This window comes from Paramacrobiotus metropolitanus, unplaced genomic scaffold (assembly GCF_019649055.1).
Source record: "Paramacrobiotus metropolitanus isolate TYO unplaced genomic scaffold, Prichtersi_v1.0 Parri_scaffold0000032, whole genome shotgun sequence".
Classification (NCBI taxonomy): Eukaryota; Metazoa; Tardigrada; class Eutardigrada; order Parachela; family Macrobiotidae; genus Paramacrobiotus; species Paramacrobiotus metropolitanus.
In genome coordinates, this window is record NW_026570252.1 from 129,771 (window position 1) to 201,392 (window position 71,622).

Here is a 71,622-nt window from a genome sequence, read left to right on the forward strand (position 1 = left end):
AATGTTTCAATATCTCCGGTTCCCACCGTACTGTAGCCGCTAGATCCAGTTGTACCACGGAATTTGGAATACGAAAATATCACAAACGCTGGTAGATTTTCTACCTATTACGTGCGCTCCCTCGGAAAGGGTGCGCACCGAGCGGATCTGGCAATATGCAACTTTATCTATAGGCCACAGTAAACGCCAATCACTTCAACCTGTACCGAGAAAAAAAATCTTTTGAAGAGTTTTTCGTATTTTTACCTAACACGTTCAAGTTTATACGGCATCTTAATATAGCACTTATCGTAATCAAAAATTTCAGAGAAGCGATATAAGCTGGTAATTTATTTACTAATCCATCTGGCAAGAAAAAGATTCTTCACTCAACATTTTGTTTCTTAAGGAAAAATCAACTGGAAGAATCAGGAAAAGTTTTCGCGTAAACCGCCAGATAGGATTTCAGACCTTGTTGTTGACCTTTTCGACAGTTCTTATCAATTTGATTGTGATCAGTAAAAGTTATATCTCAATTCGCTTATTTAACAACGGATGTTATCACAGTACTGACATGCTGTTCGGAAGTTGCACTATACAACTACCATACTATGGAAGCCTACCCAAATTCAGTAAATAATGTGGGAAACCAAGAACATGTATCTTTCGAGTGCCAGTTATGCCGCTTTCATAGTTGATGTTCGGAGATGTCTTGAACAAAAATTGCGAAAAGACAGTTTGAGCTATGAACGACTTGTTCGTGAACAGGAAACTGTTCGCAAGATCAAACTATGAAATCTTCCCGATCAGTTACAAAAAGACAAGAAAAGACATGTAAAAAGACGGTTCGGGTTAGGCGGTCCCCCCGCTACAAAAAAGACAGTTCGGAGGCTTGTAGCCAATAGTTTTCATCTGACCGCTATGACGCCAACGGAAGTTATCACTGGCAGTACTAGCATTCTGAATACAAGCGGGGATATTTTCGGTTTGTAGTGAATGGGAGTTGAAAAAGCGAAAAGGTTCATGCTTTTTGGTTTTCATTATTGAACAACAATTAACCATAACGTCCACATTGCTGTTAACATTTTCCTGGTTTACACATGTTCTCGACAGCGAGCTAACTGTGAGAAAATCATTGAATAGTAGTGTGTGATTTATACTGCAATTCAGTTACGGCGAAATACTCGTAATAAAATCCTTATTGCAGCAAGATAGCAAACGTATATACGTTATGCGCTCTTTATTAATAACAAATGGACAAATCAGGTGGAAGAAAACTAAACACATTACATTTTTCACAACAGCAAAACTTCGTTTAAGCTATCCTCTCCGTCTATAGTGCCAAGGATAGATGCTGCATTTTCGCGCTGAATTTCCAGCGATATCCGTTGACGCAGAAATTCATGCGATCGACGCTCTCCGGTATGCTGCTGCAGTCCTTTGCCCAGCTCTTCTACAATGGCGATAGCCGACGGGCCCCAAGGACCCATCGTCTCAAAGGCGATTGGAGAAAAAATGTAGCGCCCTTGCAGATAGGCATACAGTTGGGACTTCCTTTCTTCCGCTTGAGCAGCACCTGCCGTAACCGACGTAGACTGAAGATGGGAAAGGGCCATTGTATCGACGCACGTTACATCCCAGGCCAGGCACATCCCTCTTTTCCAAGCAAACGTTGTACAACCGTCTGGGCGTTGAGCTGTTGTGGAGGACGTGCCGCGAGGTTCAAGCTTAGCTGGGATGCCAGCTGAAACACAAGCCCGACACACGATACTGTTTAAACCTCCGTGTCGCGCATGTCTACCGGCCGAGTAGCTGCACGATAGCCCGTGGTGCCCGAGCTTGTCAACCAGTTTATGGCTTTTGGTACAGTTATGCGGCTCACAAATATCCGCTCCAAGACGCAGGCCAATTGAGATTTTCATCGTATCGTTGTCGAGGAGGTTTCCGATGTGGGCTGAGGGAAGCGCGTTCAGCCAGATGCCAGCTTCCGGTCTTGACTGTGCGAGTAGGCGGGCTGTGTTAACCCGATCATGGCGAAACAAGTCCATTAAGACTGAAACTGACACATTACAGAGCGGCAGGTCCCACGTTTTTTGCAGCTTCCGGAATGCAATTTCAGGGATTTCCGATTGCCGAGCCTTCGTTTTCCACAGCTGTATTGCTTCTGAAGCGTCCACTGCCGGATGATATTTAAGAAACGACAGCTTGAGCCAGTGCATTCAATGAAAGTGTAGACTGTAGAGTAGATAAAATCTAGCCTTACTGTGCGCTATTCACTGCGTCGTGCTTACAGTGGTCTACAAGTTTGAAAACGGGCTTGTATAAGAGGTCCATCAACATGTTTCGGGTTCAAACCCTCAACATTCGGTTGCATTCCACAAAGTAGTGTTTGGAAACTCAAAATTTTAATTAGAATGAAAACCGGAAACTGGCAGTCCTGTGCATGCCTGATAATTACGTACGCACAACCGTACTTGGTTGTCGTAAAACATAAACGAGGAGGAGCGAGATTTGCCGAACCATTTCTGAGTACGAACGATTACGCTTATGAGCACAATCAAAAAAGACAAGAAAATTCTGTTCGGTTCGCCCAACAGTCTGGAACACTTTTATTTCAAAATTGTCTTTTGATGTTCGGTCTTTGATTTTTGTTCTGTCTTTTGCGCGAACATCAACTATGGCAGTGGCTTTAGTTTTTTCGGCGTAATGAGTAGCAGATAACGGCTGCTAACACGGGTCATCACGACTCGGAGCTTATCTGGCTCCGAATGTTCAAAACAGTCATACGGTACGTATTCAAGATACCGCACTGCACAGCTCCGTTTGGTAACATACCCATGCTTACTCTACAGTCTACAAAATAATCATAACAGATGCACCATACTACACTGCGCATATACACTGCACTGCGCACTGTGCCTATACCAGTCAACGGAAAAAGTTGTCTGAGTTTGAGTAATAATGAGGATGCCTCTAGCCAGATAAACTGAGATTTCCGGTTCGTCTATAGGGGGAAAAACTAAGCATCTTCCACCGTTCCCCTGTACTGCTGCCGTCACCCGACTGGAGTTGGACGTTGTGGCTGAACATGACGCTTACGCACCGCGCCAGATTTAACCGCATGTACTGTACTGCCGTAAAGTCATACTGCAGGCGGGTGACGGCAGCAGTACAGGGGAACGGTGGAAGACGCTTAGTTTTTCCCCTTATATGCACTTACGTTTTCAGTAGAGAATATGAGAGCGGCGTATGAGTACTAGTGTACAAGCCTGTCCGGTAATTTCTGTCGTAAAGGTACAGCTAGCGCGAAATTTGCGCTTAAATCCATAGCCACGTCACTGCGCTTATCAGATTGCCTAAATGCGCGGCCAGGGTCAAAAAGAGGGAGGGAAAACTAAAGGGAGGGATTTTGAGCGGTCGAAAAGAGGGAGGGAAAACTAAAGGAAGGGGTTTTCAGTGTTCAGAAAAGGAAGGGAATTTGGACGATCCTAAAATTATAATTTTATATGTTATAAGCGAGATATTTAAGAAACGACAGCTTGAGCCAGTGCATTCAATGAAAGTGTAGACTGTAGAGTAGATAAAATCTAACCTTACTGTGCGCTATTCACTGCGTCGTGCTTACAGTGGTCTACAAGTTTGAAAACGGGCTTGTATAAGAGGTCCATCAACATGTTTCGGGTTCAAACCCTCAACATTCGGTTGCATTCCACAAAGTAGTGTTTGGAAACTCAAAATTTTAATTAGAATGAAAACCGGAAACTAGCAGTCCTGTGCATGCCTGATAATTACGTACGCACAACCGTACTTGGTTGTCGTAAAACATAAACGAGGAGGAGCGAGATTTGCCGAACCATTTCTGAGTACGAACGATTACGCTTATGAGCACAATCAAAAAAGACAAGAAAATTCTGTTCGGTTCGCCCAACAGTCTGGAACACTTTTATTTCAAAATTGTCTTTTGATGTTCGGTCTTTGATTTTTGTTCTGTCTTTTGCGCGAACATCAACTATGGCAGTGGCTTTAGTTTTTTCGGCGTAATGAGTAGCAGATAACGGCTGCTAACACGGGTCATCACGACTCGGAGCTTATCTGGCTCCGAATGTTCAAAACAGTCATACGGTACGTATTCAAGATACCGCACTGCACAGCTCCGTTTGGTAACATACCCATGCTTACTCTACAGTCTACAAAATAATCATAACAGATGCACCATACTACACTGCGCATATACACTGCACTGCGCACTGTGCCTATACCAGTCAACGGAAAAAGTTGTCTGAGTTTGAGTAATAATGAGGATGCCTCTAGCCAGATAAACTGAGATTTCCGGTTCGTCTATAGGGGAAAAACTAAGCATCTTCCACCGTTCCCTGTACTGCTGCCGTCACCCGACTGGAGTTGGACGTTGTGGCTGAACATGACGCTTACGCACCGCGCCAGATTTAACCGCATGTACTGTACTGCCGTAAAGTCATACTGCAGGCGGGTGACGGCAGCAGTACAGGGGAACGGTGGAAGACGCTTAGTTTTTCCCCTTATATGCACTTACGTTTTCAGTAGAGAATATGAGAGCGGCGTATGAGTACTAGTGTACAAGCCTGTCCGGTAATTTCTGTCGTAAAGGTACAGCTAGCGCGAAATTTGCGCTTAAATCCATAGCCACGTCACTGCGCTTATCAGATTGCCTAAATGCGCGGCCAGGGTCAAAAAGAGGGAGGGAAAATTAAAGGGAGGGATTTTCTTTGGTCGAAAAGAGGGAGGGAAAACTAAAGGGAGGGATTTTGAGCGGTCGAAAAGAGGGAGGGAAAACTAAAGGAAGGGGTTTTCAGTGTTCAGAAAAGGAAGGGAATTTGGACGATCCTAAAATTTAAAGAAGTTCAGAGCGAGCAAAACAAACTTTCCAAACACTACCTTCCGGAAGCTGTTGTAAGACTTACATATAGAAGTATTGGTAGTCTTCCACTTTACACAGAATCACGACACATTTTCTCAGCACGTTTGAGAATGAATGCTATATGGAACCGTTGGAACTTTATTATGTTCAAACTACATTTAGTTCAATTTTTAATCAAGCACGCGAGCAAAGCGAGCTTTTCTTTTATCAAGGGACGAGCGAAGCGAACCCACGTTTTCAATTGCTAACCACATTTGAGTTTCTGTAAGGGAGACTCGGAGAGTACCAATAACCTTTGGGTCGCGGAGTGACTTTCGGGTCGCCGACGATTTTTGTGTGATTCCTAATAGGCTCAACATGGTGACTCGAACTGAAATACCCGGTGATCTTGAACCTGGGTCCCCGACGTCGCCGCCAGGGCTTCCACTACCATACTGACATACCTAAATATTTCTAAATATTTCCAAATATTTCTAGGAAAGCTCACCGCTGAGCACCAAAAACCGAAGCGAAGCTGTTATTAGCCGAAGCTATTATAAAGTGAACGTAGACATTATATTAATCCTAGAAAGTTGCAGTCAGGTTTATTGCATAAGTACAGACTACAGATACAAGTTTCAGTGTGAGTTGCCAATGAATCTGAATATGCGGAGACACACAGCATGGCCAGCTGTGTTTTAGGTCATGCGTATTAGCAGCTCTAATTCACATTTTCTTTATTGAGTAGCCTTCTGTTTTATTGAATGCAGTAGAAGAAATAGAAATACTGGTTCAATGGCCAAACTGGTCCAAGTTTTAACGCGTAAAAAACCGGTGTATATTTAGAATAATTGAATGCTTAACTAAAGAACTGAGAAGATTCCTTTTTAAAATTTTTTTAAAAATTACAATTTTTCATTTTAATAAAATTTAAAGCAAACAAATTGTTTCCAATACTTATGAGGAATTTTAGTAATTAAGTAACTACAACAAGTGTTTAAAAATTTTAGTTTGAGATAAGAATAAATCAAAAACGATTTTGGGATTATGTAAAAAGTTGCAACGATTTCGGGATTATGTAATAACTTTCAAGTAATTCAAGTTCATTTAACAATTAGAATTATTTTATAATTATGATTTTGAAGGGAAAAAAAATTAAAAACTTTGGAAATTTTCTAAAATATTTTTTATTTTAATGCGCTTGTATTGCACTATACGTACTTTAATTTCGGCATTCTATACCGTGAGACAACATTTGATAGAAATCCTTTTTTTTCAGAATTGCGCTTCTGATCTCGTGCTGATGGAGCCATACAAAATTTATAAGAAGACCAAAGCCATTAAAAACCCATGTGCCAGTGGTTTTCCGCGAAATTTTTGAAAAATACATAACTTAATAACCCAAAATATCCGTTATTACAAAATTAATAACTTCTTTATTGAGAGTTTTGACTGTTAGGGTAGGCTATTTAAAGATTTAGCCATGTTATGAGTATTTCCGTTCGGCTTAGCACGTCGAACTGCATAATGTGCATATATACAAAGCAAGCCCTGGCAGCGACCTCGGGCATCCGGGTTCGAGGTCACCGGGTATTTCAGTTCGACTCACCTTGTTAAACTGTATAAAAATCACAAAAAATCGTCGGCGACCCGAAAGTCACTCCGCGACCCAAAGGTTATTGGCACTCTCCGTTACAGAAACTCAAATGTGATTAGTAATAGAAAACGTGGGTTCGCTTCGCTCGTCCCTTGATAAAAGAAAAGCTCGCTTTGCTCGCGTGCTTGATTAAAAATTGAACTAAATGTAGTTTGAACATAAAAACGTTCCAAATAGCATTCAATCCCAGACGTGCTGAGAAAATGTGACGTGATTTTGTGTAAAGTGGAAGATTACCAGTACTTCTATATGTATGTCTTACAACAGCTTCCGGAAGGTAGTGCTTGGAAAGTTTGATTCGCTCGCTCTGAACTTCTTAAAATTTTGGGATCGTCCAAATTCCCTTCCTTTTCTGAACACTGAAAACCCCTTCCTTTAGTTTTCCCTCCCTCTTTTCGACCGCTCAAAATCCCTCCCTTTAGTTTTCCCTCCCTCTTTTCGACCAAAGAAAATCCCTCCCTTTAATTTTCCCTCCCTCTTTTTGACCCTGGCCAAATGCGCTCCGCAGTTAGATTGTCCATTACTACAGCGACCGTTTTTTAGCCACCTTCCGCCAGGCATTTACTGTTTTTCTCATTAAATTATCTGGCATGCACCAAGCCACCAGCCAGCCAGATACACGTTACGTAATAAAACAGTGTGGCGTGGCGCGCCGTAGCATGGAGTTTGGCTTAACACGCAAATTTGTGTATTTCGCTGTATTGAACCGGCAGAAATTACCGGACAAGCTTGTACTCGGTGCGCACATAGCGTACGTTCTTATTCGGAAATTGCAATTTATTGTACAACAAAGTTTAGTCAGTTTAAACTTGTACCGAATAGCGAACACAAAACACATCGAGGTGATTGAGCGGTGTGTAAGGCCAACCAATCAGGAAGCTCTAAACGTAAGAAACGTATGTACTCATACCAACTTAGTACAGACACACTAAAAATGCCTACGTTAAGAATCAGACGTTTATCATGGCTAACACTATGTGTTTACGGGTGTACAGTGGCGAACTTAAGGGGCGGGGGTACATTGGCACGTGACCCCTCCCTCTTGTAGAACAACAGACAGTTTAAAGAGCAGTAAAGCTTGCCGCGCTTCATTTCAGCGCTGCTATCTAGATTACAGATGCATAAGGTAAATTGCAGTAAAAATGTAGGTAAAATAAAACAGGTAACTTCAAGGCCGATGCTTGCAGGTAGTTGCATGCCACACAACCGTAATAGCAGCGCTATAAATAAAACACATTCAAGCCTCAACGCACTCCACCAGGCTATCCGACATCAGCAGTATCTGAGCTGGAAGCGGTGGATTACGTTAATCAGTTTCGCTTCTTTAAAGTTATTTATAAAATGCGTAGCCAAATTTTCCTATAGTAGAAATCATGCGGCTGTTTGTTGAACTACGGTACTAAAAGCCAGGAATTCCGAAGTAATATGGCCCAAAGAAAATCGGAATTTAATGGGATGATTTTATGCGAATAACGTAACAGGCATCACAAATGATCTAGCCAAAATAAATCACAATTATCAGCGTTGCGTTAGCTGAATATTAGCACCGGAAAGCACTTTTGGATTACAGAGCCTGTTAGCTGCTTAGTCTACATTCACGACCCAGTCACCCAGCAGGCGCGGCATGAGGTCTAAAGCTGCCAATGGTGATGCTGTTACGCTTCCCATCATTCGGTGGGTGATCGCTGGGAAACACGGTAAACCTGAAAAAACAGGGCCCTTAGCTGGTCAGAAACCCCTTGAAAGAAAAGTTGAGCATTGAAAGCGTACGTCGCTAAAGCCGTGCCTGTCTCTACGAATTTGTTAAATGATAATTGACACATGGTATCGTTCTCACGGGTTATCTTTCATTTGCTGGTTTTCCGGTAGGAAGGCAATCCACTCTTTAACATCCAAATTCTTGACCTTTCTGGGATAGTTTTCAGTTGGCGCTGGGCTGTGGAACGCGTGGGAACGTGGTGTGATGCCTTTTATCACCGTTTGATTAATGTTTTCGCAAGCCTAAAAATGCGGAAAAGATCCTAACTCGAAAAACATTTTGTGTTAGAAATTCTACCCAGAAACTTGCTTACCTGGAGATTAGTCTTGAACGACTGTCTCGGTACCGCCGCCAAACCGCCATGGATGTTCTCCAGAAAATTAAATTTACGCGCATTGGAGGTCGTGTGAGAAGCTGTCATGATGTTTATATGGAAGGGAAACCGAAGAAGTCCTGTGCTTTGATCCAAATGTTCAGAGAGCGGCAGAAATCTTTTCGATTACCACGACCAACTGGTGTTCAAAGAATACATCGATTGGCAGAATGGTGTACCGGGAAGTCGCTTCTGCTTTTATAAAGCTTTCGGAGAATAATAAGTGAAAAAAGCGCAGAATGTGCCGCGAGGCTTGACTGGCAATACCCTAGAACCGTTGCTAGTGTAACCATATTTAAAGAGCCATGCACCGCCATTTCGGGTCTAGTACTTATTTGGTCGTGAATTATGTTGTGCTGCTTTGTCGGATTAAAGATTGGTTGAATAATGTGACATGCATTATTGGTACTGATGTGCTGCAATTAATTGCAGGGGCTTTCTGCGAAATTAAGTTAAAGAACTGCATCAACAGGTAAACAGGGTAATTGTGCTGTCTGTGCAGAGCAAAAATACTTAATCATGGCAGGAATACCCTCGATTTTTGAATGTTTCGCCATAAATTATATCGAAATAAGCCTGCATGAGGAAGAAATAAGGTCTCCTTCACAGCTATAAGCAATGCGCGATTTTGGTCCCATAACTAGCTTCCTAAAAATGCTAGCTCATGCTTAACCAATAAGCACGAAACAGTGTGAAACAGATACTGTATCTGTATAAAATATCGTTTCTGGTTCTTTAATGAGAAAAATATTTATAAGTGCAGCTCACTTTTCTTAGGATATTTGACGCGTACAGCCATAAACAGTAAGAGTTCCGAAAACGACTATGGTTAAGTAGAGTAAGGTACATGTGGATCACGTTAAAACGTAACGAACCAGTCACAATAATAATAATAATTTTTATAATAATAATTATTGTTATTATTTTGGCAGCCCTGTGCACCAGGTACGATTACCTTTTCCAGCGCGCTCGCGGCGTTTGTAAGCACCCGGGCCATGAAATCTCAGGGTTTTTCTTTTGCCGGTACAATAATTATCACTCTGATGCAACAGACTGCAGAAGCAAAACGAACTAGTTCGGCGTTATTTCGGATTTCAGCCAATAAACACACAAGAAAAACTGAAAAACGTAATAGATTCCGCTCGAAAATCGCACTTTCCATCACGAGCGGTCGCCATTGTCCCCATAATAACACATGGATTTTCATATATAAATTACACTTGCTTATAATACTCGTAATTGTTATTTTTTAAAATAATGCCTTGTTTAATTAATAAATAATTGGTGACCACCCCGTACACACCCTTTCACTCCGTACACAACCTTTTGCAGTCCCTTTCATTCTGTCCACCACCTTTTTGCGCTACCTTTCATTCCGTACACAACCTTTAAATTTTTTTAATTTTTTTACAGCCGAGTTATTTCTGGAACTGCCGTTTCTTCGTTAACAGTAGTTATTGTTGCATATTTCAAAGCATCATAGGCAGTTACAAAATCAAATTTCCGTGAAAGAATAATTCTGGGCGCCCTTGTGCCGGTTTTTCTTCGCAGGGTTTGGACAGCGCCGCCTTTAAAGGAGTTTTTGACCCAGTTTCGTAGGTCCCTCCCTGTGTAAGAAGTTGCCGCGGGGTAGTTTCCATGCAGGGCAATCTCTGCCGCGAACGCCAACGCGTAAAACGCGCAATCTCGACCGTTTTTTTGATTTTAAACAGCAGCGTTTTCCGCCCTAATCTCCGCAAGAACTGCTCCGTAACACTTGTATATTTCAGTTTTCGCTTGCCAATATTTTTTTGTAGTTTTGCTTTTCTGTAGTAATGTAGATTACAAGTATTTAAGTATAATATGTATAAACATATATAAAGTTTGGTAGTGCACCGAGTGAATGGTAGTGCGCAAAAAGGTTGTGCACGGAATGAAAGGGAGTGCAAAAGGTTGTGTACGGAGTGAAAAGGTGTGAAAGGGTGTGTACGGAGTGGTCACCTAAATAATTTGGACTGTAAATAATAGTTTATTTACTATTTATCTAGTCAATAATTACTGGCTACGACATATCCGCACGTACTTGCGAAAATAAAGCCGGTGATGCATTTCATATGATATTTAACAATACACAGCAACGTTAATGAAATTGTGCTTAGTATTACGGTGTTGTTGATAGAATTAATGTCAAGCTAGGCATCATCAGCTAAGCGCTGCCATCTATTCTACAACTAATATTATATCGTTGGCAGCATTCTTTAAAATACAAATTACAGCCTTCTGTAAATGACAACGAATAGGTAGTAGGATTGTACAAACCGGTTTATGCAGGTTCAACAAGGTGATTCCACGTATTGTATATGGACCTAATTAATAATTACAGGGACATGCAAGATCCAGGGTAGCGCGATATTTAAAATGCTGCCCGGTCACTCCTTTTTTCACTCCCTTAGGCAATCCTTGAGCATTTACGACCGATCAGCGGATCCGCACTAATCAGCCATTTGTCAAAATTCACCGAGCTTTATCCTAATCCGACACAGCCGTTTTCAACACTCTCTAATGCTAGATCCAACTGTGATCCAGATACGGAGACAGAAACAGAATCTATCCCGTGGAAGCGAGCGATACGATATGGATCGCGAGCTATGCGGAAACACAAACGTCGCACCGTAAATCGCTGACTTTTAATAATATTGAAAGTCTGCACAACAGAAATCAACAAGTGATCGGCACAGCTCGATCGTAAAACGTAGAGCCCGTTCAACAGTGCGCAACACCGTGCAGCACGTGCTATGCCGCGCCCACTATCAAAACGCAAGCCAATCAGAAGAGACACAGCACAGACACGTAATCCTAAGGCGTAGCGCCACTGACGTGAACGCTAGTGATCCTGGTCTCACATGCCTCTGGGGGGATGCCGAGCTCCTGTGAGGCTGGACACACTCCCGAATCCACGAGAAGACGACGGTCGCCAGTGTCTGTGCGTGCTCAAAAACATCAAATTCTCTTAATCCATTTTATCACATCAATTCCGTAAAGGCACAATTCCATTTAATACAATGTGAAATAAAGAGATCCAATTATAAAAATACTATTAAATCATTAGGTACAGATCAACAGTAACAGATCAACAAAAGTATTAATCAAATGTAGACTAGGATCCTCCATTTCTGACTCGCAAAGGTCACAGGTCCTGTCCACCGTTTTCCGCACTTTTAATCCATTCCGCTCCGTTGAGCAAACCTGCGACTTCATCACAATCCGCTTGAGAATCAGGTGCGTATCAAGTACGACTTAGGAATACTGCTTCATCTTTGGAATAAGGTGCGTATCAATTGTACGACTTCAAATGAGATCCATAAAGGTCATGGAGGGACGTCTTTAAGACAAGCGTAGTTCGCTTCCTCCCTGGTAAAGGTCATCCTTTGTTGAGATGATCCGTTGAGATGTGCGACTCATTTTGGGTTAATGGTCCCAAAGGTCATGCGACTTGAATTCCGATACGATGAATCTTTTGGGCGGTAATGATCCCAAAGGTCATCCGACTTTTCTTCAAATTTCCATTAAAGGTCATGGAGGAACTTAGCCAATTTTCTGCGGCCTTCAAGCACTTCTTCGCTTGCCTCCCTGGTAAAACTTGCAGTTTGACCTTTCCGTCGCACATCCAACTTCAGTATGCCTCGAGCGGCCAGAGTGCCGGCAAGTTTACCGTAACATCTCTGATGGGGCCGGCTAGTTACCGCATTAAGTTTACCCCATGAAATTTCCACATTTAATCTTTTACTCTTGTTCGCCGCTTGTGGCTTACGTTATTACGAGAAATCCGGCTTGGTTACCGTAGGTTTTCTCGTTTCGATTTTGTCACTGAATCGCTTAACTAGAGTGCCGGCACAATTTACCGTAACAACTCTAATGAGGCCGGCTGGTTGCCGCATTAAGTTAACCTCATCAATATTCCACCTGTTGTCTTTCTCTTTTTCGCCGCTTGTGGCCCACTTCCGTCTTCAAGAGATCCGGCTTGATTACCGTAGTTTCTCTTGTACATTTATAACACTGAATCGCTTAAGGAGGAGAGCCGGCTAACTGCCGTAACTACTCCCTTGGGGCCGGCTTTATAGACCGAATCAATTTAAACCCCAATAGATGCTCCACATGATTTCTTTATCCTTTCGATTCTGTGCTATAAACGCTGAAAACAACAAGTACACGAACGCGGTTTCAGTAATATGTTACGTGACCTTTATACTTTACCATTGCGCCTAGTTAGGCTATACCGTACTGAACTGAGACTTTCGCATTCAATTCTGATTCTGATGACCTTTCGTTACTTTAACGTGATGACCTTTCCCGTGCTATTTTTCAGTTCAATCGTCTCATTCTAACACGGTGACCTTTCACGTTTTTGACGTTTCCACCAGTTCTCCAGCGATAACTAATTAACATTCAACTGTTTCTGATCTGTTCGCCATTATTCAAGTAGAAAGTTCTTCCAGTTCTAAGTTGACAGCCTTGTAACTCAAAAGGTCATGTCGTTCCATTTAATCGACATATATTGTCCATTGTCGCATTGGTTATGACCATTCTCCACGCATTTTGTTGTGCTCCGGCAGCATTTTTCATTTCGCTGGTGTACCGCACGTTTCCGGTTTCTGGGGGAATGCCGAGTCCGTTGGTTCGTTTCTCATCGATTGTCTATCTCGCCAATGATCCAAACGAAGACTGAGTCGATTTCGGTTCGTCAGTCTTCTCTTTTTGCGGCTAAGTCTCGTGACCTTTTGGTTTTTCGGTCGTTAGTGGGATCTCCTGACCTTTCGGTTTCTCCGTCGCTGAAGCCTGTTTCAATAGTGTAAACAACGATTTTTTGAACCACCTGTCGCGCGTAGTCCGCTTCTGCATCTGCTGCAGCTTTTTCCATGGGGAGCATGACCTTTTCTTTCCCACCTTCTTTCAGTCTCGTGACCTTTCGGTAGTTTCGTAGACACGGAACTCTCTTGACCTTTAGGTTGCACTTCCTTCTCTACGGTTCCAGACGTCTCTTGACCTTTAGGCTGTTCGCCTTTTTCTGTCAAAATCCCGTGACCTTTCACTCGGTCTGTCACTTGACCTTTCACTTGACACTTGGTTCATTTGGCATCTAACTTTTAAGTTCATTTGCGCTTGACCTTTGGGTCAATGGTCACTTGACCTTATGGTTTTCGGTGATCTGGCTTCACAATCTCGTCTGATGACCTTTCATTTTGCTGATCAAGATCTTTCGTGACCTTTTGGCTGATCTTTTTGGATTTCTGCCGGAGTCTCTCACCCTTTCGATTGACCTTTCTCTTCTTCCGCTTTTGCTTCAATCGACGTGTGCCCTCCATTTGTACTTCAGTCAGAGTCCGATGACCTTTCGACTGGACGACAATTTCTAAAGATTCCGGACTTTCGTGACCTTTTCGTTGTTCCATTTGAATTTCGGTCGGAGTATCTTGACCTTTCGATAACCATTCGCTTCTCGCGAATGATTCAGTCCGAGTCTGATGACCTTTCGACTGGAGGACCTTCCTGTTGACTTTTCATCCATGATGACCTTTCTGGTGTCCATTTCGATGACCTTTTGACCTTTTAACATTTTTGATGACTTTTCGTCAGAGTTTGGTGACCTTTCCACTATCAACGAAAACGATAACGATTGGCTGGTGTACTTCGTATTACCTTTACACCTTCCGAACTTCTGTTTTTAGTGAATCGAACCACTTATTCATATTTATGTGGGTTATTTGTCTTCGCGTCCTTTAGTTATCCGATCAAGAAGGTCTTGCTCGGCTGCGTCCACAGGTTCGCCTTTTTGGGTTAGCAGTTCCGTAGGAGTTGGTTTCTTCTTCTTCTGCTTGACATTTCGCTCATTAATTGCTTTCGCTATATCGCGGCCCAATTGTTCAGCTTTTGATTTGACCGCCTCTATTTCCTCTTTTCTCTTTCTTATGAGGTCGTTTTCATTGCCGGTAGCAGTGCGTGGTTCGAAAAAACTCGAATCGCGCTCTGATATCTCAGCGCCAGTTCGCCGTTTCGAAAGGTCATTCTTATCTCCGGTAGCAGTGCGTGGTTCGAAAAAATTCAGATCGCGCTCTGATATTCCAGCGCCAACTTGCTGTTTCAAAAGGTCATCTTTGTCTCCGGTAGCAGTACGTGGTTCGGAAAAAGGCTTTTGATTCGGTTCGAAATCCTTTTGCGAAGCGCGTCCTGCTACTTCGATTTCTTCTCCGAAAGCTGGTGACCTTTCTGCCAAATTTCCAGCTTCTGCGTTCAACTTTTTTGTAACTGCTGTCTCGAAATCTTTGTCTTCTTTCCTGGGTCTTCCTCTCTTCTTCGTCGGTTATCTCCACGCATATCAGGTAGCAGAGTGCGTGGTTCGAAAAATGGCTTTTGTTGTGTGACTGAGTCATTTTTCGGGCTCCGCTCTGATTGATTTTCTTTTCCGTTAGCTTTCTCCGTTTCGGGAAGCAGAGGTGGTTCGAAAAAAGATTCTGCCGAGTCTTTTTGAGTACGCTCTGTTCCTTGTTCTACTTCAGGTAGCAGAGGTGGTTCGAAAAAATTCGAGGTACGCTCTGATACTTTTTGCGAATCTTTCTCCTCAGGTAATGGCGGATGCCACAGCTTTAATCGGTCGATCGAGACCACCTTTAAGTCTGCTTCCTTCTTAGGGTTCTGCTCAATAACCTCAGCTTCGTTTGTTCGCGGGAAACTCAGAATCTTCCACACTTTATCGTATTTCGACTTAAAGTCCGACTGGTTTTCTTTCTTCCCTTGTTTCGTGTCCTTTGGTAATCGTATCAGTACGAGGTCGCCCACTTTGAAGTTCGGCTCCGATTTCTTCTTATTGTAAATTTCCGCATTCTTCTCGTATGCATCTTTGATATTGCATTTCGCCACTTCTTCTGCAAAGGTCAGGTTCCTTTTCATGGTCTCCACCCATTCATCTGGAGTCCCATAATCGTCTGGGATATTCGTTTTTGTGACTACATCCTCCGGCATTGTCATTTCTCTGCCGTGTAGCATATAGTATGCTGAATATCCAGTTGTGGCGTGCACGACTCTGTTCATTGCCGAAATAACATATGGAAGGTACTTATTGAACTTTCTTTCGTTTCCCGCTTTCAGGTACTGTGCCAGGCCATCCGCAATCGTTTGCATCTGTCTTTCAACTTGGCCTTGACCTTCCGGATGATACGCCGTTCCAAATGTGTGTTTAATCTTAAACACATTGGTGACCTTAGCCAATACTTCAGCTGTAAAGTGTCGTCCGCGATCCGTATGTAGGATGTGCGGTGCTCCGTGTACCAGTATCACGTGCTTTACAAACACTTTCGCGAATTCTTTAGCCGTTGCTGTTTTCATCGGTACCGCAATCACATATTTCGTCAGTTGGTCGATAAATACCGCTATGTACTTGTATCCACGTTTCTTCGTCGGTAACAACGGTCCTTTCAGATCAGCGTACACTCGGAAGAACGGATGTCCGACCTTTATCTCTTGCAATTTACCGGGTGGGCATTTCCTCGGTGTTTTACGAAATTGACATCCTTGACAAGCGAGTATGTAATTCTTTACGTCAGTACTCATTCGATCCCAATAATATCGGAGTCTGATCGCTGATAATGTCTTTTCAAATCCCAAATGGCCTGCTGCTTTCTCATCATGCAATGCGTGGATTATCGCTCTTCGCATTGACAACGGTACGACATATGACCTTTCAAGTTTTCCATTTTTATCCTTTACTCGGTATAATATACCATTCCACAACTGGTAATGCACTTCAAATTTCGATCTTGTTTCCGCGTCTGGTAGATGTTCCAATTCATCTATAATCATTGCCAGATGGGGATCTTTCAACTGTTTATTCCTCAACTGCAAATTTGAATCATCTTCGTCTTCTTCGTCTCCTTGCAAGTTAACGATACGAACTGTCGCTGTACTGAGTTCATTCCAATCTTTAATGACCTTGCAACGTGGTAACGGTTTGTATCTCTTTTTCATCTCTTTTGGGAATCTCAGCAGTTTGATCGGACACTCGTTCAACGCTTGTGCAACTTTGTCCGTTTCCCAAAGGTCATCTCTATTCTCCGCTGTTTCATCAAGTCCCGTGACCTTTCCATTCGGCAGTTGGGGTTCCGCGCCAAGTCCGGTTACCTTTAAGTCACTAACGGCGGGCAACCAGCTTTTAACTCGGTTCACTTGGACTTCGTTTTCAGCCGACTCGTTCGCCGTAGCTGAAGTGACCTTTAATCGTTTTTCTCGTTGTTCCACCATCTGTAGGAACAGCTGACCGATTTCGTTTGTGGTTCTTTCGTGTCAAATTCCTTCTTGTAATCCTCGAAGTTTGGAATCTCATCAAATTCTTCTTCTTGACACGTCGGGCCTTCGATTGGCGCTCTTGATAATGCATCCGCGTTCTCGCAGTATTTTCCCGGTTTGTATTCGATTTTGAACTGGTGACCTTGTAATGCCATTGCCCATCTCGTCAGACGCGGGTTCATCCAAACTTTATTCGTCTCTGACCTCAGCAAGTTAGTCAGCGCCTGATGATCCGTCCTTACGGTAAATTCGGCATAATCGATGTACGGCTTGAATTTCCTGACAGCGACGCTCATCAACTCCTTCGTCTTCTGATGAAAGGTCACTTTCGTTTTCCCGCGAATCGCTAAGTTTTTTCGCTTTCGAATTTTTGAGCAGAGGTTTGTCCCCTTCTTTTGCCTTTCGTCCATTTCGTGCGGCGACTCTTGGGTGACTCCTTGCTACTCGAATTCTCGTTGGTGACCTTTCTGATTGGTCGGAGTTTGACCTTTCTTCGTCCGATTTTGACTTTTCCAGTTCATTTATGTTTTCAAGGCTCGTTAATGGCTTTTCGGTCAACTCGACCGGCGGACATTCCTCACCGTTATCGAGTGACCTTTCCCCGTTTTTTGCCTCAGTTGCTGGGTTTTGCTGTTCATTCGATATTCGTTCAACTTCCTCTTTAAACTTCTTCCACATTTCACCTCTGTCCGTTAACATCTGTGCAATGTCGAAAGCCGACTTTGAACTTTCTTCCGTTTCATTCGATTGTTCTTCGGCTATCTCTTGGACTGGTTCCTCTTTCTCTGCTTCTTTGACAGTCCCTTTATTGGCTTCATCCTGTTGAACTGTTTCGTAACCTTTAGGTCGTTTAGGACCAACGAAAATGCAGTTTGCCATCAGTTCTTCGGTGACCCATTCATCATTCGGAATCGTTTCATACATGCACCATGTATCACCGCCTCGTTCGGGGTAGTCCACTCCATCTGGTTCTGGTGCAAAGGTCACCTTTTTCTTTTGCATTAATCCCGGTAACCTTCTTTTCCGGGTTACCTGTAGTTCTCGCATTTCTTTTACGTCAAATTTGGGGATTTCTTCCTCGAATTTCTTCCAATATTTCTCGAATGCTTTTTCGTTTCCCTCTTTTAACGCGTTGTAGTACACTTCAAGTGATTCGTAGACAGGTGTACCGAGTCCTGCCGGGAAGATGATCGTTCTCCCTTCGCCTTTATACATGTGGTTCACACGGAAGTCCCAGAAAAGGTCAACTCTCGCTTCTTCCCACATTTCTCCTTCTTCGGTCATCTCTTCTATCTCTCTTTCAAATCTCTTTTCGGTTGCTACCGGATCGAGAGGATCTTGGATTCCTTTCTCCACACGTTGCAACCAATGGTTTAGCCATCTGCCTCTTCCGATTATAAAACTTTCCACGCATGACAACCACGTTCGATATCTATTCCAATGATACCGTTCGATGTGTGGTTTCCACATTTCGTTTGTCCGCATGATGCTTTTCACTTCCTTCTGGGCATGACCTTTAAGGTCTGCTAATGCGGCATTACATCTTGGCCATTCTGAAAGGTCATCTTGGGAGGCATTTTCGCAACATTCCGTGCATTCCCATTGTGGTTGCACTCTGCACGGATCCTCAAAGTAACCGTGGTGACAACTCCCGGCTCGTTCTTCTGGAGTTAATGTACTCGCTTGAGGTTTCAGCTGTTCGTGTACTGTGGTATCTTCCTCACATTCGATTGGAGTCACGCTTTTATCCTCAGAGGATATTACGATGACCTCTGGTTCTTTGTTTTTTCGGTGACCTTTCAACTGTTCGAGTGCCCGGTCGCGGATTTCACTTGTAAACATCTGTTCCTCTTCAGTTATTCGCTTCAAAACCCGTAACCTTTCACTCTTTTTATCCTTCCCCACTTTAGCCGTCTTTATTTCCAGTGCCTCTGGTACTGGGATAGCTTTTTCAACACCTTTTTCTGTGTCTCCTTGCTTACAGTCATCTGCGATCATACTTCTCCCGTCCGGGAGAAATACGATCGCCTCATCCGTGTCTGGCGCGAGTGGTTCCTTTTTCCTTTCGTTGACTTTTTTGACATTTACGCTTTCGCTAATCTTCTCCGGTGCCTCTGGTACCGGGATTATCCGTTGGCTAATCTCGTTCTGCTGCACTCTCGTCATTCCCTGTGCCTCTGGTACTGGGATGACCTTTTCTCTTCCCTTTTGTGTCAGCATTGTCCGATTTAACGTGTTTTCGATCTCCTGCTGAATCATTTGCAACTGCTCAAATGGTGACAATTCTTTTCGCGTCGTCTTTTTCTTTTCGTTTCCCGGTGCCTCTGGTACTGGGATTAGCGTTTTATTAACCATTTGAGCATTTCCCGTCTGTTTTACAAGTTCGGTGACCTTTCCGACTTGAACTTTAGCGATTGGTTTTGGGTCATCTTCTTTCTCTTCTTCACCTTCGTTATCCATTAGTACAAATTTCTTTTCCAAGAAGTCAAATCCCAGTAAGACTTGTACGTCGTCACACTTCGGTCGGACGTAGAAAGAATGTTCGCTTGTCTTCTTTCGTAAGGTCACTGGTGCTACGCAGTAGTGCGTCACCAGGAATCCTGACGTTCCGCTAATTCCGTTAATCTTCACCAGTCTATCTGGTGGCAATGGGAGCATATGAAGTCCATTCTTCTCGCAAAACGGTTTGCTGATCAGCGACGTCTCAGCGCCGGTGTCCAACATTGCGTTGACCTTTATGTCTCCCACTTTCACTTCATGTGTGTATGCTTCAATTCTCTTGGGCAATTTTCCGTTCTGAATCTTCAGTGTATGAATCTTACATTTCACGGGGATGAGCGATACTGGTCCCGGATCCATATCGGGGAGCACTTGTCCTTTTGCTGGAGTGCTATGACCTTTCAGTATCTCGCTCAGCTTATCGATCCTATGTGGAACGTTAGTCCGAACATCGTAATATTTTCGCGGCTTTTCTTTACTTGTTCGCTTCTCTGTAGCCATTTTATCACCGGTGACCTTTTCCACATTCTGCACTTGCTCATTTGCTTTTGTGCTATCCATGTGACCTTTAGTCACTTCATTTATCGTCTGATGGATCAATTCCTCTTTACGGTTTTCATTTCGTTTATCTCTCAGCTTCTCAATGACTTCACTTGTTATTTGGTCAGCTCGCTTCAATTCGTCTTCTTCACCATCTCTCATCTCCTCTGGTGACCTTTCATATGTGACCATATTATATCCCTTTTCGGTCATCCACTCAATCACCTTTGCAGACACCTCGTTGTTCGTTTTCGTCGGGTCGATTTGCGAAGACATCCCGTCTGTTCGGGCTGGTGACTTGTCATTGGTATCCTTTTGCAGTGCCTCCGATAAGTCCCGTGACCTTTCAACTGCGCCACTCTGTTGCATTTGCGCCATCTCGTTTGACCATTCTTTCTGTTCATTTTGCGCTAAGTCCTGTGACCTTTCGTTGCGCTTCATGACAAATCCGCCGTTTGTCAGCTTTTGTAAGGGGACTTTTTCTCCGTAATTCGGCGGTTTATCCTGTGGCGGAGCATTACGTGAATAATTCCAGTCGGCGCATGTCTTCTTATATTCCTCTGCGTTGAATGCTGGGACTGGGTTCGGTGACCCTTGCGCTGGTTTCCCGGTAACCAACTCTTCTAGTCGCTTTCTTTCACATTGCGTTCGCAACTGTTGCATGTCCCAGTAGTCCTCTTGTGACATTTTCGCTTTCTGCTTTGCCTTCGGCGTTACGGGTATCCACATCCCGTGATTCCCATTCGGTCTGTAGGCCACTTTTTGCCAGATTTCCTTCCGTTGCAGCGTTATTGCATCTACAAGTGAGTCTTCGGAGTCCTGTTGTGCCAGTTCGCTATTCTTTTGCTGCGCTGTTCGCAGTGTCAAGTCTGTTTCTTGACCTTTTAACACGACGCTGTCGCCGTGACCTTTCGCATTCGCATTCGCTCCTTGACCTTTCACTTGGATTTCTCCAACAGAAATTGACCTTTCATCTTTACTAATGACGGTGATATTCTGCTTAATCCATTCTTGCCTTATTCGCTTCTCTTCTTCGTCTTCTGAACAATTCCAAAACTTTGGCTTTGGTTCCCCGTAACAATCGCAGCTTGGCTCATTCGCCTTGTCGTTTTCTGCCAAAAATTTTCGGAATTTTGCGTGCTGTTCGTTTTCCTCTTGCGCAGTGTCGTTCTGCGGTTTCTTCTGATTCAGGAGCGCCTGTTGAATCTTTGCATTTCGTTGTGCGCGTCGTTGCGCTAACACTTCTTCGCTGCAGTACGGTGACCTTTGATTTTGCTGCACTTTTTGCAGTGTCGCGCTACCGTCACGACAATTTCCACTCGCAGTACCATTCTGCGGTGACCTTTGGTCCCGTTGCGCGTTTCCACTCGCAGTACCATTCTGCGGTGACCTTTTGTCCACTTGAACATCTCCACTCGCAGTGCCATTCTGCGGTGACCTTTCACTTTGTGACGGTATCCCTATAACCGTTCCATTATCTCTTTGCGATGACGGCATCCATATAGCCGTTTCTCTTTGCTGTGGCGGCATCCATCTAGCCGTTTCTTGTGGTTGCGGCATCCATATAGCCGGTCCATTTTGCTTTTTCGCTGACGGCATCCATATAGCCGTTGCAGTGGTCACGTTCACTGCAGTACCATTCTGCAGTGGTGACCTTTCCCTTTTATCCGGTGGTTTAGGGTCGGGTCGATCAGTAGGCTCACCGGTGCCTACTGATCTTGCCCGTTTCCCTGAACCGGCGCCCCACCTTGTTGCACGCCTAGCAAATTTCCTTGCACATTTCCTTGTTGTTGTCCGATATCGTTTGCCGGGTTAAGATTCTGTCCGTTGCCATTGTTGTATTGGCCACCACCCTGTTGGTAGTTACCTTGGCCGCCTCCATTGTTCTGGCCTCCTCTGAAATTTCCGCGGCCGAAGCCTCTGTTTCTTCCTCTGAAGCCGCCGCGGCCGAAGCCACCACGGCCGTAGCCACCGTTCTGGCCACCGCCATTTCCATTTCCATAGTTGCCGTTTCCATTCCCTTGTTGGTTTTGGAAGTTTGCTTTGTGTTGGTACCATTGGGTGATGAGGTCATATCCGTTTGCGACCGCTGGGCGCCAGCCACCTATAGCTCGGAGGCGTTGCCACTCGTTAAAGGCAAACAGATTCGGGTTCTGTTCTGGTGGTGTGTTGGCGAACTTGCACCCCTGTGTCTGATGGTTGCCGTACATACAGTACTGGCACATCTGCACGTTGTTCGCCACCCATCCATCAATCATCTGGAACTTGAATTCGGTTCGTGACCCTTGATTTTGCTGTTGATTCCCTCTGAAGTTTCCTTGACCTTGACCTCGTCCCTGATTCTGGAAGTTCCCCTGACCTCCATTCCAGTTTCCATTTCCGCCGAAGTTTCCATTACCCACTCCCTGTTGTGGTAACCCGACATTCATGGGGGCCACGTTCTGTGGTGCTGGTGGAATCACATTCTGAGGTATTGGTCTCACTTGAGCCGCCGCCTGTATCGCAGCTACCATTGCATACGTAAGTGGCTGTCCCGTCTGACTGTCAATAAAGGTCACTTCTTTGGTGACCTCTTGCACCGGAGCCTCTCTGCGGTATTCGACCGGCTGCTGGACTGGCGCAGCTGCCATTCTCTGTTGCGGCACATTTTCGACTTGTCCAGACCGGATTGTCACGTAATCCTGGTTTCGTTGACCTTTTGGCGCCTTGTACTTTTCCTCTCCCGTTGCCCAATGTCGGAAGAAGTCCTTCACGTCCGTTGGCGTCTTGCACTTCTGTATGCGCAATGCCTTGTAGAGTTCGTTATCCCCTCTGCACCCTTCAATTAGGAAGCCGACTGCTTGCTTCTCAGTGATGATTCTTTTTGCCTTGAAGCGCATCATCGCCTGGTAGTACTGGTCAAGCGATTCTTTCCCGAGTTCAAATTTCCTTGCATAGGCCTCACGTAAGCCTAAGACTTCTTCATCTCGATCACCGTATTCGTCTTTGAATTTGTCCATCCACTCTGTTATTGAGTATTCGATTCCATCTTCTGCTGCGATGTCCTTTTCTCCTTCAAACCATGTTTTTGCAGGACCTTTCACTGCACTGGCTATCTCAATCATGATTTGGTCGTCCGTCAACTGATAAGTCCTTTGGGTTTCTTTCACCAATCGTGTCCACCCACTCACTCTGTGTCACGACTGCCGTCAAAGGTCATGAGTGGTGTTTTCCTGGCCATCGAGTTGAGTGCTTTTGTCAATTGCACCGCTGTATTTTCTGCTCTTTGGTCATCATCTTCTTCGCTACTTCCGTCATCACTTTGATTTCGTCTCGTCTTTCCATAACGGGATTTCCTTGGACGTTCCTGCCGGCTGGGGGGTCTGTCCCGTCGTCCTTCATCGATGAACACATTTGTTTCGATGTGCGGAGGAAATTGTGAAGGGTCACCTCGGCTCATATGCGGGTAACTTTCCGAAGGTGGCTCTTTGTCTTCTTTGCCCTTTTCACCTTCTCGTTCTGCTTTTACGCTTCCTTTACCGGTACCGGTTCGTAGTGGCATTTCAAAGTGGAAACTTTTGCCCGTGCCCGTTTCATGCGCCTTGCTGTAACTGGGCGGGGGGGACTCCACTGTTGCCGTTTTAACTCCGTATTGTAGGAGTTGTTCATCTTTGTGCTTGTTAGACGTCTGGAGCGCCTTGTTCTCATCTTCCAATCGTTTAGTTCTCAGTTGAAGTTCTTCTCTTTCTCTCTTTAGATCAGAATTTTCCAGGTTGACCTTTCGTAAGTGTTCCTGCAGTTTAAAAGACTCCTGCTGGGTGACCTTTTCATTTTCCCGTTCCATCTTTTTGATGTGCTCGACCAGCTCACTCGTTTCATTTTCGAGTTGCTGATACTGCCCAGCGGCTGATCTCAACTGATCCTTGATCGCGATCAACTCATCATCTTTTGCCAATGCTGTGGTGGTCATCTCGACGAGGTCAGTGTTCAGCTTTGCAATTTCCTGACTCTTTTGAGCGACCTGTTGTTGCCACTCTTTGTCCTTCAACTCCAATGTTGTGACCATTGTGTCCAGTCGCCGTGCTTCCTTCTGCCATTTGAGTCCTTCCTTAGTGACCTTTTCAATGTCTTCTGTGACCTTTTCGTTCTCCTGGTTGACCTTTTTGATATCTTCTTTCAGGCGTTCTCCTTCAGTAGCTGTAATGTCTCTTGCCTCTCGCATCGCTTTGATTGCATCATTGCGCAACTTCTCAGCTTCGTCCGCCCGTTCCTGATGACCTTTCGATTCGAGTTGCAGAGTACTGACAGCCTCCTCCCGTAGCTTCAGGTCATTCCTTAGTTTGAACGTCTCCGTTGCCAATGTTGTCAACCGTTGTGTGACCTCTGCGAATTTGGTCGCGTACTCGTCCCGTTTAGTTTCAGCTTCAGTGACTTTTTGACGCAACTGGTCACACTCGTCCTTCAATTCGGCCAAGTGCCGTGACCTTTCTGCTGATTCCTCTGACATGCTTTCATTAAGGTCACTGACTGCAAGATGACCTTCCATTTCTCTGTCATCTACCATTTTCAGATACTCCTCGGCCAGTTCCCTTTGCTTTTCATATTTCACCTTCCATTCTTCTGCTGTATTCTCCAAGTATCCCCGTTGTTGTTCCAACTCAAATAGCCGGGTCTCAAGCGATGTCAGTCTCTCTTGATATTCCTGTTTTCGTCTCGCCGTCTGATCTTCCTTATTGTGGAGTTCATCTTCCAAATCCTTCACGCGCCTCTTCAGAGTTGACGTGGGACTATTCGGTGACGGCGGTCGTACGTTGATGACCTTTCCCGTTTGTGTCCTTTCAATAAGGTGCTCGGGTATGTCCTTAAACGGTGTCATCCCTTCAGCACGATCAGCTTCTTTCATCGCGGTCTGGAAGGACATATTCATCGTCGCTTCGTCATCCGTAAAGTATGACTCGTTCGATTCGTCTGAGACCATCGGAGTTGCCCAAAGGTCATCACCGACAGTCTTATCGTGCAGTGAAAGGTCATCCAATCCCAGTTCAGCCAATTCCATTTCTGTGACCTTTGTCTTATCCATTTCCATTCGAGTCAGGTTCACGTTTTTATCCTGCTCGTTTGTTCCGCTAATGGTAGCATCCAGCTGTGATGCTCCAACTGGTTCCACTCCTTTCCCTGTGGGCATTTCCTCCCCGGTGACCTTTTTCTGGTTCATCGGATCACTTCCCGCCACAGACGCGGGAGTGTTCTTCTGGTCGTCACTTGAACTTTCCTGGTTGGCGACCGCCTCGAGCGCCTTCTGATACGTGCTATTAGAGCCTCGTGAGTCCTTCTTCTCGAATGCCTTGGGCGCTCGAGTGTTCCGCTCGTGTCCAACCGGACGCGAGTACGGGTACAAATCTTTTTTGTACGGATTTGGTGCACCTTGCTGTGAGCTTCGAGAGCTTTTGCTTCCCTGACTGCTGTTGGATGTTGGTTCCTCTTGGTCTTTGTCCATGTTGATCGGATAACTTGGACGCTCCTGTCAATTGTTCTCACACACAAGTTATTGTATGGTTTATTCAATTTTCATAAAGGTCACTCTGTACCTCCGAAATTTTTCTAAGTGCTTATTAAAGGTCACTTTTCGACTGAAAAATTTCGACTAAGTCCCGTTTAAAGGTCACTTTTTGATAAAAAAGTTCGAGAGATTTGCCCTAAAAGGTCACTTTCGGACAAAACTTCGAAACAGCTTTTACAGTTTGGAACACGTTAGCGAATGAAATCCTACAGCTGCTGATATCGCTGTACCACTATTCAGTTCAATTTCACTTCGATAAAGGTCACCGTTCGTCAGTTTTAGATCATAAAGGTCACTTAAATAGATCAATTTGGTCAATTCCAGCTTTTCAGTAAAGGTCACTTTTCAAAGTCAAAGGTCACGTTCTGGTCCTAAAGGTCACTTTCCGACTCAACTCAACTCGAAAGGTCACTTTCCAACTCGATTTCTGTCAAAAGGTCTCTTTCCGGCTCGATTCCAGTTAAAGGTCACTTTCTAGCTCAATTCAATCAAAGGTCACTTTTCCTTTGTCTAAACTCAAAGGGTCACTTTCCGTCTCAATTATCTCATCTCAGATCAAATTTCCCATTACAGTTCGAGTTCAACGGAAAATACCCATTTACGTTGTTTACTTCGTTCCTATTGGTCCGCTAGCTCAAATTATTCAGTTCGAATTTCGACCAATCACGGCTCAGATAACTGACCAATCACGTTAATCCGTTTAAAATTTTTATCTGCCTGACGTCACGGTCAACGGCCAGACATGCGCGCCGTGTGCAAAACTCCGCCTACTTCTACGCTCAGCTCAGTACGGACCAATGAAAAATGAGAATTTTACCATGTAACCAATCCCGTAATTAATAACGGTTTTCTACCTGTTAACCGTCCGTTCCACGGGAAAAACGATCCAGATGATCCAATTTTTTCTCCACTGTCCGTTCCCGCGCTGCCGCTTTTCCGTAGCGGTTGTGCCGCCCGCTTTTCGAATGCTACTGTGCCGGCTGACTGCCGTAGCAACAGTAGTAGTGCTCTACTCCAGTTTGGAGGAGTCTGATCTGGTCTTTTCCCGTGCGCCCCTTTTAGCGCTTCGCCGCTTGTGGCCCACGGCTTAGGATTCGCTGAATCCTTGCCGAGTATCAGCGACACCAGTGTAGGTCTTCGCTGAAGACTCTACACCGAGGAACGCTGACGACTGAACTCTTGCACTCTTGCACAGCAGTGGAACAGCACAGGTCTTCGCTGAAGACACTGTACCGAAAACCAAAGCTGGAAATCCGCGTCCAATGGAGGAAATTGCACCGCTTGTGGTGTTGCGCTTTGCTGTCCGTACAGACCTGTGCCTTACTGGTCACAGCGAATAACAGGCCAACTTTGCCTGACAAGTCAAATCAAATCAATTCACATCAGAGAACCGCTGTCGGCTCTGCTACCATCTAATGCTAGATCCAACTGTGATCCAGATACGGAGACAGAAACAGAATCTATCCCGTGGAAGCGAGCGATACGATATGGATCGCGAGCTATGCGGAAACACAAACGTCGCACCGTAAATCGCTGACTTTTAATAATATTGAAAGTCTGCACAACAGAAATCAACAAGTGATCGGCACAGCTCGATCGTAAAACGTAGAGCCCGTTCAACAGTGCGCAACACCGTGCAGCACGTGCTATGCCGCGCCCACTATCAAAACGCAAGCCAATCAGAAGAGACACAGCACAGACACGTAATCCTAAGGCGTAGCGCCACAGGCGTAGCGCCACTGACGTGAACGCTAGTGATCCTGGTCTCACAACTCCATCCTAATTGAGAAAGCGTTTTTGTTGGAAATTTTACCGACTTAGTAGTAAAAACTGGTTACCCGCTTATTCAGTACGTACAAGACAATAACCCAACAATAGGATCAGCCTTATCTTCCAGATTTGTTCTTTAATGGCCAATTCCAGGGTTTCTTCAGCATTGTCCTACGGCTGTCGTTAAGCGAGTCCAAATTGGCCCCGGAGCCCTTAGCTACAGTTGCAGTAAACTCACTTAGTCTTCGTACGCCTGGACGGACAGATCGCTGGTTGATTTGGCCAAAACAAAGGCAATTTGGCCGCACAGAATTTGTACGATATTTCGCTTGGTTTGACCAAACCACACAATTACACAATAGTTGTACTGTGGTTTAGCGCTCTCCAGCTCCGTGAAAGAATCAGACAGGAATTTGCCTTTATACTGCATACGGTTACCGGTGGTTAACTTATTATCTTTAACCCGGTTACGAACAGCATCTAGATACTCGTAATAATTTAACCATTATCGAGTCGGGAACGTCAACAGTGGAAAATTACCAGATGTTCAAGAAAAACAAATAATTGCTAAAATAATCAAGAAATAATAATAGATAAACGGCAGTGATAATGCCAAAACGCAAAATATTGCCATAATTGCCTCTGTCCGATGCGGGGACGTTACGCAAGAGGTCACAAAGTCTTTAGCAATCACAGGTACAATCGGAGTACCTCTTAATTTTGTCACAGCATTCGTTCGCGGCAAAATGGTCTTCACCAAATGTAAAGCGTCTCTAGTGAGATATCGTGAGAAGTTGTTAGAGACTCATAAGGATAGAGAATTCGGTAGGACAGAGATGTCGGCGATCATAGGGCAGGCATGGTTCGCGTTGGCAGTTCTTACTAACAAGTATCAGCACGTTGGTCGCCATCTGTAGTAAATCGCAAGGATTACGAGTCGCTGGGAGATGGGACGACATATAATGTGCCGAATATTCGATTTCTTGTGATGCCAGTCGAATGGAGCACCTGTCTTCGAACACAGTCGAACCTTCGAACACCTGCAATGAAGGGAAAAGAAAGCATATTACGACCCGAAGGAATAGAGATTCTGCTAGAGTAGATCTAAATTTTATTTGCAATATGTACAGGGACGAGCATCGCTCGCAAAAATACGTTCCAACGAAAAGTTGGTCCAAGTTGGCACGAGAAAACACCGTAGTTAAAGTAGAAATGAAGCCACAATGGCAGTGTTTGGAATCGCGTTTAAATTCTCATTGGTATTTTTGGCGGGGGGGTTTGTGTGCCTGTAGAAGTCCTGACCAGCATGACTTGGTTGTTATTCCTTGTTTTGCAGAGCCGGTGCACACCTATGCACACAACTGCGTACGTTGCCAAGAGTCAGGCAGAAAATCAACGGATCCAGGACCGTTGGATGATGTGAGATTGGACGCTAATCGATACAGGGCGGGGTGCAATATGGTATTTGGACTGTAAGTGAGAATAGTGAGGCATCACATCAACGCCCACCAACAAACCATGGTATTGCCGGTGTATAACGAGCAGCACTCAGGACCCGTAGCCAATAGAAAACGCCCATCCTACGCAGGACTGTAGCCCATATAATTGGGAAAATGTCTATGGGTGCAGTCCTGCGTATGGTGGGATACGGTGTGCGGGTGGCGTAGCAGCGTGCGGGTGGCAGTTAGCATACACGGCGACCAACCACCGCTTGCATGCAGTTACTTGCTATCCGATTATTGCATACGAGCCTCCTATGCAACGGCTCCTATGCAAATCGTGGCAATTGTCTTTGTCTACCGAACTGAGCTATTTTGCACAGGACAGACTACATATATAACGCAATGTACACTGTACGTTTATTCATAATAACTGTTAATTATTGTGTAATACCTACAAATTATTGTGCACTTGTTGAGTGTGTGTAGTATTGTACTTGTTGTCGCTGTACACTGTTTTGCACATTATCTGCATAATGTTCCGCTCTCCTATTTATACTTCTATTAACCTGTTTGCGTACCTGGCCGACGAGCCCAGCGATGCCAAGACCATCATCTTGGATGAGTTCCCTTTTAGTGATTTTCGTGATATACCGCTGCAGCGTTTCACTGATCTGCGTTGCCTGTCGGCCAATGCCTGTGGAGTGAAGTCGGTTCTTGGACTGCCACCGCTGCCCCAACTGACCCAACTGCAGCTTAACGATAACCAGCTGGGATACAACCCGGACACTCCCCATTTCGAGTTGCTGGCAACCGCGACACCGAACCTGAAGCGGCTCACTTTGGCGAACAACGGGATCAGCAGTCACGACATTCTGAAGCCATTGAAGGACTTGCCGGCCCTCCACACAGTGGACCTTGGCTACAACAGCGTGAACCGCACCCACCACTGCCAGCTCTACGACGCCGTGCCGCAGGTTATGCACTGGGACGGAGACGGTGGAGAGACCGATTGCGACAGCGATGCAGAAATGAGCGGTGAGGATATTCCTTGTCTCTGTGATGAATTAATTTTTAATTGTGTTTTATAAAGTGATTTACTCTTGTAATTTTAGGTATTTTGAATCAGGGTCGGAGAAGGGCGACGAGGAGGAAGACGACGATGTGTCGATGGCCGATTCAGGTAACTGGTTCTACTAACGTTATTGTTCCAGCTTTCGTTTGCAAAAATTTTTTTTCGGCAATTCTTGCAGATAGCACATGGCTACTGTCCGACGATGATGTGGATCATATTTCGGATTCGGCTTCCGAACCGGACATGGACGCCAGCGACCACCAGGACGAAGACGATGACGACGTCATTATGTTGAATTAGTGTGGCTTTTAGTATTGTTTTGTTATTCTTGTTGTTTTCCATTACCCCCACCGGAACCCCCACAGGAATGCTGGCGGATGCTATTTTTTGTTTGTTTTTTTACTATGTTTCGTTTGTTTACTTCCTTGTTTTCACTTCCTGGTTATGAATCGTACTTCTGAACTCGTACGTGTCCAGTGTGAATAAAATTGTGTAGTTTGCATAGGAGGCTGGTATGCAAATCGACGCTTTTCGCGGTATAAAATCCGATGATCCATAAATCACTCAAAGTTAAATTCTGACAGTTGAAATTTCGCTCTAGTAATTTTCTGACTTTCAAAATCTGCATTTGTGCAAATTCAGTGTTCACTATTTCGTTTCGTCGGATTTTTTTTACTCTTAAAAAATATGGATTACGAGTTATCGGAAGATGACCTTGTTGATGCGGCGGCTTTAGCGGCCTTAGACGACTGGGTCTTTGATGATGAGGCAATGGTCTTATCGCATGAGGACATGGTTGATGCTGCCGAGTTGGCCGGTATGAATGACTGGGTATTTAATGAGCCTCAAGTGGGAGGTGGTATCCCTGAGAATTTTCAAGTGGCCGAACATGTTGCTGTCGAGGCTAAAGGGCACCGGTTTTCGAAGACACACAATATGCGTTTCAAGTGGTTTATGGTTAGCGTGCATGATTTGGACGCTATCAGTTTCATCGAAGCACCTGCTGTGATAGTGGCTGTATTGGATTATATTCTTGCAACTGTTTTGGAGGGAATCGCAGATCACCAATATGTTCGTGTATCGGTGGAGTCGGCACATTTGTCCTTTCCTATCTGGACGCCCCCGACTTTGCGATCACAGCTGACCGTGCAGCGTTGGATGGCGGAAATATCGAAGGTCCTCAATTCGCATCAAGAGTTGATCATTGATGATTCGTTTGCGGTTTCCGTGGAGCATACGGAGATTCCGTCTGGTCGATGTGTCCGGGACGTCCCGTTGTTATTGTACCAGAAGCTGAAGAAGATGAGGTCGGTCATCTTGGTCAACAACGACGACGAGATTTGTATGGCCCGCGCGCTGGTAATCGGTAAAGCCTTTGCGGATGGTCGGGAGGATTACGCCAGACACATTGCCAAAGGAAAGAGAAAATCCTTGCGCTGTCGAAGGAGCTGATTGAAGATGCTGGCCTACCTATCCGGGAATACACGCTCGCGGATGTCACGGCTTTTGAAAAGGTACTTCCTGGTTATCAGGTTGTTATCGTTAGCACCATGCAAGCCAACAGTATAGTATACAGCGGAAAACCTGAGAAGAAGCATATCTGCCTATTGTTCCATAATCGCCATTTTGACGTGTTGACCTCTATGACGGCTTTCTTCAACCGTGGCTATTGGTGTTTTGAGTGCAACAAAGGGTACAACGACCGAAGAAATCACCGTTGCGCGGGACAGTGTAATCAGTGCCTGCGTCCAAGTTGTTTAATGGACACCTCGAACATGATCGCCTGCACTGATTGCAATCGGCAATTTTATGGACAGTCTTGCTTTGATCACCATAAGCTGGGTCCCGGCACAGAGATGTTGTTTCGCAATCGACGTAGCATTTGCAGTACCGTAAAATTGTGCAACCAATGCGGATCAGTTTATTCCACGATGAGAAGAAAACCGGGAGCCATTCATCGTTGCGGCGAGATGTTTTGCAAGACCTGTCGAGAACATGTCATAGGGGATCATCGATGCTACATGAAACCAAAGACTTTGGGTCCGTTTCGAAAGATGCAGTTTTCCGATGCCCAGTTTTTATTTTTTGACTTTGAGACCTACGTTGCGGACGATGGACAGTTGCATCCTAATCTCGCGGTAAGCGTAACTATCATCAAACGTTTTTTGACTGTTAAAAGAATACGTTTGTTGAATGCTTTTGTAATACAGTAGCAAATCATTTGAACTTTGTCACCCCCACTGAAACCCCCACCGACGTTCTGCTATATTTCATGGCATCTTTAGGTGGTGCAGAATGACGAAGGCGAGGAGTGGATATTTCCAGAAGAAACCGAACCGCTTGGAGACATCACTGAGCAACTATGCCGATTCCTCTTTAGCGATGACCACCGGGATCATTACATCATCGCGCACAATTTTAAAGTAAGTTCTACAGTGGTTGTTTGTTTCATCTTATCAAAAATGGTGTTGTTCATTTGAAGGCTTTCGATGGGTATTTCATTATGAACTGGCTTTTAACGAATGGCATCGTTCCCCGGGTGATTATGAATGGCGGCAAGATAATGCAACTGGATGTACCACAGCTGAACATCCGCTTTCGGGACAGCATTAATTTCAACCCACAAAGCCTGTCCAAATGGCCCGCCACGTTCGGCATTGCAGACACCGCTAAAGGCCTTTTTCTACATCGTTTTAATCGCCCCGAAAACTGAGACCAAGTGACGGAGTTCCCTTCAATGGACGAGTACGGATACCAGTTTATGAACAAAAAGGACCGGGAATCTTTCAAGATATGGTACGAAGATGAAGTGGCTGCCAAAGAGAACACCTTCGACTTCCGCAAAGAGTTTGTCAGATACTGCAGCAACGATGTAACTGTGCTTCGCAAGTGTTGTCTGCAGTTCCGCAGTCTCTTTTTGGGCATCAGCAGCGGAATCTGTCCATTTTCGTCATCCATAACCATTGCCGGATTATGTGGTTTGTATTGGCGTACGAATATCCTCAAGGCTAACCAGATCGGTTTGATCCCACCACAAAGATACCACTCCAATAGAAACCAGTCCGTCAAGGCATTGAAGTGGCTGCAGTGGATGGAGCTGGAAGAGAATTATCCCATCCAGACCAGAGCCTCAGGAGCAGAATTTAAAATTGGACAGTATTTTGTGGATGGATACTCCGCCTCTACCAGCAAAGATTTGAATTTCACGGTTGCTGGTACCATGGATGCCCTGAATGCACTGCTCCGGACACGATTCATCCTTTCCGAAACCTGCCCATGAGCAAGATTTATGAGGAAACCATTCAACGGGATGCTCGTATTCGTAGCATGGGCCATGAACTTTGCGTGATTTGGGAGCACGAGTTCGACAGCCTTGTGAAACAGGAGCTATTTTTTGCAGCCTTTATCGAAGAAATCACTGTACGGCAGCCCATCAATCCCCGGGATGCGTTTTATGGCGGTCGCACGAATGCCACCAAGCTTTTTCATAGTGTGAAGGACGACGAAAAGATTCGCTACTTTGATGTTTGCAGCGAATACCCCTACGTTAACAAGAACAAGCGTTACCCCATCGGACATCCGACCATCATCAATAAGGAGAAAATTTCCTAAAACATTTAAACGATTCAGACAGAAGCAAAATAACAAATAAAACGACCGCAGAATTTTTTTAAAAAGTCCGTGAGCTTTAAGCAGCGCTCACACTGTAAACTGTAAAACAGGAGGGTATGTAACGGTTTGCGTAAAAAAGTTTCAAATGTTATTCTTCGTCATTACTCTTCGGTTCTTGCCTGTAGAATAAAGGCAGGGAAAAAGTTTAAAAATGTTCAGTCTTTCTCTGGAAAGCTGAAAGTTTTACGAAGGTTCTCTGCGTTCGCGAACATTAGTTTAACACTTTAGCTTACTGTAACTTGCAGCTGATTGTAGTGAAAGTGATAACAATCCCAGCAAAATTACTCGTATATCATTTTGAGAATATTTGACACCGATAAATAGTCCGGTAGATGCGTAAAATGAATACCCTTATGAATTAACAATTTCCAGTTTTAGGTTCCTTGGTAATAATTTACAGTAACAAGAACCCAGGTGCCAAAACACAAAACTAGAAACTGTCTGTATTTTAGTATTATTCTATGAAATGCAGACGCAGTAGAATAAAAGGCCCATAGATATGCTGCGTGTTTTACCGTATACTGTATAGTGCATAGACGCTAGGAACAGCTTAAAAAATAAAGTGCAGGCAGGCAGGAGGCGGTACTCCGGGCGGAAGTAACAGTACACTGAGTACAGGGAATACTGTCAATACACTTTGCAGTTTTGCACTATGCCACCGAGTGCGAGGAATGAGTGAAGGAAATAGGAAATGTCAGTGAGCATTTGGGCATTAAGCATGCTGTATCATCACTGTCTCAAGTTCTATCAAAGTCTGTAAATTGAGCTTACGCTCAAGTCGTTGCTGTGGAGGCAGATCTGCCTCTGCTCCTTCAACTATGCTCCTGGGAAAGAAAGCCATAAAAACCTGTAGCAAGACCGGGCTTGCATAATGTGTGCCTCTCGAACACAAAGGCGCGTATTACAAAGGAGCTTTGCTCAGTCTGTTTGGTTGAAACAAAACAGACAGTTTCAATTAAGTTCTGCAAAGATAGCACCAGAACTGTGTGCGACTTCATCATTTCTTTACGAGCACTTACTCGCCTGCTATACGGCTATCCATCAGAAAGTAAAAGTGTGCCTTTGAGAATAACACTGGATTACTCGAATGCACCGTATGCATATTTTAAGTACGAGTAACAATTATATGTTATTGGATAATGTTACCTCAGTTTATCTATATCAGCAGTGGTAGTTGCGGTTATTGCTTTAATAAGCAATAAATGTTGTTAAAATGGATCGACGCATTATCACAGATCGTGATACCGGCCGACGAAAAATCTTCAATGGAAAGCGTTGGTGCTTAGTTTGCTCTTTAGAATTGTGTTCTAACATTGCGGCGGTCGGAGGTTTTTGTAGATCGCATGCGAAAAGTAATGGAGTTGGTAAGTGCCGGTTGTGCATATAATTTAATTTCTTTCAACGTTAATTTAAAGTAAATATGGACATTTTACTTCACGCGTATTTGACTTCATCTGTTTAATACTTCTTTTATTTAACTCATCTGTTTAATACTTCTTTTATTAAATTCTTCCTGTATTCCTGTTTATTGAATTCCTTCCTGTAATTTATTAAATTCTTAACTAATCACTCCATAAAGATACGTTATTGTACTATAGATGTTCCCAAACCCAAAATAAAGATTCATAATCAAGATGCAGTTCACTCTTCGTCGCCCATCGGGGAATTACATCCGGCAGCGGTCATTGCTAATTATTTGACGAAACCTCGTCCACATCGGATCGCGTGAAGTCTGTGATCACCGATGTACCTGAGGATTTCCCAGACGAACAACTGGACCCGCCAAAATATTGTAAGTTATCGCGGAACTAGTACGTAGCTGCAATTAAGTTTGATTTTTTTGTTCTGAAAAAGTTAAAAGGGAAATTAACATGTTTAATCCTTATGAAAATTACTATTCATATATACACTATATATTGCAGTTGTTATAGCTTATATATTTTCTATACATTTACTGTAGTAATACCAGCATTGTATTTACTATTGGTCCAGCGACCTACATACTTTTTACTTTTCGCGCTGCCGTTGATTTTACTATTTACTTAACTGTTTACTTTTTGTAACCTTCCAGTATTACTATTATTATTACTCACATTTTACTTTACCATTGTACACTTAGTTATCTTTTTCTTCCTTAATAATTACTATTAAAATAGTACGAGGAACTACAGTAACGATCTTATGGAGCGTTGGATTTTGACTATCGAGTCGATCATTGCTATTTCGGTTTGCGTCCTGGCTCTCGGATTCAGTTACGTCATGACACGCCGGCTAAATCAAGACAGCCTTGAAGTAAGTTCTTGGTGGTGAACAGTTTTTAATTGACATTCGATATTTTCAAACTATTCATATTTTTGTTTCCTTAGAACAATTTTGGTGTCATACGTAACAAAGCTGGTTGCAACCGAAATCCCACAGTTTTTGGTGTTCGCTACGCTATCCGGGCTATGATGTGCAGACTCGGCAGATCCTTTCGTATCATGGGAAATTGCGATCCGATTATTGGCGAAGAGCCTGTTGTGGAAATTACAGATTTTCCGATTCCTGAGGTGGCACAGCCGGCTTGTCACGCTAAATTGCCAGATGACTTTGTACCAAGTAGTGCCAGTTTGAGCCCAGTCACGCTTGGAATTGTGTATAAACAAGCTGGTAAGTCAATTCAACAAAGTTCCGGCATTATTAAAAAAACGTTTTTTTTAAATGACTGTCGTGGAGATAATTTGTGCACCAAACATCAGTAATTACTGTACTGCACAATAACTGATATAATTGTATTATTTAAACATGCATCACATTTTGTATTATACAGTAACTGCTGTAATTGAAACATTTCAACAGTGTAATCACTTTTGCAGGACTCGCTTTGCGGATGGCTCGCTTCAAAAAGTACCTTCACTTAAAACAGGTACTGTTTCTTTTGCCGGCTGAAGAGCGCCCACCAGAAGCGGATATGCTTACGTCGCAGGCGTACGGGAGAATGCTGTTTGCAAGGCCGAGCGTAGCGCAATTCTTTTACCAACTGGAACACTGTTTTGTATCTCAGCTGGATTTGCTTGACCAAGATCCATTGATTCGGTTGTATCAGCTCCCGGAAGCTTGTAAGCAGTTGATGCGTCAAACGTTTATTGCGAACATTATGCAAGACGTCGTAATGGTTGTATGCGATAACCTTACTGCCGGAGCTGACCGTCTGGAAGATCCTGAAAAGTTTCGAGAGACTCAGCAAACGATGGTAACAAGCTTCTTTACCACTGCAGCGTGGCGCTACATGCTCCTGCGACAATCATTTATCACGGAACAGGTGTCTGCTAGCGTCTTGCGTCGTGGTGCAAACGGAAAGAAGTCGAAGAATGCTGATAAGTTCGGATTTTAGTGAGTTTGTCGGTTGTTTGAGCAGTTATGTTAGTATAAACAGCTATTTTTTCGTTGTGCCTTTTGTTTGGTGAAGTTAGCGGGACGGTTGTGTGAACATTTGCATTTTCAGTTTTTTTAATCATTGTGCATTTTTTTCTATTTTATTTGTTTAGTTTTTTGTGTTAAACGGGAATAAAAAGCGGCTGCTTATTTAGTTCCGTATACTCGTATTTATTGGAGACTGTATGTAAGCGAAGGCTGATCAGCAAAAGTTAAAGCTTAAATTTATAATATCTACTTACATGCCACATTATCTGCTAGAACAAAGGCCAACAGAAGTTTACTGTATGCTTTTCATGTGTCTGCTCCCCTTTCGGTATGATGTGTTGCATTTCACACATCTGCGTTTCGGGTGGTCTTTATTATGTAAGGTTGCCTGGTCTTGCTACACTTTTGTTTACACAGTGAAACAGCATAGTGAGCCTTTGCGGCAAGTGGCCAGGCCCTGGTTCTATGCATAACACCTGTGCTGGCTTATAATAGTGCCACGTCGTATTACGTACGTTTTTATTTTGTCCTAAGGCCGCGACTGTCTTGACCACAGCAGCTGAAATTATTTCTAAGTGTACTACGTATGTTATAGGTTACCGTTCTGCAAAAAATCAGATTTTTCTGAATCTGTAGCCCTGGCCTTTGTGCCCTGGCCAGTCAACTGGAGCAATGACTATGTGGGAAATTTTATGGCTTTTTTCATATCTGCGGACGAAAGAACCGGAGAGTAAAGTGACGGTGAATGTCATTTAATTGTTTTTCTCATCTTTTTTATCCGAAATCAAGAACATTTGGAGCCACCGGGCGCCATTATCCGCGCTCGGTACGTCCATTGTTAGCGGCATCCGGCAGCTTCCTTGTTGCACCATGGCTGTGTTAGGACCCTCGTTATCGGGCATGCACGTCTGTGACACGCGGCTAATTCCAGTTAACTTCAACCAAAAAGCAAAACTCCGTTTATCTTGAATGTAGACTGTTGAATGTAGATAATCCGAATAAAATGGAGCGTTAGTTGGTGGACAGGAAGGAATTGTCTGAACCAAATCCACAAAACCAAATCCTTTTTTTTAATTTTAGACACTTTGATATGGAGTGTGCGCCGCTAGTGATGCCGCAGTTTCAGCCGCTCTTGGCGGATGCCAACCAGATCAGTTATCAGAACACGGTGGCTATCCATAATGATGACAACAGTTGGTGGCTAGGATACATCCAGGATGTGGATGGCGATCGGGCCTTCATCCACTTTGACGCCAGAAAGGCCACTGCCCGCTGGATTCACATGGGGCGCGTGTGGCCGCTACTGTTCTACAATGACGCCTGGTCAGAGCATAAAATAGTAGAAATTTATTGTGCTGTACCCTTAGGGAACCTGGGCCTGGGGGCGACCTTTCTAGTATGACCTACCTTCGAAAAGCAAACAATTTATTGGCAACACCTACTCGTATCCAGTCAACGAAATTGCTTGCGCTAGAACACTACTCCATTAAAATTACTTCATTAATCTAAAAATATTCAGCGTGAGCGCACATTCGTGTTGGGCGAAGAGTTCGTGTTGGGCAAACCAGCAACGTCGTTATCAGCGGCAACGGGCAATGTTGTACAATAAGAGGTTTTGTTGTACTATGTTGTACAATCAATCTACAATCATTGTACAGCCAATGTACAATCAATGTACACTGTTGTGCAATCAGGGGTTCTGTTGTACAAGGGGTGTGCAATCAAGGGTTCTGTTCTGTGCACACAGAAAACTATACAAACTTGGTCTGCTTCGAGGGAAGCAAGATGCTGCAGGGCCCTCGACAAGATCATCAAATTGGTCTGGCGCCACGAAAAGCGTCAGGTACTGTAACACTTCTCCAGTACAACAACTCTCATACCGTTCCCCAGTGGTACTGGAGATCGCGCTCGTGCAATGGTGTGGTTAGCAACCTACCTCTGACATTAATCTGATAATACACGTGATTTTATTTTTAGGTTATGCAACTGGTCACTACCGGATTCTCCTCAGCATCGGAAATGAACGAGTATCTGTTAGCTTTCCACCCGAATCTTTAACGTTACAAAAAATTCTGGGTTTCGATCAAAACCAATTTGAGCCGGAGGTTCCTGCGGAAACGATTGACGCCGCGCATGGTCAAGCGAAAGCTAAATACCTTTCGTTCTGGGACAAAGCTCCAACGCCAAAGCTGACGACATTTCTGTCCGATCGACCAGTCAACACACTGCTCGGCAACCAAAGCCTATTCTTATACAGCGATGTGGCCGACTACAGTCTGATTGGAGACACCGCGGCGCAATTTCTGCGTGCCGTACCTATTAGAGGCGAAGTAAATCAAACCGTGGAAGCACGCTTCGACATTCCCCATTATGTTCCAGTTCTTCGCCAGCATTTTGAAACTATCAAGCTGATTATTGCCAACGATTTAGGAGACGAAGCCAAATTCCAAACGGGAAAGTCTCTGGTGAAACTGCACTTCCGACCACAGCGTCTCTACTGAAAATGCCTTTCATTCAGTATGTTCCTGATCCGCGCCGCTACGACGAAATATTCGTTAGCCAAACTGGAGGTAGCGCCCTCATTCGCTACCGTGGAACACTGCAAAACGGCTCTGGCCTTCCCCAAATCCTGAAGAGCTTATTCGCCAAAATATCGGCGTTCGCCAAACCCATCATACGCCGTGCCGCTCCGCATGCCAAGGCAGCGTTGGATGCCGCCACGCCTCACTTGCAAGAAGCCGCTACCGGGGCTATTAAAGAGGTTGCTGATAAAGCCAAAGAAACCATAAGCAAACGTTTAGCACCGCAAGAAGGAAGTGGAATACGTAAGAAACGCCGTGTTGTACGTAACCGACAGCGTATTAAACGCATTCCTCCAACTAATATACCCGACTACTTTTGACCATGGCCTTACTGATGATGGAAAATTCGGAGCCGGCAATGCAGCTGGAAAACCAACTGTTCGCCTTACCGGCTACGCTAACTGATCGGTGGCGTACCGAGCATGAGAAGTTGAACCCCACTACGATTCTGACGGATAGCGGCTCGGCTGGCGATATCAATTTTTACATCCCTCCCAGCACAGCTGGACTGCTTAGCCTGGCAGATATGATCTTAGAATTGGAGGTCGGCATCAAAGTAAAGAAAGGAGCTGCTGACTGGACGCTGGTAACGAACGCTGACAATGTGGCCCCCGTCAACAACTTTCTGCATTCGCTGTTCTCTTCGTGCCACGTAACTGTGGCAAATCGACTGATCTCGGATGCCGCGACATTTTATCCATATCGGGCTTATTTGGATTCTCTGCTGTCTTATTCGGTGGATGCCCAAAGGTCCCAGTTGTCATCTGCTGCGTTTTACACTGACACTGCACACAAGATGAGCGACGAAAAAGACAACAAAGGAGAAGTTAGCCGCAAAGCCCTATTTTCTGGCAGTAACTACGTGCAGTTGTCGGGTAAAATATTTGCGGACTTATTCGACCAAAGTAAACCATTGTGCACTGGTGTTCCCATCAATATCCGGTTGGTGATGAGCCGGCCGGAATTCTGTTTGCGTGTATGGGATACCGATGCCACCAAACAGTTCAAACCGTTCATTCGGAATGCTCGCTTATCGGTCCGCCGGTATATCCCGGCACCCGATTTCATGACGGCCGTGGCCTCGGAAATGCTAAAGAAAACCGTCAAGTATCACATTGAGCGCGTGGTGATGCGTGTGTCGGATATTCCACAAAAGACGCAGAGCACCGTGGTAAGCAACCTGCAGATCGGACAGATTCCCAAGGTTATGATCATCGGTTTCCTGGAAAGCGACGATTTTCATGGCAACATCAAAACGAATCCTTTCAACTTTCAACACTTTAACGTCACCCAGATCAGTGTGGAAGTGGATGGACAGAGCTACCCCACAAAACCATACACTGCCGATTTTGGACGGTCACAGTCGTTAGAGTGCTACGATGGTTTGTTGGACGCCTTGGGATATCGAACACATCCGCAAAACAGTGTCCATTTTAATCGGACGGCTTATAATGGTGGTTACACGTTATTCGGCTTTGACTTGACACCGGGACATACAGGACGAGGACCGCTGACTTTGGTGAAGCAAGGCAATTTAAGCGTGTCGGTCAACTTTGAGAAACCTCTGGATAAAACAGTCATGATGGTCGCCATGTTGGTGTACGACAGTATTATCGAAATTAACCAGCATCGCCAGTTGATTGCGGACTTTTCAACATGAACACGGACCAGATTTTCAGTGCCCTACAGTCGAACTCATCGACGAAGACAGTGCTGCGTGGAGTGTATGCCAGCGACAAAGTGCCAAATACACTTTCGCCCTACCCTGGTGCGGCGGTGGTCAACACTGATCCAGCGGACCAAGACGGATCACACTGGATCGCTCTTTACCAAGAACAAGATGGAGTTCTGGAAGTGTTTGATTCATTTGGGAGGAAACTGGATTCGTATACCAAGAATTTTGCGAGTATAATGTCAGCGAATCGGATTATAGAGCAATCCGAACAATTTCAATCTGAATATTCTACCGTGTGAGGGCAATATTGTTTATTTTTTATTCTTCGACGTGTTTGTGGCGAATCTTACACTAATATTGTGCATTTGTTTACCGATAATCGAGCGAGCAACGACAAAATGGTCTGTCAGTATGTTAATTCTTATTTTGACATCAACACTAAAGTCATTGACAGTGCATTTATCCGACAAATATGTAAACGCATATCGGAATTAAAATAACGGAAAAAAGCAGCCGCGGTTTATTCGTTTAAGAAAAAAGAGACAAATGAAACGCTAAGCCAATAAAAAGCAGTCATTGACATCGCTCAGATGAGCTTTGCAAACATGGCACGAAACTCCAAAGCATTAAGTTCAAGATACCCTTTAACGTCCAATCCAATAACTTGCCCAACGTTCACTTGGTCAGCTTCCAGCAGCACAGCCTCCACGTAGCGCGACTCCAAAATAGCCTTCTCAGCCGCTGCCCACTCGTCGTCGCTGGCGCTCCCGCACACCATCTTGCCGTTACGTCCACGCATCTGGTGGATCAGCTCCGTAAACTCTTCGGCCACTTCCTAGATTAAGTGATACACATGGATACGTGCAAATTAAACTTGAGACAGAACCGCTTACTTCTTTCAGCTTGTCATAAGCCAAGGCAGACTTCAAAGTCTTCGGCACATGGTTGGCTTCATCCACAATGAGGAGCTCTTTCAGCAGGGTCATGTCCACAACCAGCTCCTTCAGTCCGTCGTAGGTTTTCAACCCAAACGTAACGCCAGCTTTGGTGGGAATCAGGTCGCCGTTGTTGCCGAGAGTGTAACGACGCACGGTGGCCGTGTTGACACGGTTGTAGCGTCCCCATCCAAAGTACAATCCATTCTCCAGGGCGTACAGTGGTGTCAGCTTACCATCGGTCCCGCTGCTGCACTGGGAAATCTTGTCCAGGTCCCCTTTGCCGCTCATAATCAAGGCACACAAGCGCATGAATCCAGGCTTCTTTACCGTGATGGACTTTTCCAGGGTGCGGCGGTAGGTGTCGTCGCTCTGTTTCTTCCACTCTCCGATGACAATGGCCGAGACTCCGTCTTGGAAACGGGCGTACACGTACTTCTCGAAGCCGATCTTGTAGTCATTGGCACCTTCATGGGTAAAGGCGTGACGAGGATGCTTGGTGACCTCTTGCTCCTTGAACTTCTTGGCTAGGCTTAGCTTGACATCATCCACTTCCGGGGCACGGCGTTTGGCAAAAGTACGTGGCTTCAGAGGCGTGGCCGGAATCTCACGGGCGGCTCCACTGCTTGACGGCTTGGGAGACATGGCACGTTCAGAGGAAATTAAATCAGGAATGAACTCCATAGTTGTTGCAAAGGAAAAAACGTCTTTGAAATAGTTTAGAAAACAGAAGCATCGAAAAAAATGATATAGTGATTCGCTTATTGCTTGCTTTTATGGGCTGGCAGACAAGCGTTGTCCTGTGCAAAATCCAGAAAGGTACTGCAGGCTCAGTTTTGCATAGGACGCTCCTATGCAAGTTGAGTAAATCTGCACTTGTACATAAAAGACCTGCTACCAGTGGAACATACTGGTTTTGCATACCACTCTCCTATGCAAATTTGGGGAAGACGAAAAACGTATGATTGTTACAGTACAAAAGCAACGCGTATTTGTTAGTTGCAGTTCATTTCATTCATGCACACAGTTCAAAATGGGTCTAAGGTGTGTTCTAGAAGCTGATTGGTTCGTGATTGACGAACTGAAATTTTTAAAACAGTTGGCGTTTTTTTGTCCCGAAAAAGGAGAAGTCGGCTTCTACACATTTACGCTACCGCGCAGTGCTTCCCAGTATGCACGTGACTTGGAGAGACAGGCGCGCCACTCTCACGGACTGATCTGGCACACTTACGGTGACTATCGCCACAATCAGACAACGGTGGTTTTTGAGAATATTTTTGAAAGAATCGGCCGACCAGCTGACGTGACGTTCTACGCCAAGGGATTGGAAAAGTGTCGTTTCCTGGAAAAGTTCGTACCGGAAGTGATCAATCTGGAGGACTATCACTGCCCAACGTTCCGGCGATTGACATCTGCAAGCCAAACCACCCAGCGAAAGGCCATCATCTTCGGACTGTGGTTACACAGGAATGGTACGGATCACCAATGTTGTTGCCACCGCGAAGCTAAACTGCCCCCTGAATCTGACTGAAATTGAGAAACGCTTGCCGTTGGCTCAGTATACCCCCCGTTTATTTTCGGGACTTCTGCTTCGTCGCATTGCTCCACCCAAAGCACATTGTCAGCTGTATGTCAACGGTAAAGTGACCGTGAATGGTGGCAAGAATTTGGACGAATCGCGTTTTTTGCTTAAATATTTTGTACGATTACTGCGTAAAATTGGTTATGATTGTTCTGTTACTGACTATACGGTGGTCAATATTGTGGGCACGCATGATTTTGGTCAGAAGTTTGACCTCGACAGTGTGAGTAAGCGGTTGAATGTTCCCTATTTTGCTGATAGATTTCTTGGTTTACGAATCAAATTGCCAGAGTGTACGGCTATTTTGTTTGCAAGCGGGCGCTGTAATTTTCTAGGCGCGAAGTCTGAAGTTGATTTGACTTGGGCGATGATTGATTTGGTGTTAATGCTACCAATAAACTGAGAAGAACCACTTCAGATTTTATTCAGAACTTCATCGCGACGTATAACCGTAAGGCAAAGTGCTCCAATCAACATCAACAATTCTTCGCTTATCGTACGTAAAACTCAGCCGTTTACAAAGATCCACCTGCTTCAAAGTCATAGTTTTCTTATCGCGCTTAATACTGTCTGGATACTCTGCCACAAGAAAATCGGTCTTCTTTTCCAAAACACCAACCATCCTTTCGAAAGTTATGACTTCACTAGTTTGACCATTGAGTGTAAAACCTTTAACTTTAACTACACTTTTTCCATCGTTGGTCTTGTAAGAGTATGTCTTTGGGCCAAGGCTAACGAACTGGGTGATGAACTGCCCAGCTTGTAATTCGTCCGTCAAGTCGCCGAGAAATTTGCCCGTCGGAGGAACGGAAATTCCTGGTCTGTCCACAAAAATTATGGAATCTGAAAATACGCAAGAATCACGTCTTGACACTTAATAAGAAGTTAAGCAGATGTCTCACCAGTGTCAAAATACAATAACGTGTCCTGCACTTGTTCCATGTAACCATACAAGTGAAGGCGTGCCCAGCAGGTCGTAAAACTGTAACAAAAAATTTCACCGATGAATCACCGGTGCACCCCAAAGACAGTAGACACTTACGCAGCTAAAACTACGTTGGCGTGTGGGTTCTGCTCGACGAACAGGCTTTCCCTGGTGTAGGATAGTTGGAGCACATCGTCACTGAACAGGTCCCACGAGTGTATATGATACTCTCCAGAAAGAAGCATCCGGTAAAATTCCTCCGGCGAAGAGATATACTTGGTGTTTGGTTTGTTGTCCTGCATGCCCAAACGGCCCCAGAAGCTGCAAACAAAGGCGGTCATTGTGCGCTTTGCGAAGGAAAAAGTTCAAGTATATACCTATTCAAACAGAGCTTTGCCAGTGCTCTCATCCCTGGATTGGCTTCTATCTTGTCGCGCTCCAGTTCGATCCCTTCGTGTTCATGGAAATCCCGCAGATACTGGTCTTTTTCCATGTCGGTAGCGACATCCGCTGGCCATCCACTCGCTTCGGTTTTGATCTTGAGAAAAAAACGGTCAATGTAGTCCGCAAACAATCGCTCTTCGGACTGTTCAAAATGCCAAACTTCAAATATCTTTATCACGACGTAACCGCGGTCAATTGCAGCGTGTAACTCCGGCGAACCTAAAAAAAGTTCCCGTGGGGGTTTATGTGGGGGTTTTACACATGCGGAATTCGATACTTACACCAAGTTCCAACGAGCACCCGTTCATCGTTCGCGTGTGTACATGGTGCGTTCTGCTTTTCTTGGGCGCAGGTGCGGCATAAAGGGAAGACCAACTTCCCGTTGGATCGGTATGGCAAGACGGGAAGATATAGATCTGCAGGTGGCAGTACTTCACACTGAATTATCCCAAAATAATTGGCAATTGCATCAAAATCCTTATTGATGATGGTCGGATGTCCGATGGGGTAACGCTTGTTCTTGTTAACGTAGGGGTATTCGCTGCAAACATCAAAGTAGCGAATCTTTTCGTCGTCCTTCACACTATGAAAAAGCTTGGTGGCATTCGTGCGACCGCCATAAAACGCATCCCGGGGATTGATGGGCTGCCGTACAGTGATCTCTTCAATAAAGGCTGCAAAAAATAGCTCCTGTTTCACAAGGCTGTCGAACTCGTGCTCCCAAATCACGCAAAGTTCATGGCCCATGCTACGAATACGAGCATCCCGTTGAATGGTTTCCTCATAAATCTTGCTCATGGGCAGGTTTCGGAAAGGATGAATCGTGTCCGGAGCAGTGCATTCAGGGCATCCATGGTACCAGCAACCGTGAAATTCAAATCTTTGCTGGTAGAGGCGGAGTATCCATCCACAAAATACTGTCCAATTTTAAATTCTGCTCCTGAGGCTCTGGTCTGGATGGGATAATTCTCTTCCAGCTCCATCCACTGCAGCCACTTCAATGCCTTGACGGACTGGTTTCTATTGGAGTGGTATCTTTGTGGTGGGATCAAACCGATCTGGTTAGCCTTGAGGATATTCGTACGCCAATACAAACCACATAATCCGGCAATGGTTATGGATGACGAAAATGGACAGATTCCGCTGCTGATGCCCAAAAAGAGACTGCGGAACTGCAGACAACACTTGCGAAGCACAGTTACATCGTTGCTGCAGTATCTGACAAACTCTTTGCGGAAGTCGAAGGTGTTCTCTTTGGCAGCCACTTCATCTTCGTACCATATCTTGAAAGATTCCCGGTCCTTTTTGTTCATAAACTGGTATCCGTACTCGTCCATTGAAGGGAACTCCGTCACTTGGTCTCAGTTTTCGGGGCGATTAAAACGATGTAGAAAAAGGCCTTTAGCGGTGTCTGCAATGCCGAACGTGGCGGGCCATTTGGACAGGCTTTGTGGGTTGAAATTAATGCTGTCCCGAAAGCGGATGTTCAGCTGTGGTACATCCAGTTGCATTATCTTGCCGCCATTCATAATCACCCGGGGAACGATGCCATTCGTTAAAAGCCAGTTCATAATGAAATACCCATCGAAAGCCTTCAAATGAACAACACCATTTTTGATAAGATGAAACAAACAACCACTGTAGAACTTACTTTAAAATTGTGCGCGATGATGTAATGATCCCGGTGGTCATCGCTAAAGAGGAATCGGCATAGTTGCTCAGTGATGTCTCCAAGCGGTTCGGTTTCTTCTGGAAATATCCACTCCTCGCCTTCGTCATTCTGCACCACCTAAAGATGCCATGAAATATAGCAGAACGTCGGTGGGGGTTTCAGTGGGGTGACAAAGTTCAAATGATTTGCTACTGTATTACAAAGCATTCAACAAACGTATTCTTTTAACAGTCAAAAACGTTTGATGATAGTTACGCTTACCGCGAGATTAGGATGCAACTGTCCATCGTCCGCAACGTAGGTCTCAAAGTCAAAAAATAAAAACTGGGCATCGGAAAACTGCATCTTTCGAAACGGACCCAAAGTCTTTGGTTTCATGTAGCATCGATGATCCCCTATGACATGTTCTCGACAGGTCTTGCAAAACATCTCGCCGCAACGATGAATGGCTCCCGGTTTTCTTCTCATCGTGGAATAAACTGATCCGCATTGGTTGCACAATTTTACGGTACTGCAAATGCTACGTCGATTGCGAAACAACATCTCTGTGCCGGGACCCAGCTTATGGTGATCAAAGCAAGACTGTCCATAAAATTGCCGATTGCAATCAGTGCAGGCGATCATGTTCGAGGTGTCCATTAAACAACTTGGACGCAGGCACTGATTACACTGTCCCGCGCAACGGTGATTTCTTCGGTCGTTGTACCCTTTGTTGCACTCAAAACACCAATAGCCACGGTTGAAGAAAGCCGTCATAGAGGTCAACACGTCAAAATTGCGATTATGGAACAATAGGCAGATATGCTTCTTCTCAGGTTTTCCGCTGTATACTATACTGTTGGCTTGCATGGTGCTAACGATAACAACCTGATAACCAGGAAGTACCTTTTCAAAAGCCGTGACATCCGCGAGCGTGTATTCCCGGATAGGTAGGCCAGCATCTTCAATCAGCTCCTTCGACAGCGCAAGGATTTCTCTCTTTCCTTTGGCAATGTGTCTGGCGTAATCCTCCCGACCATCCGCAAAGGCTTTACCGATTACCAGCGCGCGGGCCATACAAATCTCGTCGTCGTTGTTGACCAAGATGACCGACCTCATCTTCTTCAGCTTCTGGTACAATAACAACGGGACGTCCCGGACACATCGACCAGACGGAATCTCCGTATGCTCCACGGAAACCGCAAACGAATCATCAATGATCAACTCTTGATGCGAATTGAGGACCTTCGATATTTCCGCCATCCAACGCTGCACGGTCAGCTGTGATCGCAAAGTCGGGGGCGTCCAGATAGGAAAGGACAAATGTGCCGACTCCACCGATACACGAACATATTGGTGATCTGCGATTCCCTCCAAAACAGTTGCAAGAATATAATCCAATACAGCCACTATCACAGCAGGTGCTTCGATGAAACTGATAGCGTCCAAATCATGCACGCTAACCATAAACCACTTGAAACGCATATTGTGAGTCTTCGAAAACCGGTGCCCTTTAGCCTCGACAGCAACATGTTCGGCCACTTGAAAATTCTCAGGGATACCACCTCCCACTTGAGGCTCATTAAATACCCAGTCATTCATACCGGCCAACTCGGCAGCATCAACCATGTCCTCATGCGATAAGACCATTGCCTCATCATCAAAGACCCAGTCGTCTAAGGCCGCTAAAGCCGCCGCATCAACAAGGTCATCTTCCGATAACTCGTAATCCATATTTTTTAAGAGTAAAAAAAATCCGACGAAACGAAATAGTGAACACTGAATTTGCACAAATGCAGATTTTGAAAGTCAGAAAATTACTAGAGCGAAATTTCAACTGTCAGAATTTAACTTTGAGTGATTTATGGATCATCGGATTTTATACCGCGAAAAGCGTCGATTTGCATACCAGCCTCCTATGCAAACTACACAATTTTTATTCACACTGGACACGTACGAGTTCAGAAGTACGATTCATAACCAGGAAGTGAAAACAAGGAAGTAAACAAACGAAACATAGTAAAAAAACAAACAAAAAATAGCATCCGCCAGCATTCCTGTGGGGGTTCCGGTGGGGGTAATGGAAAACAACAAGAATAACAAAACAATACTAAAAGCCACACTAATTCAACATAATGACGTCGTCATCGTCTTCGTCCTGGTGGTCGCTGGCGTCCATGTCCGGTTCGGAAGCCGAATCCGAAATATGATCCACATCATCGTCGGACAGTAGCCATGTGCTATCTGCAAGAATTGCCGAAAAAAAATTTTTGCAAACGAAAGCTGGAACAATAACGTTAGTAGAACCAGTTACCTGAATCGGCCATCGACACATCGTCGTCTTCCTCCTCGTCGCCCTTCTCCGACCCTGATTCAAAATACCTAAAATTACAAGAGTAAATCACTTTATAAAACACAATTAAAAATTAATTCATCACAGAGACAAGGAATATCCTCACCGCTCATTTCTGCATCGCTGTCGCAATCGGTCTCTCCACCGTCTCCGTCCCAGTGCATAACCTGCGGCACGGCGTCGTAGAGCTGGCAGTGGTGGGTGCGGTTCACGCTGTTGTAGCCAAGGTCCACTGTGTGGAGGGCCGGCAAGTCCTTCAATGGCTTCAGAATGTCGTGACTGCTGATCCCGTTGTTCGCCAAAGTGAGCCGCTTCAGGTTCGGTGTCGCGGTTGCCAGCAACTCGAAATGGGGAGTGTCCGGGTTGTATCCCAGCTGGTTATCGTTAAGCTGCAGTTGGGTCAGTTGGGGCAGCGGTGGCAGTCCAAGAACCGACTTCACTCCACAGGCATTGGCCGACAGGCAACGCAGATCAGTGAAACGCTGCAGCGGTATATCACGAAAATCACTAAAAGGAACTCATCCAAGATGATGGTCTTGGCATCGCTGGGCTCGTCGGCCAGGTACGCAAACAGGTTAATAGAAGTATAAATAGGAGAGCGGAACATTATGCAGATAATGTGCAAAACAGTGTACAGCGACAACAAGTACAATACTACACACACTCAACAAGTGCACAATAATTTGTAGGTATTACACAATAATTAACAGTTATTATGAATAAACGTACAGTGTACATTGCGTTATATATGTAGTCTGTCCTGTGCAAAATAGCTCAGTTCGGTAGACAAAGACAATTGCCACGATTTGCATAGGAGCCGTTGCATAGGAGGCTCGTATGCAATAATCGGATAGCAAGTAACTGCATGCAAGCGGTGGTTGGTCGCCGTGTATGCTAACTGCCACCCGCACGCTGCTACGCCACCCGCACACCGTATCCCACCATACGCAGGACTGCACCCATAGACATTTTCCCAATTATATGGGCTACAGTCCTGCGTAGGATGGGCGTTTTCTATTGGCTACGGGTCCTGAGTGCTGCTATAACGTCAGCAGCATAAAGCGTCGTCGACCTTCCGGTCGCGTGTGCGCTTGTGCAGGTGGATTAGCAACCGGTCCGACTGCTCGTCGTCGCGAATACATCTTCCACAGTAAGAATGGAAGACGACAGGAATGCCCACCTTGGGTACGTCGTAGATCAGCAGTGTCGTCAACTCAACGAGAGCCGGCTGAAGGTCGGTATTCAGCCGGCAACCGCCCTCCAACGGCAGACGATAGTACAGGCGATCGCGAATTAGCAGCGGCAGCATGAAATTGTGCACGTAGACCACCACGGCGCCGCAGCAAACACCGGTGGTGATCCAATTATGACGTGCGCGGAAGGAGATGGGTCCGCAGAGTGCCCAGGCGCGATTCAACGTGACCAGCCAGTGGAAGTAATACACCAGTGGGGATATGACGTATATGGAATATAAGCGTAAGGTACACAGGGAATCACTCAGCCGTACTGACCCGTACGTACGCTGCACGATGTCCAATGCCCGGTCCAGACATCCGAACGCCACATTACTGCACATTATGGCGACAATGTACATGTTGAAGGGTGTCCGCAGGGATGCCTGGGTCAGTGTTGCCAGTAGCGCCAGAGCGTTCAACGTTACGGCCATTGTTCCGGTGCTGCGCGCCGGCATCCAAAGAGACGTTGACCGGCGGTGAGAATGGCCGGGAGTCCGGATGATTGACGGCCGACAGATTATGAGTCGTTGTCGCGTTCAATTCCATTTTATTCAAAGTCCACTTGGGGATCAAGGTAGAATGCGGCACTTGCGCCAGACAATCTAACTGTGACGAGTGAGATAGGTAAATCAAAAGGGCCAGCGCTGAGAAAGCTAGCCTTTTATAGATACAGGTAAATAGGTACAAAGGGGTTATACGAACATGTCGTACATATTACAGAATAATTTCCGGTAGAAAAACACGCATGAGGATTCATCCAGTGTTGCAATAAAGGTCAAATGATACAGCCATGAAAAGTTTAACCGTTTCCGGTTACATTTACAGTTCCAAACGGATTCATATCCTTATGAAGTGTAACAAAAGCCGATCCCTGCACCGGTTGAATGGGTCAAATAGAAAAGCCAACAATAATAATTATAGCAAAATTGCATCATTTTTCCTTCTAGACCTCGAATGATTACGGACCCGTCATGCTCAGGTCCAATTGAGGATGGTGGTAACTAGAGACATCATCAAGGACAGCATACCACTGCACATGTTTGGGCCAGGGTCAAAAAAAGGGAGGAAAAATTAAAGGGAGGGATTTTCTTTGGTTAGAAAGAGGGATGGAAGACTAAAGGAAAGTTTTTCGAGCGGTCAAACAGAGATAGGGAAATCGTTTGGTCAGAATAAGAAGACGAGTTTTTGCTCTGTCAAGGGTTTGGAAAAAAAGTGTAAAAGGAATTCTGGCACCAGCAATTTGAAAAATGCAACTTATTTGCAGAAAACAAACTCGTACGACCATTCTTCAGCAACTACAACTACATAATAATAATTATTAACATTGACAGAGCGAACTGTGCCGCTCCCCTGTGTTTCAATACTTCGCTTCGTCCATTATTTTAATCAGTACCGCTTTAGGGATCAATATATTAATCACTTCACTGAATTGACAGCCTCTGTGGCGGGCGGCTACATGAACAACCACGGCTGACTCAAATGAAGTCTATGCATGCCATTCAGTCCATGCAGTCTATGCAGCTTATCAGTGATGCAATATATGCAGCAAGACCAGCACTGTATCTATGCAGTAAAAGTGATTAATATATTGATCCCTAAAGTGGTGCTGATTAAAATAATGGACGAAGCGAAGTATACAATTAGATAATAGATGCAGGGACTGATTCACGGTCACCGATAGGATTCGCAAAGAGTAAGGGTTTTTCTTATGGATCCTGCTTTTTTGTACTTGTATTATGACACACGCTGTAGGGTTTTGCTGGTGACCCGGTCGGGCGGGTGATTTAGTAGGTGATTTTTCAATCATTGATCAGGCCTTCACCACATTACTGATTGCAGATTGGATTCTAGTAAATTTGCAATTGAGAGCAGTTAACTATGAATTATGAACTAAAATAATAATTTAGAAATTAAATCACGGAATATATTATTAGATTTTATGTGGTGTCTGCACCGTCGGTACTTGTTTATGTACTGTAATAATCTAGGATTACTGGGGATTTTTATTTTAACTCATGTTATAACAACAAGTCATAAAACTACGGCTCGAAATGACCGACATGGTGCTGAAAAAAGTATGCTGATCATGTAATTGATCTGCCTTACACATAACGCTGGATACCATAATCCTCGCTCTTTTTACCTACAGTGTATGAACCGTCGCGCGCAGTTGCCAAATTTCATGTTACAACACAATCATCTCAAAACACGAGATTTTTCATTTTCGTTGTTTTTTTTGCTACAAGAAGTCAAGAACTAACATTTTAGTGAGTGCACAGTAAACGAGCCACCTCGCGTGCAATAACTAATAAGCCATAATACTGGTAGCCTAGCAGCACAGGGGTAGTATCTCAGGCAACTGATTTCCCCTTATATATTGCAGGAAAAACTGTATTGCCAAGTCGAAACAGCACTTTTTAGTACGGTGAGTTATAATTATGCTAATCGGATACACCTCACTGTACGAAAAAATGCGGTTTCGACTTGGCAATACGGCATTCCTGCAATAATCCGTACTGCAGTATCCTGTATAGGCCGCAAGACGAGAACAGTAAAACCTCTCTACTACATACACTCTCCGTTCTTAGCTCCCCGAATGTTGCAACGAGGTGTATGTTACATAGGGGCAATGACCCTAGGGGCAGTTGTTAACCCACCCCCCGGAGGGCTAGGCCATATATTGATTAACAGAAGCTAAGAACGGTGACGCTGATGATTTGCTTATAAAATACATATTATTTCTTCAAAATGAACTCTGGCGCTTTTGTATTGCACCAGTAGGTTTTGCAACAGTTAACTCTGCTGCTAATGCTTGTTGTTTGCTGTCATTGGTACCAACCAAGCGAACCTGTGGTGTTCCGCCCGGGTACTGACATACTGTCTTGAGCGACCAATCCTAATACATGTTACTCGTCTACAGTGTCCGCTCTCGATTCCTGATCACTGTCCAGCGTCCACTGCATGTGTTTAGGGGTCCGGATATTACACGGTTGTGCACTCAATACCCAATATGGGCTGCTGGACGAGAAAATACCAGTGAACTGCAACAGAGGCGCACAGCGAGATGGGGAACTGCAAATAAACTAGCAACAACAGGGTACTGGTGCCGTCAGACACAGACATTCGTAGACAGCCTCAGACTTTCATTGGTCAGACTCAGCACTTCAGCCCGGACCTCTTTGAAGCCATGGCGCAAGTGCGTAAAAAGCAGCGAGATATGTGACGAGAATATTGTAGCTAATTAAGCCTAATTTATTCTGATGAGAGAAGGACCAAAAACAATTGACAGGTAATTAACCACTGTATAGTTGCACACATTGATTTGGCACCGCAGCATTCGCCTCCTATGTGCGCGTGGTACTCGTATACGTGTTACTACCGGTGCGCTTTTCAACCTTCACGCTTTTAACGACTATACAGTTCGATCTATTTCTGCAACAGTAATGGTGTCAAAAAGACGTAGAAAAAATGAAAGTAGTTTAATTTTATATACACTACTAGTTGTGGACTACGCTCAAATAAATTAATTTGCACCACTCATTGCCATGGCTGTCTGTTACTTACTTCCGCTCTGACTGGCTGGCTGGAAACATTGAGCAACCGGTACTCAGCAGGCACAGTGGATGTGAAATACATGTAGCAGTAGGAGTGGGAGTCGACTGAATGAATCGAAGGTTACATAATAGTAAGCGTGCGCATACCCCTCACAGCGTAGGCCGCACAATGGCGGACTAAGCCGACCAATCAGGAAAACAATTGCATGGCATGATAAAATGGTTAAGTTCGTGAATAAAGTTACATAATTTGTGATGTTGCCAAAAATGATTTTTTACGGCAACATGAATTAAATGCGATGGATAAATATCCGGGCTTGTCAAAAATTAAAAGTCTGTTGTTTAGTAAAATGCTCTTTTCGTATTGCGTACAAGCGACTTCGAATGCTTTTTATGACTATAGACAAGTCTCGAACACGATTTTGATTTTCCTTCTTGTGCGGTAGCTTAGGAAATGTTGTTTTTGCGCACTCTAATCACATTTTTGCATTATCTGTAGCCAAATACGAGTAATCGGAGGTGAAGACTTCGCAGACCGCCTGTATACAACCATTGACCCATCATACCACCTTTCATACCAATTTTGACTCCGCACGCCACCATTTATTGTGTCCTAATACTTTTAGGATTTTACGAAGTATTATCTGGGACAACCGAATGATTTGCCTGCGCAATCACATTCATAACGACGCGCTGCGCTTCGTAGAATGCCGCATTATCGGAGGATATAAAACGAAAAATGAGGCTATTAACCCTTTCGGCCGGTCGTCCAGGGCGTCATTTAGGGTAAGCACTGAAACGTGAACTGCTGGGTTAAGGGATTTGGCCCGGTACATAGTACAAAATTGGGGTACATAAACGGAATTTTCGCTGTCGCGCACTTCTAAACACTTTTTTGCATAGCTTTATGACATCCGGTTCGGGAGTTATTAATGAAATAAAATGCCAAAAGTTTAAACGCGCGGAGGTGTACCAAAAGTCTCATTATGAACGAATGCTCTTCAAATTCTTCACGTAAACGCACATTACTGAGAAGATCGTTTTGGTACCGAACGAGCTTTCTGCCATTTTTCTCAAATTTTAAAATGAATTTCAAAAATTTTAAAAATTAATTTAAAATTTGAGAAAAATGGTAGAAAGCTGGTTCGGTACCAAAACGATCTTCACAGTAATGTGCCTTTTTGTGCAAAATTTGAAGAGCATCGGTTAATATGAGACTTTTTGTACACTACCGCGCGTTTAAACTTTTGGAATTTTATTTCACTAATAACTCCCGAACCGGATGTTGCGCGCACATACCGTTTTTTCGCCTATGTATACGAATCCATTGGCAGTTTTGGCTACAAAATATCATAAAGCAATGCAAAAAAGTGTGTGGGAGTGCGCGACAGCGAAAGTTGCCGTCGATGTATACAAATTTGGTGCTATGTACCGGGCCAAATCTCTCAAATGCAACAACTGCATGACATAAGCGGCTTCCGTGAAACAGCATACATAAAAATATGCTGCGATAGAAAGACTGGTACCTGCAAGCTGATTTTTGATTATACCTACCCAACAATACTATCACAGTTACTGTAATTTATTACTTTAAAGAAAATGTAGAAAAAAACAAATGATAGTATGCGGAGCCATATGCGGTGAAACATGATTTGCGGCATATTCCTCATAATTTGTCCACGCAATTCAAACCGGTGGGAAGTAGTGCGTGAATAAACAATTCGAAAAGTTTATAAGCGGATGTAAAAGGTCTTATTATGACCCTAACTTCTCTAAATTTTCCTACCTAAACGAAAATAAAAATGAACACCAGTTGCATATTAGTTGAATTAATAAAAAGGCTTGATGTGTTAATATAAACAGTATGCAGAAGTTAATAGTAAATTACATCGCATATTACATAAGTAACAAGAACAGAAATCCTTGACATCATTGCCGTTCAGCTAATTTAAAGGCAAAATACACATCTGAATTAATTGTATAAGTAACTGAACACCAACTGTACAAATACATTAGTTATTTTAAGGATTACTTTTTTGACTTTATTTGCTCTAAAGAAACCGTGTTGCAGCAAAATTGCTTTCATATTACCACTGGCCGTTGAACCGAAGATAGTTGAGGAAATCTGGCAAGTAATTCCAGTAAAAATTAAATAACAGCACCATCTGTCAAGTTTATCATACTCGTATCTGTCTAGAGGCGAATAATTGGCGATGAGTGAGATATCGAAGCACCGTAATACTATTGCTCTGCAAAAGATTGACAGCCGCACCTCCATCGTTTTTCCACACTGCACATGTAAACTGGGAACGATTTCTTGTACTTCCGCGTTATACAACTGATCATGCACGGTGAGCCGTTTCTCTACACTTAAGTTCGCGCTTAAAGAGGTCTGAAATCTAAACTCCGTAAAAGCCCAAAACACCGCAGGCCGTAGAGATGTGAACGGTTCAATCAATTCGGTTTATGGGATACACAAGCGAATAGACAAGCGACTCGACTACCCTTCAATTTCTAATAATAACTTCTTATAAGTTTTTCTAATAAAAGCGCAAGCCGCTTTAATCGGTTCGGCTGCAGCGGTAATCCGTGTCGAACCGAACCGAACAGACTTTCACCGGAAATTTTTAGTGAATTTTTTTAAGGTCATAGGACAACAATTCAGCAAGCATATTTTTGGTATTTCGACCTTTAGAGTTGTTGAGCGCTTCGTAAGAAATTTCAGCGAAAATCTCAAAATGCTGACTCCTTCTCGACCAGAATTTCTTCTGTTTTACCCGATATTTACACGAAAACGCGCTTAAAAAAGTTTTTGTAGCCTTGTATTCGGTTAAAGTCGCGATTAGCCGGGGTTTTTTTTTGTTCGACTTGAACCATAACCGACTCAAACGGTTCAGTGAACCGAAAAACTGTGTGCTTCGAAAATCCAAGAACCAAACCGAACGGAACCGGTTTAACCGCGGTTACAAACGGTACGGTTCGGTTTTTGACATCACTGCCACAGGGATAAGCATCTCACAACCGCCTAAGCTGGGAACTACGTTGAGATGCAACTACAGCCAAGTGCTGTCCTTGCAGTATTGATACAGATGTTACGAGTATTGTTAATAGCTGTGCGATTCGGCCCGAGGCTGACTGCAGTCAAGTGTTAAGGTTTCCCCAAACAAAACATTTTTCTAAGAAATCTTCAGTATTTTCAAAAGTTTTCTTGTCCAGAAATGACCCCATTGGTGCTACAAAGGTCACTCAAAACAGTTCATTTGGAATAATTTATAGCCACATCAGCCCATCAGGTTATTGTGTTTTTCGGCTGTTACCGGGACAACTTGGAGAAAGCAGCCGCGGGCCGAATCGCTCAGCTATCAAAAAATAATATCTGTATAAATACTGCAAAGACAGCAATTGGCTGTAGTTGCATCTGTTACAAGAAAACCGGCACTGAAATTTTGTTTTAACCGCCCGCACAACTGCATTATAGCACTAAATAACCTGACAAATGATGTCGTCCGCTGCTGCCATGACCTTAACCGTGAGCTACTGCAAGCTGACTTGCAAAATTGTCTGGTTCTTTATAATTGTGTGGTGCATCCCGGCAACATTCTGCCAACTGGTTGCACCGTTGGGCAAATATACCTGGTTGAATCGCGGTATCTTTCCGTCTGCAGTACCAACGCCGGGCAGTGTAATTCATGACCAGGTGCAAGTACCGGCTTTGTCCCGTAAAACCGCCGACAATGGTAGCCCAGCGGATGTTTCTTTTGAAATGTCATGTGCGGGTCTGACCTCCGCGGCTGCCCTGCAGTGCCCGTGCGCGGGGGTTGGCCATCGGTGCGCTGACCAGGCATCGATCTGCAATGCCAATCATAAATGCGTTTGTGATTCCGCCCTCGGATATCAGGATGCCACGGGGAAGCGATGCATTCGATATACAACTACCAGTACGTGCAACTGTTTTTTTTTTGTTTATTTACATATATTTAATATTATGGAACTTTCGTAATCGGTTTTTCAGTTATTTAGTGAAAAAATCTTTGTTTTTTAAATTTTAAAATGCAGGTTTACATGTATGTACAGGTACAGAATCTTAAATTTTTTAATTTGTTTAATGGTTTGCTGGATAAATGTGTTGTCAAGCTTTTTAAATGTACAGTCGGTATCTGCAGTTTATTGTTAGATGTATTATCAGTCAGCATACAGTCATCAGCTAATCATCGATCACGATTTAAGGTGCGCCACCGTAATTAATTAGCTAATCGTTGATGTGCTGTTTATGTAAGAGAAACAAAGCCGGAAGCTAAACGTACTCTTGACAATTCGCATCCACCTTTTCTAAATGTCCAATGGGAAGCATCGGACGCAACCTGGATGCGCTGCATTCGATTTTCAGTATTACTGAGCGCTACTACATGTATATTCGTTGTAGTATGTACAGATAGATATAATGTTCTCCTGTGGAACTAAAATATCTTCTGACTTTGTACAGATATAACGGCCAGTATTTCTTATTATAATTACTGTAGTACGAATATCCGCGTGCGGTACACGTGACGTCGTGGGGATACAAACCAGCCTTAAAATCTTCTGCATAACGCTACAGGCACTGCTCAATAAGCGAGACGTCAGCGCGTAGAACAGAAGCTAATACACCACATTAGCGTAACCCTTGAATTTGTGTGTTTTTCGCTGTACCGATACGTAACAAATTTCAGGAATGGCTTACGCAAATAGTGCAATGGAGCAAAGAGTCAAACGCAGCTGCTTTCTAATACCAACAGACTTTTTCTGTAGTCGACTTTAGCAAGCGCGAGAAGTAGCGCCATTAGCGTCGGTAACATAAGAAAAACCTTGAACTGAAAACTATTACAAGCTACGTTTTGATGCGCTGTTACCTGGCAATGGCTTACCGTACCCTGTAAAGCTTACCCTGTAGCAATGGATTACCCTGTAAATCTTTCCAGTCCTCCGACGCCAATAATTCTTTTTAGTCTCTCATCACTGAATTAATCGCCTGAAGCGATAAACTGTATCTGTGAACATTGGGTGACTGGTTGAGTTATTAAAACTGGCGACGTACCTACAATCTTGGACTAAACGGCTGCACACTCCCAACACGCATGCGGCGCGGTGCACTGTACGGCTAATCAGGCCTCGTCCCGAATTCAAAGCGAATCTCGTGGCCCGCGCTCAAGCCCGGACTTGGACTCGGACTACGTAAACTTGGACTTGGACTTCGCTTGGACTCTAAAACTCGGACTTTGCTTGGACTCTAAAACTCGGACCTCATTTGGACTCTAAAACTTGGACTTTATGACTTAGACTTGGGTTTAGGCGTTTCTCATGTCTTCTTACGTTTCTTCATGTTTTCTCAGGTTTCTTAGGTTTTTTAGGTTTCTTAGCTTTCTGAGGTTTATTCGGTTTCTTTGGTCTTCATAGGTTTCTCAGGTAACTTAGGTTTCTGAAGCTTCTTTGGTTTTCTTAGGTTTCTTAGGTTTGTTGGGTGTTCTTAGGTTTCTTAGGCTACTAACATTTCTTAGGTATTCCGAGAAACCTAAGAAACCTAAGAAGCCTTAGGAACCCAAGAAACCTAAGAGACCTAAAAAACCTAAGAACACCTAAAAAACCTAAGAGATCTATAACACCTAAGAACACCAAAGAAACCTAAGAACACTTATGAAACCTAAGTGACCTGAGAAACCTAAGAAACGTGAGAAACCTAAGAAACCCAAGAAACCTAAAAGACCTAAAAAACCTAAGATCACCAAAGAAACCTCAGAAACCTCAGAAACCTCAGAAACCTCAGAAACCTAAGAAACCTAAGAAAACACGAAGAAACGTAAGAAGACATAAGAAACATAAGAAACGCCTAATTCCAAGTCCAAGTCATAAAGTCCGAGTTTTAGAGTCCAAGTGAAGTCCGAGTTTTAGAGTCCAAGTGAAGTGCAAGTCCAAGTTTTAGTAGTCCAAGTCCGAGTCCAAGTCCGAGTTTGAGCATTGGCCGAATCTCGTTGCGAAACAGCAATTCCACCTCGCGAGGTGGCTTCGCGATTCGCGTACCGTATCTGGAGGCGTGGCCATTGCATACAGCCACCTCGTGCGGTTGAGCAACCGTACCATAGCGAGATTCGCTTCGAATTCGGGACAAGGCCTAAGTTCAATATAGAGACCGAAAACAGTAGTACTGTACTGCCGTATACGGCATACTGTACGGTCTGCCGTACGTAACCGTATAGGAAAAGACTACGGCAAACAACTGCCGTACCGTAACCGTATGCCAAAAACACGATTTTACAATGGGCTTGCCGTATACGGTATACCGTACGGTCAATCCGGTTATTTGTGCCGTAACCGTACCGTACCCGTAGGAGCCGTAGGCCCGTAAGCAAAACCGTACGTAGCCGTACAAAACTTTAGTACTGTTTTCGGTCTCTAGTTCAATATAACAGTGCATTAGCGCTGCAACTTGTATGTGTACAAATCACGCATACATACATACAACTAAGACGTTTTCGCAATTGCCATTGGCTGGCCCGGCCTACTTTTGCCTACTTGTATAGATGTATGCGTGATTTGTACACATACAAGTAAGAAACGCACATGCACTAATATATCCTGCTGTCGTACAAATGCAGTGTTCCACATGCGAACAGAATGCATGTGGCACACTGCAGTATGAGTGTTCGACCATTTAGTCCCATATTGCATGTTTAATAAAATTTACAAAAAGGCTATAGTATAAGATGGTTTAGATTCTTAAAATCAAAAGAATGTCATGACAAAATTAATTAATTAATTAATTATAAAAACACTCTGTACACGAGCGAGTAGTAGTAACCTACAGTCATTATGAAAACTTTCATTGAAAAACTTCGAAAAAATGGGGACGGAAGTTGGTTGACTGGTGTAATTCGCATTACGACGGACCTGGACCACACGCCTTTAAATGTTATAAAATCTTTTTCTTATCCACTTGTTCAAATATTACTCCTTTCTCTATATTTGTAAAGGTCAATCCCATACAGATTCAAAATTTTTCCGAATCAGAACGATTTGTCGCAGAGAAACGAGTTCACAAAAATAAACAAATTTGAAACACAAAAATACACATACTTCGCCGGTGTCATTGCTTCGAAAATTTCGTAACTGTTTTGTGTCATAATGACAAATCGGTTGCTAAATATGTTTTTAGTTCTGTTTCTTCTTCCGTTTGTACGGGGCGATGTTGTAATTAATTAGGAATGCGATGTGGCCGCAGAGTAAACAGGTGTTTCTCTCGCTTCTGGTACTAGTAATCATGATTATAGCTGATTCGTTACATTGGATCATTTTCCAACCTTTACAGTCGCAAGCTCTTTTGAAGCAATAAGTGCTGAATTAGCAATTCGAGTTGAGACACTTTCAGAGTATCATAATAATTGTTATATATGATTACGAGTAAAATGAAGAATTTTTGCAGCTCCTTTTTCCTATCCGGCAGCCACTTGTCCAGCTTGTCCAACTGTGACCAGCCCAACCTGTCCAACTGTGACAAGCCCAACTTGTACAACTGAGACAAGCCCAACCTGTCCAACTGTGACGTGCCCAGCCTGTCCAACCACAACGACGGCAACTTGTCCAACAACGGCCGCTACGACCAGTAAGTTTACTACCGTTGGCACAAGTCAAAAAAGATTTCGCCACTATTAGAGCTTTACAATCTTGTAAAATTATTTGATACTTGAATCGGACCGCGGTTTTATCAAAGCAACTACAACGACTACCACGACGACACCAACAACGACTACAACCACAGCACCATCCGCTACTTGCTCGGCGGCAGGAGCCTCTTACAAGCCCGGTAGCGTTCAGTGTAAGTTGACTTTATTCTAGGCCTTATTATGGCCTCTCCATAGTCGAATTTAAATCGCTTAAACGGAAAGGGCACTGACAACCCGAGAACCCAAAAGACGGTGAAATAGTCTGTAGAAAACTGCTTGAAGTTTATTTCAAAAATAAAAAATAAATACGCACACGCAATTTAAAAGCGTTTAATAAATAAATAAAATAAAGAGCTAATCTTGCGCGAAGCGTCTAGTCGGTTCTTATGCCAAAACTACTAGAAGTTCAACCAAAAATATAAATTTCTTCGTTTCCTTGCAAAATCGATTCATATTTTGCAGCAGCACTCACGCCCTTTCCCTGAAGTAATCATTTTTGAAATACATATGTGCTGGGTGGGGCGAGGGGCACGTGCCCTCCTGAAACTCCTCACCCCGTCCATCTCCGTCTAGGGTTCTGCTGGTCGTTAAAAATAGCTTGTCTCAGTCAATGCTAATGCTTTAGTCCTTTATAATTTACGCAAGCTGGATGGCTGCTGATAAGCATAACCGAGACATTGTGGTTGCAGATTGTGGGCAGTGTCATATGCTAACCACAGGCACTATGACTATAACGATGGCAATTACTGCGACTGATCGGATTTCTGTATGTACGGTTATGCTGATTGCCCCTCCTGGTAGCAGCCTGCGAGTGAGGAAACCATAAAATCTCGATGCATTAGAAAAACTGTAATAATGATATTTGTTGTTTTTCACAGATAACTCTCGGGACGGCTAACCTGCAGGTATTCTAAAGATACTACTGGGTTGTTGTACACGGGTCATTCCGCCGGAATGACCAGTGTACAAGCATGTCGACAAATTAAATATGTAAACGAACAGGTAGAGCAATATTAGCGCGAAGTTAGCGCGCATTTTACCACGTTTATCGCAAGCCTAAGCGCACTCCGCAATACGATTTTCCCTTACTGCATGACCGTGTTCTAGCCACCTTCCGCCAGGCAATTACGATTATCCTCATTAAAAAATACTGTTGTGCACCAAGGCACCTGCCAGCCAAATGCATATTACGTGATTAAACAGCGTGGCGTGGCGCGCCGTAGTATCGTATTCCGCGTAACCCGTAAATTTGTAATGTTTGCTGTATTTACGAATGCTCAATTTATCGACAGGCTGCAATCGATTCATTGACGGGCTTCTGCTACAATCAGCTGCTTTGTTGAGTCGGTATCGGGGAAATTTCTTTAAGCTGAACCGGAAGTCATAATTTATTACAGCGTCATTGCTTAAACTTACGTTAACCGTCATCGGCGAATAATGTCGCCCATGCCGCATAAGATAGGTTTAATAATTTCGTGTTTCACATTTCATACCCCTTTCATATTTTTTGGTAATGCAGCACACAAAAAGCACACGTTTGTTTTCGTCGTAAAAAAATGTGCTACATTCTACGAAAACGTTAAAATGGCTTCAACTTAAGCTAACCAGAAACCACATTGAATAGCAGATTGTTTAGTAACGAAACGATTCTGCATGTTTTTGTCCCTACCATTTTTAATGTTTTTTAATAGGCAATCGCAGCCAAAATATCAAAAAAATGCAAGTGCGTGCACACTGCCTCATAGTTAAACTTAAGCATTAAAAAACAATCAGAATCTCTGTGCATCCGCGGGTCAAAAGGCACTCCTCAGTACGACAGCAGCATTTCCCTTAACGACAGCCAAAATAAAACAGGGCGTGATAAAAGCAGTAGAACGCGCTTCCACAGTTAATTCACGAATTTTTCGGCTCTACCTCTCCAGTTTCTATACCGTTTTAAAACCGTTGACATTCTTACCAAGAAATGTACGATTCGAAACATTACCGATTAACATGCGGACCTATGTTGACAACCGGCTGCTTGTAATTTCCCTCCGGCCGTCAACCGAGGATGGTTGGTTGCACCGGATAATGATGTAATTGGTGTATGGTTAAAATCCATAAAACTCTACGTAAAAGACGCAGCAAAGACTATTAAAGCGCCTTCTTGCAGTCTTGCCAACAAACGCTCCTGACCATCGATAATGCCGCATACTGCGGTGGTGCGATGACTTTTACTACGGGCATTTTCATTCCTTTAGCGGCAAGCAGTGCGGTGAGAAAAAGTACCTCCTACCAACTCAGTCCATCGACATGAATGAAGCGCGAAAATCGAGAATAATGCCTGATGTGTTTTTTCTTACTCTAGAGCGTTGCCCTCTGGTCTAATTCTGCTGCTGTTTCCGCCACATTTGACGTAAGAGTCATTCCACCGGCTGGATGAAATTCTATTCGGAGATTGTCCAAGGAGATTAATGCGATAAACGTACCCACTACGCCAAAAAGCATCGACCAACAGTAGCCTGGTTTCATCGCGTCAACCAGCGCTGCAATTAACCATAAGACTGATTGTCCAAAAATACAGGAAGAAGCAATTTGTCGCCGCACATTGCCGAGAAGGAGTTTCAAAGTTGCTCAGTGTGTTACAATGAATATAAAAATACTCCCGGAACATAGTGCTTTATTTGGTGTGAGAACAGCTGACAACGTCAATAAAAACTAAAATACATTGAAAAATTCTATTATAAAATTGATCAACATTCGCAAGGCCGAACAGTAGCAGCAACAGGGTGAACGTTGCCCTGGCAAATGTCGTAGCTTTAATCGCAAAAACAGAGTAAAATAAAGTGAGATTTCCCAATGCAAATAAACGGTTCTTACAACTGTTGGCAAATAAAGCAACTGTCGCTTCGCACCACGAGCCAAAAGACTCGTAAGATCTGCGTCTAAGGAACAAACTACATTCCATTTAATACCGAGCAGTACCTCTTTTCCTTGCCTGCGTTTTCTTTCTCTGCGGCCGCCCTGCCGATCGTTGCGTTTGTAAAAACCTCGTTATCTGCAAAAAGTGGCGACTCCAACTAGCAGCCATCTTCCTGGCCATTTCCTCCATGTCGGTCAATGCGGTCGTTTTTCGTCATCTGAAGCAAAACTAGTACTTGAGCCGTCAAGGCTAAATACCGCCAACCCACAGGCCATAGTTAACGGCTGAACGTAACACGATGTCGATATGACCGGGGAATCGACTGTGGCACATTAGGTACACTTCGATAACAGTTCATGCTGCAATTTTAACTAGCTAGTAAAGAAGTCAAAGGGGTGCCGGGAAAAGAGGCTTCATAGAATATGTTAGTTTGGACAACGCTTTTGTATAATCGCACACTCAAACATCGAATTTTTTCTCCAACATTCTCTCAGAGGCTTATCGAAGTAGGCTATCTTGCCGCAAAAAGCGGTGGCAAAACAGGTAGTACGATTGGGTAGCTGTAATAACTCGTCAACTGTAGCGCCATTACAGAATTATTACTGCATTCTTCGAGCTCCAAAAGACATTTCGAACTGGGAAGTCCGTGCGAAACCAAGGACCCGTAGATCGATAATATGCAATACGTTCATGCAGTATTCATCGTCGAAGTATTCATGTATTCATCGTCGAATACTCAAAGACCTGTGCAATAATCGTAACAACCCAGTATGCTTTCTTCCACTGTTGAACTAGAGAAAATGCATTGGTTTTTAAATGTTGCATTTTAGGCTGCAAACGTTTAGCCAGTTTCTCAGTAGTACACCCTTCTTTTACCTTATTAGCACTTTCTCACTTAACGGGAGTTTCTTACTCACTTTACGCTCAAAGTTAGACACACTCAAATGCCGAAATGGGTAGCAAGTATTTCTCAACTGCTCCAGTCGTACCGTACCTCCTCCGATAACCTTTTATCGCTGTCGAGATTTGCCATTTAAGTGCGCTGAATAAGTGAAGGTTCTGATTGTATTCTAATCACATTGTTTTCCCTAATAAAAATTCGCAAGGAATCCAAAACATCTGCTATTCAGAATCGTTCAACGGCGCAGTACGGGGGCCACAACCCAGTGCACTAGACCGCCATCGATGCAAACCATGACCATCATCATCAGTCAGACAATCACGGCCAATACAATGTGCTTTGGTTGTGGGCCATAGTAGACCACAAGAATTGCATAAACTATTGCGACTGCTCCGAAGACAAAAATAACTGCCGGTAAAGTATGCGGCATAGGTCCGCTATCGCAGAGCCTCCGCAGTCCCATCCAGAAGTTGCCCAAAAGTCCAGCACTCCATCCAGGAACCTGTTTGACTACCTTCACGGTGACGGTTAACCCGCCAACAGGATAAACTTACGTCAACGAACATTCCAAGGATACTGATGGATATTGGAAAAAGAACCCAATATTAATATTAAAAATATTACAGACAGTAGAGTTTGAGTTTGACCAGTCGCTGGAGAATAATGCTTTATCTGAGTTTGGAAAACAGCAGTCAGAGACTCAGAAATGTTAAAGTTAACGTGATGACTGTCGCTTTGTAGTGCCGAGGAGAACGGCGATAAAGCTGCATCCTTTATTTAATTGACCTACTGCATCACCAACACGCAATGTGTATCAAACAGCCGTTAAGAAGTAAACGTCATAGTGACGAGACTGACGACCAGACGGTCGACCTGCACATGACGCTTCAGCACAACACTGTAAATAAACGCGGCAGGGGATAAAAAGTGGCAGCGGCACCTGCCACTGGCAGCTGCCACCGGCAGTGGCTAGTTGCCACTACACGATCTGGCAAGCGATAAAACGTGGCAACTGCCAAAGTCATTCGAGGGCGCAATCGGAGGCAATGCAACCCGAACTGGAGGCGCCTTTGTCCTTTGGCCACCGTCACATGTGAATGGGGCACATGTGTCGGTGGCCCCATTGGCGTGCAAAACACCGTCTATGATCGTTCAAAGCCTTTAATTAAGCCCGAGACTGTGGAAGTAGGAAACGAAGGGTAAAAGGGCATTCAGACAGACAAAGAGCGTACCTGCTTTACTGCTTATAACTGTTTAAGTGCAGACAGTGTTACTGTGCAGTAACTGAGTGCAGATCTAGTTACTTTGCAAACAAATTTCTTGTTCTGGTTATTTTCGATTTTTTTATCATTTTTGGAAAGCAGTCGGCAAACACTCGGTATGCAATCGCCGGTTCGGCGTCCTCATTACGAATGTTGAAAAACATTAAGAATGTTTTTCATAATATTTATTAAGGTTTATGGTACCTGTCCTGGTCCATGCAAAACTCTTACACGTATTTTAATTGTAACTGGATGACTGAATCGTATTACTTTGAACACTATCAGGAGTTCAGGACGTTGTTGGCATTTCGCTGCTGTTGAAAATCATTCTGCATGTCAATTTTCCGACTTTCAGCATGTTGCGTAATTTTATTGTTTGTAACTTCTTTTCACCCGTTCTGAGTTTCTCGCCGTGTAATCACTTTGACACTCGTAAGCTGCAATTAATTTGTTTTGAGATGACACGCAGAATTTCTGCAAACGTGTTTCGCTTCACCGGCCAGAGAACAAACGGCAAGGCACAATCTCAGAAGCGCTGGACAGATAAACGAACACGTACTGTGGCTACGGTCTTCAGTCACACTAACCTTACAGGTACGTTAGGTACGTACTGTTTAAACTTTACGTAGAATGTTGCTTATTTATTATAAATCAATTCTACAGCGGCGATAAAACTGATGATTTTTTCAGTTAGACAGAGCTTTTGGACGGTTTGTCGCTTCTGGTGGTACATTTGCCAGTGACAAAAACGCAAAGCCAGTTTCAAACGTGTAGTCATTATACAGTCTGTATATTCCTCATACCTGAAAAAAAAACTACGCTCGGTATGCAATTTTCATTTCAGAACGAAAATCCATAAAGCGCTGACGAGGTCACTGTACATGATTATTTGTCTTATTTTACATACGCTATTTAAACCAGTTTTACAATCTTTAATAACCTTTAATTTTATCGTTCCTTTCCAAATTCTATATTCTGACTGCTCAATTTAACTGACGCTTCGAGCCAATAATTATCTTCGACAGCCAATAAGTTATCAGCAACAGCGGGGAGTACAACAAATACTTTGAAAATGCACCAGCGCTTTTTTTACTGCAGTAGACCAGCATAACTTGCTAGCGTTTGAAATAGCTAATATTCTGCAAATGTAAATCTTTTTATAAAACACAAATGGTTAGCTTAATTATAGACGGTATTTATCGCTTAATGACTTCAGGAATAATGTCGACGGTTGCTGAGCACGTGTCACAAACCTTTTAAGATTCAGCTAAATGTAATGCGAGTTCTAAGCGTAATGCTTGCAAAATACATGTTGTGTTGTTAACTGTTGCAGGGTAATAGCATAATAGCAAGATTGCGCAATACAAGTTATTTATTTGAATTTATGACGTTGTATTTTTGCGACTTTAGGGGAATGGTTTACGAGTTCGAATTTCCGACACTGCATGGGCCGTAAATGGCAAAAAGTGAAGACTGAGGCAAGTACTCGTAATATTCATATAATCGTTACGAAAAAAGGGGTGGCGGTGACACTAATTATTTTCAACGGACAGGGAAAAATTTCTTATACCTTTATGACTAAAGGTAAGGGGCAAATATACTTGTAAATACGAGTCCTTCAGGGCGCATGCAGCACAAGTGGGAAGGCACCGATTAAGGGTCTCAATTTAAATTTATGGTGCGGTGTAAAATAAATGTTTCTTGGTTCTTTCGCGATATGATTATGCATGTACTCGTACTAGCTTTAGATACCTTCAAAACTATAGTTTCTTGGAAAAGAATACGTCGACCATGTATTACGTCGATCAAGAACAGAATGCGAACGCAGTTTATAAATCGATAAATAATTTGCATTTATCGGCATTCATTCAACATCGGCATTTATTCAACATCGCCTTCACAATTTCGGCAACAGCACTGCGGTTATTTACGTCGGGCAGCTTCGAGCGCCAAAACAAATTCACAGAGCAAGACCAGCAAAAACGACAGCCCAAACATGACCGTCAAGATGTGGGCCACGTCGGGACCCCAAGCCGCAGCAAATATAGCGACCCCGGCGGCCGAAAAGACCGTGAAGACCAACACATTCGCCCAGACACTGCGCATGAAGGATACAATAGATCCATCTGGGACCGGTTGGGATGGAGGAACTGTGAGCGACTGGACGGTCACGAGAGCTAGCAGGGTGTCCCCTGTTCTGTTGGTGCTAGTGGAAGCGACGTTCGTCAGCATGGACACCAGCGTCTGAATCGTCAAACTGCAAGTAATTTTACATTTTGTTAATTTTATACAACGCATGTTTGATAGCTGTTACTATATGCCTTTGTTGGTATACCTGTAGACTGTAGCAAAAGATTGTAAAACGTTTGCTGTAATTTAAAAGAATTTAAAAGATACGATTTTTACACTGCTTTGGTATCACGTTACTTTTCGTAAGACGTTTAGAAAAGCGTTTGGCTAAAAAAAAACTGGATTTCTATGAGTAATTAAAAAGCATAAATGTGTTGCGAAAAATTGCATTTTTTAAGTGGAAATGCAATGCTGTGGACTTTGGTCCGCTTTTTATACAGCCGTGCGAAAGAGCGCTTGCCAGTGCAACGAAAACCAACTGAAACCGTTTAAAATCCAGGCAGAATCACAGCATAAACTGTCACATATTCACCAGTTGTCTCTGTTGATGATCACCATCGTGGCTCATACTTACGTAAGATTCTTCCCCATTTCCATGAGCTCCTTTAGATCGGCGCTGCAGGTATCCAGGCGGTCGTTGCACGCTGGTTGTGTTGGGCACGCCGGCGGCTCTTGCTGATTGCCATGAGATGATGGAACCACTGCCAGTAGGAAAATCCACATCAGCCCCATGGGAATCATTTGTTAGACACCGGAGTGAATTAATTGGTATGCCAGCTTAAGAAAAAGCAGATGCGGTAAACGAATATTGCTTCCCAGCAGTTGTTAAAAGTCAAACAGAAAAAAGTCAATTTGTAACTTAGTCAGTTTGTCTAGCAAATCTGCTTGGCTTAGATATAAGGCCCACTAAACAATCAAAGCCGTTAGAACACTGTGCCAGGTAGTAGTTTTGGAATAGTGCAGATATGCTCTGTGGTGCTACTGACGGACTAGATCCGGATTCTACTTCCGGGTATTTTATTTTTTACCCCGTATTACGCTGAACAGATCTCATGCCTCAGATAAAGAAGTGTGGTAAAACAAACGCTTGACCCCATTAAGCCGTAGAGAGTGACAACGGCTCGCCTTCGAGGGGACGCCTATCCTTCCACGGTGTTCTAGTTTGGCTGTTGTTAAAGCAACGGTGAGCATCAAGACGCGTAGTAATGAATACCTAATGAGCACCTTATAAGCTAATGATTAGAGGCTTTGATTCCGTACACTATCGTTCGGCAGTCGACATTTCCTTTGGCTGCGTGTACTATGTATAAATACCATTTATTCTTTTAAGTTTTAATATCGCAAAACGGGATTTAAAACCCACAGTATAACCATCACGATCTCCGATATAAGAATCAGGCTTATTGCAAAAGTACGTGTAACTGCACCGATGACCTTTTTGTTGTCGAGATTTTTCCCAGATGAATGCTCTTGGTGAAGTGCACTAATAAGAGAATGCTTTTTTATTTTAATGCCTGTTTTCGTTCACTAAAAACTGCGAGGAAAATGAACATGAAATCATTTGCTAATTAAAGCTCCTCCTTAATAATCCGTTTGACATGCAGTATGGGGGCCACCAACAGATACACGCTGCCGGGGACGATGACAGCCATGACAATCATCATGAAAACAATGTGCTTTGGCTGAGGGTTACAGTAGACCACCAGAAGTCCATACACCACTCCCCCTGCCCCGACGACAAACATGACTGCCGCAAAAGCATTGGGCATTCCGAGAATGGGCCCACTATCGCAGAGTTTCCGCAGTCTCATCCACAAATTGTCCCAGAAGTCCAGCTTTCCATTCAGGAACTTGTTCACCTCACAATCAGCAGCGTTCAGTGTGAAGCGTGGATATCCTTGTATTATACTCTGCTCTATATCTATAAAGCGCTTTTCCAGCTTTTTGGAACGCTTCGCCTCTCCTTCAGGCACGTCCCTGAAAACGGGTGAAACCAATGCACCAGCTTTCCAAAGAGGGAATATGATTCTAAGAACATATTTCCGTGACACACACAAAGATGCACTGACACGGAATTTTTCGGGCAACTTAAAACACCCTGGCGCTAGATATTATTCTGCAAGCAGATGATTGGTATTCGTTCCCGTAAAAACCATCCATGCCATTAACACCCCGTTTTCAAAGTTAGGCAAACTGAAATGGGTTCAAAAGCAAGGACATTCAAAGTAATTCCGCAAGTTTATTGGATGCCAAGTTACATAACTAAAACAACGAGAAAATACCTTAAAAATGGGAAGCATTTTTGCATGGCGATAATCTTCTCCTCTGTGCTCAAGGAGTTATAAGATTGGTCACGCAGACACTGCAGGTCTTGCTGGAATGTTATGTCCCTATTCTGGTCGTCATCGGGCTGTGGATCCACCGCTACCGCAAGCACTGCTGGACAAATTAACCCGCACAGATACAGCAGCGCTTGCACTCTGAGCAGCATTGCATTCCAGCCGAAGATCGGCATAATCAATAAGAAACAATCTAATGAATTATTATTCTGAAAAATTGCTCAAAGCAAACCCACAGGCGAAAATATATTGCGCACGTAAATCCCTATGCTGCTTTCATGTAGAAATAGATCGATATTGCAAGACCTTAATATTTTCGAATGCGAGGCACCGTATACGTTAGTTGGCAACACTAGCTGCACATCGAGTGCAATTCAGCCTCATGTACAGGTACATTACTGTTTCTGCTGTACACGATGTCGCGGACGCCGCACGCAGCAATCGATTGCCAACCGCCGCGACCATGTATAGATAGAAATTTTTCTACCGGAAAGTCACGGTGATGCATTTGAGATTTTAACAAGTATGTATGGCCTGTGTTCAGCAGTCACGCAGTGTATAG

General features: G+C 44.1%; 5 protein-coding genes across 5 annotated transcripts; 2 read left to right on the forward strand and 3 right to left on the reverse strand.

The window, feature by feature from the left end:
* Positions 1–7,621: 7,621 nt before the first annotated feature.
* Positions 7,622–11,312, reverse strand: LOC129588952 (uncharacterized). Its single transcript, XM_055483385.1, has 4 exons — positions 10,943–11,312; positions 8,585–8,912; positions 8,350–8,513; positions 7,622–8,215 (listed from the first exon to the last, which is right to left on the reverse strand). The coding sequence occupies exons 2-4, from the start codon at positions 8,690–8,692 to the stop codon at positions 8,119–8,121; spliced, it is 369 nt and encodes a 122-aa protein (XP_055339360.1). The 5' UTR covers positions 8,693–8,912; positions 10,943–11,312; the 3' UTR covers positions 7,622–8,118.
* An 11,853-nt stretch (positions 11,313–23,165) lies between these two features.
* LOC129588887 (golgin subfamily A member 6-like protein 22) lies at positions 23,166–25,475 on the reverse strand. Its single transcript, XM_055483303.1, has one exon. The coding sequence runs from the start codon at positions 25,473–25,475 to the stop codon at positions 23,166–23,168; it is 2,310 nt and encodes a 769-aa protein (XP_055339278.1).
* A 3,808-nt stretch (positions 25,476–29,283) lies between these two features.
* Positions 29,284–30,122, forward strand: LOC129588888 (acidic leucine-rich nuclear phosphoprotein 32 family member B-like). Its single transcript, XM_055483304.1, has 3 exons — positions 29,284–29,793; positions 29,894–29,930; positions 30,001–30,122. The coding sequence occupies exons 1-3, from the start codon at positions 29,284–29,286 to the stop codon at positions 30,120–30,122; spliced, it is 669 nt and encodes a 222-aa protein (XP_055339279.1).
* A 9,678-nt stretch (positions 30,123–39,800) lies between these two features.
* LOC129588889 (uncharacterized protein F54H12.2-like) lies at positions 39,801–41,138 on the forward strand. The gene has a single exon (XM_055483305.1). The coding sequence runs from the start codon at positions 39,801–39,803 to the stop codon at positions 41,136–41,138; it is 1,338 nt and encodes a 445-aa protein (XP_055339280.1).
* Positions 41,139–70,107: 28,969 nt separating this feature from the next.
* LOC129588957 (uncharacterized) lies at positions 70,108–71,437 on the reverse strand. The gene is made up of 2 exons (XM_055483390.1): positions 71,004–71,437; positions 70,108–70,698 (listed from the first exon to the last, which is right to left on the reverse strand). Exons 1-2 carry the CDS (start codon positions 71,234–71,236, stop codon positions 70,290–70,292), a joined length of 642 nt encoding a protein of 213 aa, XP_055339365.1. The 5' UTR covers positions 71,237–71,437; the 3' UTR covers positions 70,108–70,289.
* Between the last annotated feature and the right edge of the window lie 185 nt (positions 71,438–71,622).

Bases quoted from the DNA above. Each gene is read 5' to 3' on its own strand.
- LOC129588887 (XM_055483303.1), bottom strand. From the start codon at position 25,475: ATGGACAAAGACCAAGAGGAACCAACATCCAACAGCAGTCAGGGAAGC.
- LOC129588889 (XM_055483305.1), top strand. From the start codon at position 39,801: ATGGCCTTACTGATGATGGAAAATTCGGAGCCGGCAATGCAGCTGGAA.
- LOC129588957 (XM_055483390.1), bottom strand. From the start codon at position 71,236: ATGCCGATCTTCGGCTGGAATGCAATGCTGCTCAGAGTGCAAGCGCTG. The intron at 70,699-71,003 runs GTATTTTCTCGT...ACCCGTTTTCAG, and splicing joins AAATGCTTCCCATTTTTAAG to GGACGTGCCTGAAGGAGAGG.
- LOC129588888 (XM_055483304.1), top strand. From the start codon at position 29,284: ATGTTCCGCTCTCCTATTTATACTTCTATTAACCTGTTTGCGTACCTG. The intron at 29,794-29,893 runs ATTCCTTGTCTC...GAGAAGGGCGAC, and splicing joins CAGAAATGAGCGGTGAGGAT to GAGGAGGAAGACGACGATGT. The intron at 29,931-30,000 runs GTAACTGGTTCT...CAATTCTTGCAG, and splicing joins TGTGTCGATGGCCGATTCAG to ATAGCACATGGCTACTGTCC.
- LOC129588952 (XM_055483385.1), bottom strand. From the start codon at position 8,692: ATGACAGCTTCTCACACGACCTCCAATGCGCGTAAATTTAATTTTCTG. The intron at 8,514-8,584 runs GTAAGCAAGTTT...CCGCATTTTTAG, and splicing joins CGTTCAAGACTAATCTCCAG to GCTTGCGAAAACATTAATCA. The intron at 8,216-8,349 runs GTGAGAACGATA...CTGTTTTTTCAG, and splicing joins CAGCAAATGAAAGATAACCC to GTTTACCGTGTTTCCCAGCG.